Source organism: Ceratotherium simum, chromosome 12, assembly GCF_057802395.1.
Source record: "Ceratotherium simum simum isolate JZ-2026a chromosome 12, ASM5780239v1, whole genome shotgun sequence".
In the NCBI taxonomy this organism is placed as follows: domain Eukaryota; kingdom Metazoa; phylum Chordata; class Mammalia; order Perissodactyla; family Rhinocerotidae; genus Ceratotherium; species Ceratotherium simum.
In genome coordinates this window covers 54,248,098-54,320,186 of record NC_141911.1, presented here as the reverse complement: position 1 = coordinate 54,320,186, position 72,089 = coordinate 54,248,098, and the positions used below count along the sequence as shown (strand labels likewise).

General features: G+C 38.1%; 2 pseudogenes; both read left to right on the top strand.

Moving 5' to 3' along the window:
• Positions 1 to 37,711: 37,711 nt before the first annotated feature.
• LOC147915857 (transcription initiation factor TFIID subunit 10 pseudogene) lies at positions 37,712 to 42,017 on the top strand (annotated as a pseudogene).
• A 7,509-nt stretch (positions 42,018 to 49,526) lies between these two features.
• LOC147915856 (endogenous retrovirus group V member 1 Env polyprotein pseudogene) lies at positions 49,527 to 51,594 on the top strand (annotated as a pseudogene).
• Positions 51,595 to 72,089: the final 20,495 nt, after the last annotated feature.

Below are 72,089 nucleotides of genomic sequence, written 5' to 3'. Positions count from 1 at the left end.
TTCCCAACACCATTTGTTGAAGAGACTTTCTTTTCCCCATTGTATATTCTTGGCTCCTTTGTCAAAGATTAGCTGTCCATAGATGTGTGGGTTTATTTCTGGGCTTTCGATTCTATTCCATTGATCTGTGTGTCTGTTTTTGTGCCAGTACCATGCTGTTTTGGTTACTATATCTTTGTAGTATATTTTGAAATCAGGGAGTGTGATACCTCCAGCTTTGTTCTTTTTTCTCAGGATTCCTTTAGCTATTCGGGGTCTTTTGTTGTTCCATATAAATTTGAGGATTCTTTGTTCTATTTCTGTGAAAAGTGTTGTTGAACTTTGATATGGATTGCATTGAATCTATAGATGGCTTTAGGAAGTATGGACATCTTAACTATGTTAATTCTTCCAATCCAAGAGCATGGAATATCTTTCCATTTCTTTGTGTCTTCTTCAATTTCTTTCAGAAATGTTTTATAGTTTTCGGTGTACAGATCTTTCACCTCTTTGGTTAAGTTTATTCCTAGGTATTTTATTCTTTTTGTTGCAATTGTAAATGGGATGGTATTCTTAATTTCTCTTTCTGCTACTTCGTTGTTAGTGTACAGAAATGCAACTGATTTTTGTATGTTGATTTTGTATCCTGAAACTTTACCATATTCGTTTATTACTTCTAAAAGTTTTCTGGTGGATTCTTCAGGGTTTTCTATATATAAAATCATGTCACCTGCAAATAGTGACAGTTTCACTTCTTCCTTTCCAATTTGGATCCCTTTTATTTCTTTCTCTTGCCTGATTGCTCTGGCTAGGACTTCCAGTACTATGTTAAATAGGAGTGGTGAGAGTGGGCATCCTTGTCTGGTTCCTGTTCTTAGAGGGATGGCTTTCAGTTTTTCACCATTGAGGATGATATTAGCTGTGGGTTTCTCATATATGGTCTTTATTATGTTGAGATACTTTCCTTCTATCCCCATTTTATTCAGAGTTTTTATCATAAATGGATGCTGTATCTTGTCAAATGCTTTCCCTGCATCTACTGAGATGATCATGTGATTTTTATTCTTCATTTTATTAATGTGGTGTATCACGTTGATTGATTTGCGAATGTTAAACCATCCCTGCATACCTGGAATAAATCCCACTTGATCATGGTATATAATCTTTTTAACGTATTGTTGTATGCGATTTGCTAGTATTTTGTTGAGGATTTTTGCATCGATGTTCATCAGTGATATTGGCCTGTAATTTTCTTTTTTTGTGTTGTCCTTGTCTGGTTTTGGTGTCAGGGTAATGTCAGCTTCGTAGAATGAGTTAGGGAGCTTCCACCCTCCTCAATTTTTTGGAAGAGTTTGAGAAGGATAGGTATTAAGTCTTCTTTGAATGTTTGGTAGAATTCACCAGGGAAGCCGTCTAGTCCTGGACTTTTATTTTTGGGGAGGTTTGTGATTACTGTTTCGATCTCCTTACTTGTGATTGGTCTATTCAAATTCTCTACTTCTTGTTGATCCAGGTTTGGAAGGTTGTATGATTCTAAGAATTTATCCATTTCTTCCAGATTGTCCAACTGGTTGGCATATAGCTTTTCATAGTATTCTCTTATAATCTTTTGTATTTCTGAGGTGTCTGTTGTAACCTCTCCTCTTTCATTTCTGATTTTACTTATTTGTGCCTTCTCTCTTTTTTTCTTGGTGAGTCTAGCTAAAGGTTTGTCAATTTTGTTGATCTTTTCAAAGAACCAGCTCTTGGTTTTATTAATTTTTTCTATTGTTTTTTTGGTCTCTATTTCATTTATTTCTGCTCTGATTTTTATTATTTCCCTTCTTCTACTGATTTTGGGCTTTGTTTGTTCTTCTTTTTCCAGTTCCTTTAGGTGCATTGTTAGATTGTTTATTTGAGATTTTTCTTGTTTGTTGAGATAGGCCTGCATTGCTATAAACTTCCCTCTTAGAACCGCTTTTGCTGTATCCCATAAATTCTGGCATGTCGTATTTTCATTTTCATTTGTCTCCAGGTATTTTTTGATTTCTTCTTTGATTTCTTCATTGACCCAGTCATTGTTCAGTAGCATTTTGTTTAATCTCCACATATTTGTGGCTTTTCTGATTTTCTTCCTATAGTTGATTTCTAGTTTCATACCGTTGTGGTCAGAAAAGATGCTTGGTATTATTTCAATCTTCTTAAATTTGTGGAGACTTGTTTTGTGGCCTAATATGTGATCAATCCTGGAGAACGTTCCATGTGCATTTGAAAAGAACGTGTATTCTTCGGTTTTTGGATGGAATGCTCTGTATATATCTACTAGGTCCATCTGTTGTAGTGTGTCGTTTAAGGCCAATGTTTCCTTATTGATCTTCTGTTTGGATGATCTATCCGTTGGTGTAAGTGGAGTGTTAAAGTCCCCTACTATTATTGTGTTACTGTCTATTTCTGTTTTTATGTCTGTTAATAATTGCTTTATATATTTAGGTACACCTACATTGGGTGCGTAGATATTTACAAGTGTTATATTCTCTTCTGTTCCTTTTAGACTTCATCCCTTGGCCTCAGGAAAGGACCCAGAAAATAATGATTATTTTCCCATTGCATTTTTGTTCTTAAAGCCTTTGTTTTCTCACAACTGAAATGCACGGAATTGTACATTGCTTGTAGAGTATTCAATAAATCCCACTCAACATTTGGCATAGCTCACCCCAGCCTATCTTTCATAGGGCAGTAATCCCTTTCCTCAGAGGTGTTGCATCATTCTGACAATCATGGCACTGGTGTAATTTCCTTTGCCAACATGACAAAACAGGGAACATTCTGCACTGCCTCACGAGCACCAGTCCAACGAGACCATGAGTTGAGCTCTCTCGTGGCGGAATACCACTGTGAGAAAATTAAAAGTCCATGTAATAATTTTTAGGTTTTACAGATTCTCTATGAATTTTAATACTAAGAATCTCATTTAGAAGAAAATAAAAATTAATCCAAAGGAATAATCGGTTACCTTTTCCTATTAGGCTCTTCATTTCACAACAGGATACTCTAGAATGTCCTCTTGACTGATTCTCCAAATCAGGATAAAAGTAACATCCACTAACAGGTCCAAACAAAATTCTTATTTCCAAGAAGCCAGGTAAGAAAAATATATGACAGAATTCACTTTTTTGCTGGATGTAACTACAACAAGAAAGGCTGGTTAGAGCAACACTACACTTGGCTCAATCATGCAATGGTCTCAGCTTGGGATAGAATTGAATTTATAATGTACAAGAGAAGCAAAGTTGTAATGTAAAATTATATAATTTACTTGAACAGTTGCTTTCCATATGGGAAGTAACAGATTGCCCAGTTGCATTTTTGGCTTAGACTAAACCTACCATTATTCAGGGTAAAACAATTTTGTTGAAATCTGGAAATACTGCAGAAAGCATCTCTAAGTCTCTCTGATGACTTCTGACATTGTTTCTTTTTTTCCTAGGAATAGTATACAGCTGTATCCTCCTTTCTAAATGCTCCTGACCAGATTTAGCACACAGTATTTTCTGGGAAACATAACTATAACTATGCCCTACAGATTTTACAGATGAGATAACCATTCAGGCCATTCAGCCAGATTGCCATGATGAATTCAAAAAAATAAAATTCAGAGATGAAGAAAGGATGGAAAAAACAAACCTTTCTCTGCATATTCCTTTCTAAACATTTAATATTACAAGGAAAACATACTTTAAAGGAAATGGGTCTTCTTCTCTCTCATTTTATATCTCAGTTGAATACAAAAATAGAACTCCTACGTATTTAATAATATTCCCTCCTGGTTAAGTTATACTCCAGGAGAAGTACTTTATGGGCTGTGGAATATGCTTATTCACGACCTTAACATTTTAGGATAGGTTGATGGATAAGCAGTGCATTTTCTATATTGATACATAAATGATCTGGATCCCAGAATATATCTTGAAAGTTTGAAAACTTACACTGTCCAGTAAAAATCTGTCATTATCACTCTTTGAATTGCAACTATCTATGGCCAAATATCATTTTCTGAAATCTGTCCCCCTGTGCATGGATTTACGAGTCCCACGGTTGGACAAAGGGAAATTATCCAAGGCAAAGTTGTCCAAATAGGCAATTATCCAACAGACTGGAGCCAAGACAATCCTCTGGAGGTAATTGCACAGGTTGAACTGCAGCTGTGTGGGAAGTATGGACACCAATCAGCTGTCTGATGAGTTTGGGTGTCTCCAGGAAGAACAAACTGGAAAGATTGTTTTTGTGTCCTAGGCTATCGGTTTATACTTAAAAGAAAAGTGGGGTGGAGGCTTAAAATATTTGCATATCTGTAATATTTCTACCTCTAAATAATTATATTACACTGTAGTATTTCTACTTCTAAATAATTATATTACATTATATTATATAATGTTACAATTATGTTATCATATCATAAACTTTTTTCAGCTCTGGAGTATTCAAACAGGAAACCAAATAGTAGAAACACAAGACTGGAAAGACAACGCAACAATATCAGACATTTCCATGTAGTGCCTGCAAAGAATAACAATAGACTTTCAGGTGCAAACTAGCTGCACATATGCAATCTCATCTCATCCTCTGGATAACCCAAGGGGTACATAGCGAAGTTATTATGATACTTTTACAGATGAGGAAATTAAAGCTCAGAAAGGTTGGGATATATTCAAAGGCACCCAACTAGCAAGTGAGGAACAAGGATTCAAATCAGGTGTTCTTATTCGAGAACAAGCGCTCTCTCCAAACAGGCCTTTTAGGGCGAACTCTGTGTGTGCGAGTGGAAGGTAGTCACCGCCCATGCATAATTAAGGAAACAAAACAAGGTCTTCCTCCCCATCTCTCTCAAAATTCCTGCCATATACACTACCACCATTTCTACTCTCCTGATTAGTAAGCATTGTTCTCTACGAAGTCTTATTTTTTGATGAAAGCATTCCTGGGAGTTTTTAACATTTTAAGTTAATACTCTTTATTATGAATTACTTATTTTTATCAGATCTCTTTTTTATTCCTCAGAATAAGAAAGAGAATTGGCAATGTCTGTAAGATAAACAAAGCAAAGAGAATGGGTGGTGAAAAACATAGAAAAGTCAAAGATGCTGAAATTGAAAATATTTACTAGGGTTGGTCCATTTTAAAATTATACAATGAGAAGTAGCTAACCATATTTCACTTTCCAGATGACTTTGAAATCTAAGCATGATTTACAAGAAAGTTCTTGTAGAATGAAGAGAAATCAGGTATTTATGCCCATGTTGCCATACATTTTGAGTCCATCACTTAACCAGAGCAAATGTATTTATGTTCATCTAACACCTGTTTATTGAATTCCACTGTGCATCAGACACTGGGATAAATTCTGGAATTAAAAGTACAAAGAAGAAATTCAAGAAACTTATAGTGAAGCAAGGTAGACAGATAATATCTGACACTACATCCTTTGTAGAAACTCAATTTGTTAAAAGACAAAAAACTAATTAATCTGACACTGTCAATAATCCCTCCTTGAAACTCTCTCTTCCATTTGCTTAAATGACACCAAGGTGTGGTGCTTTCCCCTGTTACCTATCTGTCAGCTTTTCTTCAGATGCCTTCATGGGTTCCTTGTTGTTCTGCTCATCTCATAAATGCCAGTGTCCCTCAGTAATCTGTCTAGCTGCTCTCTTCTCCTCCCACAATACACTCTCTCCCTGGGCTCTCTCATATTCATAGGCTGACGACTCCCATTCAATGTTTCCAGCTCATTTCCCTCTCCTGAGATCAGTCCAGTATATTCAGCTGCTTACCAGATATCTCCACGTGGATGTTGTCAATATCTCATTCCCAAAATGGTTCCACCATCTGAATTCCCTCCCCCAGTGATTGGCAACATCAGCCAGTTTGGACTCAAGCCCATATATTAGCTTTTTTTTGGTCCAAAACTTTCATTCATTCTATGCTTTTAATCAATTAAAAGTCACTCCATTCATTCAGGCATGTGTTAAGTGTCTATTTAGTACCGTGTAGTGTGCCAGACACTAAAGTGCCATGCTGACCTAATCACCGCCCGTATGGTCTAATCCATGATAGAGACAAATAAACAGGTAAATACAATACACTGTTATATTGCCATGTTAAATGCCACGATGACATAGATACAGGGTGTCCTAGGACCTACCAGACTTGAGGTGGTAGTGGGAAACAAAAAGGTGGCTTCTTAAAGAAAGTGATATCCAAGATGAAATCTAGAAAATGGGTAAGAGTTAAACAAACAGGAGTGGGAAGAAAAGAGCATGTGCAAAATCATGAAAGCAAGAGAATATGACACTGAAAAATGAATGGAAAGAACTTTAGTATGTCTAGTGCTTGGAATAAAAAAGGTTAAGTGGTGAGTGTAAAGAAGTAGACAGAGCCTTATAAGCCATGAAAAGTTTAGGCTATAAGAGCAACTAGAAGTCACTGAGGGATTTTTAAACAGGTGAATAATATAATAACATGTGCATCTGAATAGACTGAAAGAGGGAAAAGATTAAGGCATGGAGGTGAAATAGAAGGCTCTTGCATTAATCAAGATGACAGCTAGATGTCAACTTGAACTAGGAAAACAGCAAGCAGGACAGAGAAAAGTTGGCAGATCAGAGAAATATTTAGAAGATGGAACAAATAGGATCCAGTTATCTTTAGATACGGAACAAAAGGGAGAAGGACAAGTCAAAGATGATTTTTAAGTTTCTCCTTTGAATAACTGGATGATGCCATTTAATGAGATTGGAAACAATGAGGATAAGCAAGCTTGCGGGAAGAGATGATAAGATGTGTTGTTTTGAAATACCTATAAGATAGCCAAGTGAAAACATCTAATAGGCAATTAGATATATTGGTTTGGAGTTCTGCTGATGTTTGAGAAGGAATCAACCACTTGGGAATCATCAGTTTCCCATGGCTGGTATTTTAAGTAATGGGAAGAGATGATCAAGCAAAATAACTATACAAGGAAAAGAGAAAAAGGCTGTAGGAGAGACTCCTCAAGGAAAGAATCCTGCAAAGATGAATAAGAAAGAACACTCAAGAAGGCAAAAGGAAATCTTTTACCTAGGATATCATGGAGGTCAAAAGAAGAATGTATGTCAAGATCAGATGTGTCAAACACTAGAAAGAGGTCAAATAACATAATAATTGAGGCATGTATCTTGGCTTTAGCAAGGTCACCAGTGACTTTGGAGAGAGGAGTTTCAGCTAAGCCAAGGAACTAGTGGAGTGGTGGAGGCAGACGCCAGATCTCAGTGAGTTAAGGAAGGAATAGGAGGTGAGAGTGGAGACAACAAGTGTAAGCAACTCTTTCAAGATGTTTGGGAGTGAAAAGAGATCAAGAGAATCCAGAAAGGGATTAGAGATCCACGTATGGTTTGTTCACAAAACGGGAGAAACTTACGCCATATTTAAATTCTAATAGAATACATCAGAAGGAGAAAGGGAATAATTCATTGAACAAGGTCCCTGAGAAGATGGTAGGGGATGAGATCTAGAGCTCAGGTAGAGAGACTATACTTAAACAAAAGAAAGGATACTTTCTGAATTATAACAGGAGGGAATGAATAAAAGATGGACATAGTGTAGATTTTCTTTGTGGTATAATACATGTTTATCTGTTAAGAGAGGAGTAGTTGGGGGAGAGCATAAGTGGCTGGAGTCCAAGGAGAATGGAAAGGTTTCTAAAGAACTTCTGAGTAGAACTAAAGAAATAACATAAAAAGATTGCCAAGCCATGTAAAAATGTAAGGAAGTTTAGGAAACTGCTTAAGAGTGGTTGAAATGATGAACCATAGAAATTAAACTGGATAAGATAGAAAGTAAAGACAGGAAGTGACCATTAGAGAGAATGCAGATGAGTCAAGGACTAGAGGTCCACATGAGGAAAAAAACATGAGTGAAATAGGACTAATGCAAGGATAGGAAGTAATGAAGGATAGGAAGTTGTAGGATGGTTTAAATTTTCATTTATGAGGAATAAGTTTTAGGTTATAACAAAGTTCAAGGTGTGACCATGGAAAAGATCAAAGAAGTAAAATGGAAGTGAAGTTGTCTAGAGCCAAGTATCTGAGAGGATGAGTGTTGAACTGTCTACGGACATGACCATTGCAGTCCCCTAAGATGATGTCACGACTGAAAGAAGCAAGGACCCAATGAGCCAGAAATGTGAATCTAAAGGGCCTCAAATGCCGCGCTCAAGCAAGAATTATATCCAATATTTTAATTTGTTTTAAACTAACACACACTGTATTAGATACCAAGCCTGACTGAGTTTGTAATTCAAAGTAAAACAATCCAATTCCTCTTCTCAAAGTCGATTTAAATCTCTTGAATTAAGTTTAAAAACATCTAGGTCCTGAAAAAAAAAAACAAACAAACAAAACCCAGACTATTATGGCTATTTCCCCAATGGACTTAGGTACTTGGGGTTTTTTTCCTGAATATATGTGAAAATATTATTTTAAGTTGTCCCTTTGTTAAATATCTCCAAATAGCATCCTCATTGTCACAGAAGAGTGCTATTTTTCACCAAGTACAATAAGGACCTTGCAAAAAGGAATTTGGCTGAAATTGTTTAAATAATTCTTGCCTCATATTGACATTGATCCAAGAATCCAGAGCTTTCATGTTCTTAGTTATGAGTGCATTTAGCTGCAAGTAATAGAGAACCTGACTAACAGTAGCTAGAAAAAAAGGGTTTATTTTTCTCACATAAAAAAGAGATAAAGAAGGTAGTGCTTGTGCCAACCTTCTAAGATCTAGGCTCCTTGTATGTTTCTACTCCATTATTCTTGGCATATTGCTTCGTTGTAAAATTGCTTCTACAGCTTTGCTCTAGTACCTCAATCAGGGCAGGAAGGAGAGGAGCATTAACAGCTACATCTGTCCTTTCAATTAAGAAAACAACAAGCTTTCCCTGAAGCCCCTGTAGCTGACTTCCCTTAGGTCTCAGTGCCCCTAAGGGGATCACCTGGCTACAATTAGCTATGTGGGAGTCTGGGAAGTAGGGAGCAGAAGTGCCATGATTAGCTTAGACCAGTGGTCCTTAGCTAGTGGTTCTCCTCCAACCCCTAGGGAACATTTTAATATATGTGAGGACACTTTGATCATTACAATAATGGGGAGGAGGCCAATGGCACAACTGGTATCTAGTGCCTAGAGGCCAGAGATGCTAAAAACACTGAAATGTGAGGAACAACCCCCTACAATGGAGATTTGCGCTGCCCAGAAAACCAAAATGCCTCCATTAAGAAACACTGGCTTAGACCAGTCATGACCAGTTACTGGAGTGGGCACATTACCACTGCAAACAAAATCTGTGTTCTGTTAGCAAAAAAAGTGAAGAGTGAGAGGTGGATACTGGGTAGAACTGACAGTGTCTGCAGTGCCTCACCTGAGCCTTCAGGTGTTTGCCATAATTTTTATTTTCATTTTTCATTATGCAAAATTTCAAACATACACAAAGTAAAAAGAACAGTGCAATGAATTCCCATGTACCTATCATCCAGCTTCAACAGTTATCAACATTCTGCCCTTCTTATTTCATCTTTCTCAGTTGTTTTTTATTTTAGTTTTTGACCTGGCAATGTTTCCTAGTAAATCAAAATACTATAAAAGAAAGCACGACTGGATAACTAGGAGAGATATTGTCACTATATTGTACATATCTAATTTAAATCTAATTGTTTTTACATGCTCTACTACTAGCAAAGCAAATTTAATTAAAGGAATCACTTCAGTTAGAGGCATATAAAATTTGAGCTAAAATATCTGGTTTATCCAACTGTATATGAAAGAAAAAAATGCCTTTATTATTCACAATGCCCCCGACTTCTAAGAAGAGGGGCGTCATAAAGAAGTTCCTTTGTCAGCTGATTAGGTTGTTGAGTGAGAAGATGAAAAACAAGAGAATCCAAGAAAGCTATAATTACAATCCTTTAAAAAAGGAAGGAAGTGAAGAGAAAAATCTAAGAGAGATTTTCTAAGAGAAAAAGCTAAGACTTAGTACAGCTGAGAGGCTGTTGGGAAGTTGGAAGGTAGAGAGGAAATGTGATATGGGTTACACCAGAAAAAGAATTTTGGAAAATTAACAAGGGAATTTTTATTAAGTTTTGCGTATGTTATGTAATGTAAATTGTTCTCTCCCCATGAAATCTTCAGAAAAATTTCTATTTCTCATTAATAGCATTGGGGAATTGGATAAATTTTTGGGAAGCCTTGCAGTGCTGAGTCCTGCTTTAAAATAGTCTTCCCAGAAGAACACTCATCACATGAAAATTATATTTTCATGTGTTAGAGGATCTTGTAAAGTGTATCTTATTTTTCTCCTTATTATTTATATCACACAAATAATACATACTAAAATACGTATATTTAACATATAGGAGAACAACATAAGGAAATAAAGTCTCCTGAAACACTATCTCCAGTAATGAACCATATAAGCATTTCATTGACTTTTTTCCTATGCAAATATATATTTTTTAAATGTTTACCAAAAATGGGAGCATGTTAATACATATAGTTTATAACCCATGAAAAGGCATATCTTATAGGACAGTAGTATTCCATTCATACAACAGGGGGGAATTGGTATCGATGTTTAAAAATTTTGGAATTTCTTCATGTTTGAAATTTCTCTACTGCAATGCAGAAAGGAGTGACTTTATATTATTATATAATAGCTCATTACAAAAATGTATTAATTTATAATGAATGTGCATTCCTAAAATAATATCAGGAGTAGAAACTGGCCCTTTAAATAACCATCATTAGAATTGATGGAATGTTCAGAGATATACCAAAACAAATCAAGCTCTACCTTTCGGTGTTTATGTTTTTGTTTTGCTTTGTTTTTTCAGTAGTTATCTGTTAGGTTGCTCCTAAAACAAAATAATTATATCCGTTTTTGCATTTTAAGACCCACGATGACATAGAATCCTGATACTTCTATCCACAGATTTGAACTATAAAAAGAAAAAAACATGAGAGGGAAAAGCATTCTTATTGGGAAATCATAAATTAAATAATATGTATGAATGGAAGTAAAGAAGAGGTGAGGTTAGAGTTAAGTAGGAACCAAGTATAAAAATGAAGCTTGTATTTTCTGAAATCTTTTTTAGGGGAGAGGGATTAACTACTCAAATACCATTACCTAGCCGGCCAAGATTAATTCTAGGCTAGTTATAAACTTCTTACATATCCTTACTCTTGAAATTATGAAGAATAAAGTAATCCATAGTTATAAAATAATTTGTGACTCTGAGCAACCTACAGCTAATTCTGCAGTTTATCTAGGCTATATATAAGTGGTCATTCAGCCATCATTCACAGTATGCCGTTTACTGTCCTAGACACAACAATTAAATGAAGATGGTTTCCTGCCTCAAGGAATTCAGACTCTAGAGAAGACCAACATGTAAACAATTAAGTGAATAAATTTTTATAGCTGAAGTAATAGAAGAAATAATATAGTTGAAATAATAATAGAACATAAAAAATCAAGTAAACCCAGAGACCAAGAAAGAGCTTCTTAAAGGAAATGAGTCTTAAATGAAGAATAAGGATTCAACAAGTGGGCCAGGGGAAAATGTCATTTCAAGCAGAGTAAAGAGACTAAATAAAAGCAAAGAATCATGATATCACATGATACTTTACAGGATTTGCATGTAATTCCATGTGACTAAAGCATAGAATATAAGGAAGATTACTGTAAGAGATGATACACTGAGAAGTCTGTACCATGTCATGTAGTTAGCGAAAAGCCATTGAAGGGTTTTTAATTGACAAGTAACATGATCAGATCTTAGATTTATCTGCTAGCAGTATTGATAATGAAATGGAGATATATGAACCAAGATAAGATAAATCAGTTAAAGTAGTCCAGGCCAAGTGATGATGGGCTGAACTACATTTGGAGCAATGAGAATGGAAAAGAGGGAGATTTATATTAGTAGTGTTAACAAAGGAGAATCAGTTGGTCTCTATTACTACGTGTGACCTTAGTTCAGACCTGGTTCTCCCACCTACTAATTGTGTGACCTTAAATAATTTACATAATTCTCAACTCAAATTGTCCTCAACTTTAAAATAATAACAGCTCCTAACTCAGAGAGTTATTGTGAAAATTCAGTGAGTTAATGACATATGTTAAATGCCTATCATAGTGTTAGACCAGTTATTTTTATCATCATCATCATCAAAGGAATGAGGGGAAAATTAGTCCCCAAAGAAAACAAAAAATTCTATGTTTAAATCTGAAGATGAATATTTACTTATGGAGAGAAAAAAGAAACAAGTTCTGGACACATTAAGTGTTTAGCACATAGTAGGCCCTCAAGAAAAATATATTGAGTGAACGAATAAATGAATGCTTGAAATGTCTATGGAACAAATGGAAGATTTCTGCCTACATGTATCAGAAATTTAGGAGGCAGCCCTAGATTATAAATATAGATCTGGGAGTTATTAGCATACAGGTATTCTTTGAAACCATGTATGATTGACTTCAATCAAGCAACACACGTACTATGAAGGATAGATGAGGAGCAAAAGCAGAATATGAAATAGCAACATTTTTAAGACCAGGCAGAAAAGTAGACAAAAAAGCATTCTGAGAAGACAGATTATTATTTCCCATTTACCATACTTACTGTTTGGCAAAGGAAACTTATTTGTAACTTATGATATCTATCTCAAATCACAAGACTTTTGTGAACATTTCCATGCCCTTCATATAATAGTAGGAATGGAATTTTGGAATTTTCATGAAAATATTTCTTAGTGAAGAAGCTCTGAGAGGATATATGTCAGATACTTAAATATAATTGACACATATGATAGGTGAAGGAGGAAGGAGCATAATATTTCTCCTGATTGAAAATTAGAGAGTGTGATCAAAAAAAAAAACAAACAAACATATATTTGGTCTTTGCCCACAGTTCCTGAAACAGAGTTCCTAAAATCTTTGTAATTTCCTTTTGTTCCACTATTTTTGTAGACTATTTGGTCTGTTTGCTTTGTTCTACTATTTTTGGGTTTTTTTTGTTGTTGTTGTTGTTGTTGTTCTACTATTTGGTCTTTATTCCTGGTTCCTGACATGTAGCTCCCATGCCCCTTGGAATTTCCTGGTAATAGGAGTATCTTTTCTTCTAATGAGGCCACTCTTGGTGGGCCCCTAGATAGCCTCAGGATAGGTGCTGGTTACCAGAAAGACAAAGGCATGATTAGAGCATTGTAATTTTCAGCCCCATCCCTTGACCTCAGGGGAAGGGAGAGGGACTGGAGATTGAGTTAATCACCAATGGTCATTAACTGAATTAATCAATGAAATCTCCATAAAAACTCCTAATGATGGGGTTCAGAGATCTCCTGGGTTGGTGAACATATCAAGGTGCTGGGAGAGTGATATGCCCACAGAGAGCATGGGAGCTCCGTGTGCCCCTCCCTCCCCCATATCTTGCCCAGTGCATCTCTTTCATTTGGCTGTTCCTGAATTGTATCCTTAAAAATAAACCAGTAATAGTAAATAAAGTGTTTCCTGAGTTCTATGAGCCATTCTAACAAATTATCTAATCTGAGGAAGGAGTCGTGGGAACCTCCCATATATAGCTTGTTGATCAGAAGTATAGGTAGAAACCTAGGACTTTCAATGGGCATCTGAAGTGGGGACAGTCTTATGAAACTGAGCCCTTAACCTGTGGGGTCTGTGCTAACTCTGGGTAGTTAGTGTCAGAAATGAATTGAACTGTAGGACACTCAGCTGGTGTCAGAGAATTGAAGAATTCATTGTTGGATGGAGGAAAAAGTTACTCAAAAGTGTTGTGAGTAAAAACAGTTTAGAAGAGAAATTGGCTAATGCAAATACTGAGTACCAAACAGAAGTTTCAAGAGCTTCAGGATATTTTCTATTTGCATGGCTAATCTGTTAATCTCTAATAGCTATATGCTCTTCCAATGCTATATTCCACAAATATGATTCCTTTCATTCAATTTTTTTTCAATCTTAACAGTATAAATAATAAAGAGAAAATGCTGTATATTGACTAGTCCTTGGTCTGTCAAACAGACTTTCAGTCTGCTAATGGGGTAAATGCCCTCCACAAAGTGAGAGAGAGTGAGCCTAAAAACTAATTAAATAATAATAAAAATTTGCATCATTTTTCCTCAGGCAAAACTTATACAAGACTGAATAAGTCTCATTATTATTTCCTTTTCTTCACAATTTGCATCAGACTCATGTTTAATGTAGGCTCTGCCTATCAGCAAGGTTAGTATGAAAAAACTGCACTAGCTGAAGCCTGGCTCCAAGCAGCAGAGTTTTTAAAAACAATTCTTTTTACTGAGGAGCTGACAGAAAATCTCTAAAGATGCCACACAATATTCTTCTGGAGCAAAGAACAATAGATTGTGTAACTCAGATCCAAACACCTCTCTTAAAATGTATGTACAGAAATCCAATGGTAAAGAAGAAAAGGGATTGTGTTGGCCTCAGAGTAAACGTGACTACTAACTTTAACTTCCTCTTCTCACATTATTATGATATAATTATTGTGGAGTTTTTGCTACATGTGGTACCTTATATTTACAATACAGTGCAGAATTTTTTCCCATTTAATCCTATGATCAATACTGTTTATAGACAGCCCCTTTTTTTCCAATTTCTTCTCATAACCCAGCTAGCATCATAAAGTGGAGGTCATATCTTTGTTTAGGAGAGCCCCAAGACTAAGAATACTTTTATCCCATGTTTGACAGATATGGCAATATATCAACTCTTTAAGCAATCATGTTTAGTACTGAATTCAGGTAAAATACATGTGCTTTTTCCCTAACATATAAAATTTAAGTTGGCATAGCCAGAGGCTGTTTATTCTAAGAGTCTTCTAAGCCTAAACTGAATTAATTCTCTTCCAGTTCTTTTTATCCAGTGCTCTCAGCCTGAGTACCATAATTCTAAATTCCTAATTGCTATAAAATAATCTTCCCTTGAGCTAAGCCTAAGCCTGGTAATATGGCTCTAACAGATGACCTCCAGAATGTAATTTGTAATACATAAGGCCCAGTCAGAGAATAATCTTACATATTTTAATTGAACCTAATAGAAATCACAACAGCATCTCCAGCTTTGCCAGGAAAGTGAAAAACAGGCAACAATAAGATGACTAAGCTTAAAAAAATTTCTAAAATAAACCTTTCCTTCTAGTTATGTTAAAGTTATCCTTCCATCTTCATATATCCCCAGCAAATAATCACTGTTCAAGAACTTGAACCCAAAATTATTTCCCTTTAATTTTAGAGAAATTAACAAATTTGGATTCTGCTAGGTTTGTTATGGAGAGGGTGTACTTTGAGATGGAGGAAGAGGACAGCTACGATTCCCTTTTCAGTGCCTGCTTCAGTTTTCAAAAAGGAGTTTCAAAATCTTCTTATAAACCCTTTAGTTATTTAAACAATCAAATCAAACCTAAAACCTGGTATATTTAAGTTTTAAAATATAAAAATAACTAACTGGAGCTCTTCTTAAATAATTACCACTAAAAATGGCTAATCATTCATTCATTCTAGACCCATTTTCTCATGTAGATTAAGGCCAAGGTAGAAAATAAAATTACCTTGGTAAAAATCACCCCACGATTAGAAAACACGAACTACAGATATATATGCTAGCCATCGCGAAAGAGAGTAAAATTGCAAGTGTCTTAAATTGAAGCGAGAAAATGAAAATAAACCTAAATTTTCCAAAAATATAGTAATAATAAACTTTTCACTGATAAAGGAAACTGCCTTCTGTATATAGGTAGGGAAAGAGCAATTCTCAGAGGAGCATGTTCCTACAGCTCTGGGCATTCTTCATAGTCAAGACGTTTTAATCCCAACTAAGCCACCCTCCCTCTCCTTTCTATCAAGAACATTTAAAATGACTTAGCTGGAAGATTGGAGAATACAGCTTGCGGTGGTTCTGGACATTTTTTCCGGTAAAAGTGCTCAGACTAGTTAGTTCTCAAAAATATTCTCAATATATGGAATTACAAGCCATTCTGCCCATTGTTTCCTAATTCCCTTTCAATTTATGGGTGAGGCACTGATTCATAAATGGAGCAGAAAATGTACAAGGCAACAGAGTTTCTCAGTACCTAGTGGTCGCTGCATTATTTAAAAACCTTCCCATAATACAGGCATGACTTAAAAAGAGGAAGCCCGATGCACCTAGGAGAGGTATAAAGGAGACAGCTGTGGCAGTAAAGCAGCCAGGAGAAACCTTTGAGAAAAGGGAAGAGAAAGACGAAGAGTGCAGTTGTTATAACCATTGAATATTTGAAGAATTGGGGAAAAGCTCAAAATAAAGCATAAAGTATAAAAATTGAGACAGGAAATTGTATATACAGCATGACTCCAATTTTGCGATGCAATTGTGTATTTTCCTTAAGAAAATATACCAAATATTGAGGGTTTTTTCACTAGATTAAGATTTTTTCACTTTTCCATATTTTTAACACAAATTGTGCCTTGTGAGACTGGAAAAGTACGCACCACACTCAGGCTTTTAGCGAAAATGTGGCTCCTTTCTTTTCCGTATAATTGGTATAACGTGGGGCTCAAGTTCCCACTCTCAATGGAGTCAGGAAGTAAAAATCTCTATTAAGGTTACTCCTTTTCTTCCGGTTCTAAGACACACAATCCCAGGGTAGAATGGGAACTTCCGGGAAACGGCGGCCTCTTCGGGGTAACGGCGGGTCATTGACTGCCTCTCCCCTCCCGCTCTCCAAGATGGCGCCTGCGCAGCTCAGTAGGCGGCGCTCGCCCTGTGCGGCCTCTCGGGCGGCGCCTGGCCTGCTGTCTCCAGGCCTTGGTCTCTGTCCTCGGGAAGCCACCCACGACGTGCTGGGCTCACCGGGCTTTGGGCCCCACCGGGGTCCCCCAGGTGCAATGGGCGACTTCCCAGGTGTCTTCTACCCAGTCAGGACTTGCTTGAGCCGACCCTGTGCTCCCAGGCTCCCCCGCGCGAAGCAGGCCGCGGCACCGCTGTCCTCTCGTGTCACCTCCTCACTCCCTCTCTTGAGGTGATGCACAGCACTGTCGTGGTGCCTGAGCCTGGGCACGCACAGCCTGCAAAGCGGTCATTCTCTTTGAGGCACAGCGAGGTGCTTCTTGCTTCCCTTCCCCACCATCAGGTTTCCTGGGAGCGAGGCCCAAGATTCCTCTGTTTTTTATCACCCGCTCCCACTGCGGAGTAAACCTCTACACTCACGTCTGACCAGTCGCTTCCTCAGCCCCTTCCTGCCGTTGTGTTTACCTGGCCTGACTTCAACTTAGACTTCCCTTGCATGTATCTTCCTCTTCCCAAGGCAGCAGTGCTCCCCTTTTCAGGAACCATAATGGTGCAATGGCTGCAGAGAAACATTAATTTCAGGGAGTTTGAAAAAAACAAGTTTAATATACACAAGATACTCCATCACATATTTTCTACTTCTATAATCCTTTCTGCAACATATTTTTCAAGTGAAATAAAAGGAGTCCTGGGGTCATTCTGCAAGTCACAAACAGCCAGGTAATTCTCAATGATTGTCTACAAGATAACCTTTCTGGAAATATGTTCCATCTTGAATGCCCAAAGAACAGGTGGCCAGTCCTGCTTAAGCCAAGAGAGTATGATGAGCCCGGGATGCACCCTGTAATATAGTATATGAAGTGCTTAGCTTGCCTTATATATTGGTACTCAATAATGTGAGCTATGATTACCATGCTGCAGAAAGGGGGCAGAAACAGCTTTGATCAGAGTGCCACAGTAAGAAAAGAACTGATGTTTAAAGTAAAGCAAGCCTGTATCCACATGGGCCCATAAAAAGCTAAACTGGCCACTAATTTCACCGCCAATTTCAAATGCTACCCTAGTCCAGCAAACAAAGAGCACACAACACACACTTTTGATCTCCCTGTCCATAAAGGAAACTATAACCGATACTGGGGGGAAAGACTTACCACCACTAATTTTTTTTTTTTTTTTTTTTTTTTTGGTGAGGGAGATCAGCCCTGAGCTAACATCCATGCTAATCCTCCTCTTTTTGCTGAGGAAGACCAGCCCTGAGCTAACATCTATTGCCAATCCTCCTCCTTTTTTTCTTTCCCAAAGCCCCAGTAGATAGTTGTGTGTCATAGCTGCACATCCTTCTAGTTGCTGCATGTGGGACTCAGCCTCAGCATGGCCGGAGAAGCGGTGTAACGGTGCGCGCCCGGATCCAAACCCGGGCTGCCAGTAGCGGAGCGTGGCACTTAACCACTAGCCACCACTATTTAAAATGTTCTGCCTTACGGTGAAAGGAATGAACCATATACAGAAACATGATTTGAACCTAAGGTATAGTTAAGATGCAATATTACAAGGTTTGGCTATTTTTAGAAAATGTCACTCTAGAAATGAAAAAATAAATATATACACAACTGGAGATACAGAATCCTGCAGCTTGTTAGACTGATTATTGAGAGAAGGAAAGAGAAAGGGAGGGAGGAAAGGAATCAAAGAATCTTGCCAACATAAGCTCTGAATTGAGGAGGTGAGAGGGATGTGAAGGGGATGGGGCTGGTGAATTGTTGTGAAGATGAGTTTGGTTAGAAAACATAAAGAAATCAATTTGGACAACTCATTTTTGATAGATTATCTTCCCGATAGGAGCAGTAATAGAAAGAGCCTTTCTTTTCATTTTATTTATTTATTTAGTTTGAAAAAGGAAAGAACACAGCATCTGATTATGTTAAAGAGTTTATAAGACTCTCATTTAAACCAAGTCTACTTAATAAGGCCAGAACAAACTCAAACTTAACAATTTGTGGATTTTTTTTTCTAAACAACCTACTCCAAGATGACACACATATAAAAGAAAAAATTTGGTAAATCATTTGCAAGTTTATCAAATTAAAACCAGTAACTACCATTTTGAATGTTGAGTTCTTATGTTGTGTTAAAGGAAATTATAGTTTAAATTGTTAACAAAGGTGCTACTTGATGCACTGTGTATGTAGTCCTTAGGAAGGTTATTTTGAGGGGTAAAGCAATGCTGCTAAATAATTGTGTTAACCTGATCCCGGGCTTGACAATTGAGTGGGAAACACCATCATGGGTGGAAGAAGAGCTTTCTCTTTAGCACAGTATTTAAAGAAGTAAAAATAAGGATGCTATTGAAGCTATTTCAGGTAAATTTAAGTTCCTACTAAAGACCCAGGTTACTTTTTGGAAAAAATTTTGCTATGTAATGACTAACAGTGCTTTAAAATCACGACAATGTATATGTATTGTCATAATATTGGTTTATGTCACGTGGTGACTCAAGTAACACTCACAGCTACAACTGTAACATAAAATATTCCAGAGGGGAAAACAATGAGAAGTCTCAAGACCAGAACACTGTCTTAAACTGAAAGGAAGGTAGATCAAAACATACTATTTTCATATTTTAAAAGCTCTTAAAACTTGGACCTTCCTATAGCCAAAAAAGGTAGCCTCTGATCAGTTCATATACAGTCTTATATCAATTTCTAGGCACCTCTCAAACTCTTCATATTTGATTACGCTTTTCTGGATGCCAGCAAAAATCTTCACTGAAGTCAAAAATACCCTTCAGAAAAGAACTTCTTTTCCAAACAATGTGGCTTGAAAGCTTGAAGAGTCACAGTGCCCTCTAGTGACCCAGTCATAAGACCCACATTTATTTCAATCTCAGAGAACAGAAAGTTTCAGTGTTAATACATTTTCAGAGTTTTTTCCATAAATATTTATAAATGCCAATTTCTATTTCTGAGGGGGAAAAATATAAGAATCAATTTGCCACATAGCACACTGGAGAATGACTTCTTTTTTCGGCCACTGCTCCCAAAGTTACATTGTATCTGGAGGGCAAAAAAGGCTTAACTCCAATCAATCCTGCAAAACAAGTTATATTAAAATGTACAGATGTAAAATTCTTAATATAGAACTGTGATAAGGACAAATTTGTGAAGTTGTAGATCCATATTCTACTCCCAAATCTGTCAATGACTGACAGTGAGACCTGTGCCAACAAACTTGATCTCGCTGCACCTCACTTTTCTTCATCTGTAAATGAAAAAAGGCTGGCGGTGTTGGTGAAGCTGCAGGGGAATGGATTCTAAACATTTCTGCTGGGAACATTGATGCTAGAGCCTTTCTGGAGGGAAAATTGGCAATAACTCTCAAACTAGCAAGAGTTTCCTAAGTACATTGGCAATAACTCTCAATAACTGGGAGTTTCCAAATATACATTGCCTTAGTGCCAGATAATGGCCAATATTTAACTCTTACTCTGTCCCATACACTGCTTTAAGTGCTTAAAGTATATTTGCTTATTTAAGCCTCACAAAAATTCTATGAGGTAGTACTATTAACCCCATTTTACATATCAGGAAACTGAGACACTAAAATTTGCCAAAGTTTACACAAACAATAATTGGTAAAACCTAGATACAAACCTGGGCTGTAAGGTTCAGAGTCCATGCTGCTAACCATTACACTATACTTCCAGAACTTCATCTTCTGAGAATTTATCCTAAGAAAATAATTAAGAATGTGCTCAAAGAATTTTCAATCAGGGTGTTAATCTCAGCATAATATATAATAGGGAACAAAAAAGGAAAATAATCTGAAAGACCAAAAATAGGGCATTCATTAAAATGATTACCTTAGAGCCAAACCATTGACTCTGTAAAGAACATCTAATGACATGGAAAATGTTCCCAAATATATGAAGTGAAAAATAGCAGGTTGGAAACATACATACATACATATGTGTACAGTGTGGTCTCATTTTTTAAAGAAATATATATTTAAAAGAAAGAAAGGAAAATTACCAAAGTATAAATAATAATTATGGCTAGGTGGTAAGGTAGGAGTAATGATTTCTATTTTCTTCTTTTTTATATCCATTTTCCAAATTTTCTATAATTAATTCTAAGAATTTTTTTTTTATAATTTTATTTATTTATTTTTCCCCCAAAGCCCCAGCAGATAGTTGTACGTCATAGCTGCACATCCCTCCAGCTGCTGTATGTGGGACGCAGCCTCAGCGTGGCCGGAGAAGTGGCGCGTCGGCGCGTGCCTGGGATCCGAACCCCGGGCCGCCAGCAGCGGAGTGCGTGCACTTAACCACTAAGCCACAGGGCCGGCCCAAGAATATTTTATTTTTAATGAGGAGTTCAGGCCAAATGTGCTCTACGATGCTTTCTAGCTCTAAGTTTATGTGATTTGGAACATAATAAATAGAGAATAGTCACGGTATTTTAGAACTAAGGGGGAAAAAAACTTACTGTCTTCTCCCGCAGTTCCCAAATCTGCTTGATCCTCAGAATCACCTTGGGTAATCAAAGTACAAACTCCCTGCCTCCCTCTTTTCCCCAATCCAAATCACCTGAGGATGAGGCCTAGGTGATCCTTCTGGTCTGACAGTGTGGAGAACTACTAATTTACTCCCATTGCATCATTTCAATCCTCTGAATAGCACATAAAATAGCACTCTTGTAAACCAAATGCAGACCAGGGCCATCATATACCATTGGCTGTTATAAGCAATCCAATTGATCTTGACAGATTGTAATTTCAAGTTCAATTTCTTAATTTTCTTGAGGAAAAATCTATCTTAAAATAAACAACAAATTTACTAATAAAAACTTTTTAGCCATAAAAATAATGAGTTAGACCCACCAACACAGAACAAAGAGAATATATTCTTACCTACCTTCATCGCAAATTGTTTGCCCACATTTCTCAACTACGTGGTTATTTAAAGGAACCAAGATTTGTCCCTAATGCTCACAGGACTCAAAATCAGACCCAAAAAGAAAGAACATATTTGATACTATGGTGAGTCAAGGGGGCGGTCGGTTAATGCAACAAGAAAGTTTTGTTTCAAGCAAAAGATTGTCCAAAGGTTCTCAATAGTCCTTGTTGCACAGAGTAAGGAAAAGCCATGCTGGACACAGTGAAAGCATTTATAAATAAAGAGTTAGAGAAGGAAAGACCCTTGCAAAGTCTTCCTTGAAGTTCCAGAATTTAAATATTTGTCCCCTTTTCTGAAGCCACTTGGCATATTCTTAGAGCAGCAATTTTTATTTCTGGTGTAGTAACATAAATGAGTCTCAAAGTGACCATACAGAAAGAGATGAAGTTACACTAACTCACAGGGCGTTGCACATCACCAGAGTCTATCTTATCCAAGCCAAGACCTAGTTGCATGGTACACCATGTCACTTTCTACATGAAGACATCTGCCAGAAGGTGTACCCCAGCAGAAAACAGGAGACTGACTACCAATCTAAAACACAATAAGTAAATAAAATGACAGGTAAGATGGTTCATCTCTCATTCCTACAATTCAAAAAGAAATGTCTCCTGATGCAACAGCCTTGATAGAAAACATACATACCTACACTCACAAAACATTTAAAAATAAAAACCAGGACCAAGGTTGAATTGAAACACTCCATGAAAATAGTTTGACAATAGTGGACATCAAGGCGACATGATTTGTGGGTAGCCTGTGCTGTTGGTTTGATTGCTTGGGTGACTCGTCAGGTAACACCTTCCCCAAGTTCTAACTGCAAACTCTGCTTCAATTCCCTTACCTGAGCTTTCACACAGTCCTGGAAAATGTTCTACTCAAGGCAGCAAGTACACACATAGCCCAGATGAACTATAATTAAGGTGGCAAGAAACCAAGGAAAAGAGCAGGCAGTATTAGTTCAATTGTTTCTTTTGCATGGGTAGCAGATGGAGTCCAAGGTCTAATAACCCTTTTGTACCTCAGCTAAGGCTGACAACACATCATTATACTCAGATGGGAGCAAGAAGAAGGTGCCTGGCAACTTGGACTCAGAATGCCTGGGCTTTTGTCAATTTACGTCATAATCGTAATATTAAACAGGCTTGCTCTCATTTGCCAGTCATCACCTCATTTTTAGTTTTTCAAACACAAGTTCCTGAAAGTACTTTAGACCCTTAGATATAGAACAGTAGTAGTATTTAAGAGTCTCCCCTTATAAATTTATACATAAAACCGCCATGAGTCTTGATGGAAATTATATTAGTAAGTTTGGGGACCTACCATGAGTAATATTTTCATTAGCCACAGTATGCACATAACCCAGGCTCTTTTTGGAATTCAGTGGGGTACCAAAGTCTATTCCTTGGACCCCATTAGTCTTGTGTTTGTGTGATTTATGGATACAAGAAGAAGTTAGAACTTCTATTTCTATTTAGTTCTATCTTTTCATCTTTAATCTCTATTTGTCCCTATTTTATAAAGCAAATAAAATGTGTGTGTGTTGGGTTGTGTGCTCAAACATTTTAGATGCCTAGATCATGGTATGTGCTCAATTAATAGTTAATGAAGTTAATTACTAGTCAATTAATAGTTGATGAAGGAAGGCAAGCAGGAAAGAATGAAGAAAGGAAGGAGACTTGAGAATTAATCAGAATCACTGGACCATCAGTGGACCACATGTCCTTCTCACAACTTAGCACAGGGAGAGAATTCTATTAGTAACATGATCAGGAGGATAGAAACCACCACTTCTCCCCAATATCCTACTGTGACGTCGAATTATGTCAATCTAGGAGGAAGATAGAGCTTGTTAATCTTTCATTTTACTCTACAGTGAAGAAAAGAAATTAATTTCTATCAGGAAACCCAGAAATATTGGTTGGGGATGTAAATAACACACCCAGTCCTCAGCTCCCAGGTAAATAGCTTAACGTATAGCTCATACTCTCCTGGCTTTCTCATTGCAGTGAAAAAGAAGGTCATTATATGGGCAGTGAGTCTGACTCATCACTGAACTCTTGCAAATCTTTTTGACAACAAAAAAAAATGGAATGAAAAAATGTTGCCAGCAGAATTATCACTAATTATGATGAAAAATATATAACCATGTATATTATTCCTAACAGGACCCATCCTCCCCAGCAGCCATGGATATTTGGAGTCTGAAGTACTTCAAGGAGGAGAGAATCAGGAGATTTTATGGACCATGTAATTCTCAGCAACTCAGAGGAGAGAGGAAGTGTCCCAGTTCAAACCTGACTTGGAAGAGAAAACTTTTCCCAGCATTATATTGATGAATGTTGATCTAATGTAATATCTTCTCCATTCTTCTCCCAATGCTATACTCTCCTGCCATATGACAACCTCCAGTAAGAAAAGTTGTGTCTATCTCATCCTTCTCTTCTCCCTATCATCCTATAGTATATAACCATATACTTGGAAGATCTTAAGTTAAGTAAATGTTACAAAGGGCCATAAAATACTGTGGAGAAGAAAAATGTGAGAAAATCAGCTGTATGGTAAAACAATTAGTGGAGGCAAAGAAAATCATTGTAACCAGGCCATTCAAGGCTTCTCTCTTGAGTGGATAATGTCATATTCCTTGTCAAACACAAAGAAGTGTTGGAATGTTTTCTTCTTTATCTTTCACAGCCATTCCAAACCTGTAGATATATCATTAGATCTTTTCAAGATTGGTGTGAAACTTCTGCAAGATCTAATATTTTAGAATTCCTTATGTAAAGGAATAGAAGTAGTCAAAGATCCTTCTCCCAGATCCGAATTTCAGCTGGACAACTGATTTCCTGTGGACCCTTGAAAATGTGTTTTAACCTTTCCAGGTCAACGCCATGGCTTTCTCATTGGTAAAATGGAGCTAAATTATCTTCCTGTACTTTCCTCATAAATCGTCTTGAAATCCAAAAACCACTGGGAGGTTTTGAAACATTTTGTTGCTTTTTTTCTTCCAAAGATAAAAAGGGACCATCCCTCCAATGAGGGAAAAACATGAAATCTACAGGATTAAGTCATCTCAGATGCTTAAATGTACAGCATTCTTAAAAAGAAACCTCAAACCTTCAGCAGTGGATAAGCTCTCACAATTGAGCCACTGTTTTAATACATTCTTATAATGCCAAGGTTTTAGAAAAGAGGGCAAAAATACCTTCTTTGGGCAATTTGTGTGCAAATGGAACAGTTTATTAAAGATTCTCTCAATGAGAACGTGTAAACACTGGTCTTGGCCACAAAGAAACAATTTCCTGGGGCAAACTTCACGGTCTGATTTCCCAGAAATACCCTGGAAACTGAACAGAAGGAAAGCCTTATACTGCTTTGTCTGTAGCCACAAAATATACGTACGGGGTCCCCCCCAGCCTGAATTTAACCCTATGCCCCCAAGAAGAACAGCAATAATAACAAAAGTTCCATAATGAGGCCATTATACATGTAAAAATAGTATCTGCGCTACCTTCACATGAAGGCCAATATAATTACGGTCCAAGAAACTGAGTTCCTTCAGAGTGGAAATGTGAACAGGTGCCCTGTGATAATATTTTATAGGCATGAAACCATTCAAGGTTTTCCCCTCTCCCCTCAGCTCTACTTTAGTTTAAATCCATGCTAGGGAGGAGTAATAGGATAGTACTTGCTAATTTACTCAATTTACTAAGTGAATATTTACAAAAATACATGTAACTACCAAATGTTAATTTTTTAGAAAACTGTCATTATTGTAATTATCGATCTAACATAAGAAGTTTTAGAACAAATCACTCAGACAGGGAGGAGTCTATTTTTGTATGGTTAACTATATCTCTACTACCATCTTATGTCCAAAATCAGGTTTATCAATGTCTTTCTATCCTACTCCCATCCCATCAAACCAGCTTACTGCCAAGACTAGCCACTTCTTCTAGAAGGCTGGAAACCATAGAGTCAACACTGACTCCTCCCTCTCCTTCTCTCATTGTACTCAATTGATCAACATTCCTTTCAAATATTTCTTAGAAATGCCTCTCCATTTTCTCCACCACTACCATGATCCAGGTCTTTGGCATCCTGCTACGATTGCTTCCAACCTTGCCTTTCCACTACTAGTTCTCAACACTGGTTGCACTCTAGAATTACCTCAAGAAATTTGAAAAAAAGCCCAAACCTTTTACACAAAATTCCCTAGAGGGTAAGTTCTTGTTGCTTGCCTGATTCACTCAAAATAATAATAACTTTTAGTGTAGAAGCAAATGGAAATTACTTTTATAAATAGGAATATTTTGTAGTAATATTTGTATTCATATTATCAAAGAACACACAAGTATTTCTGGCCCCTGAGTGTAAAATGCCTGTGCTATTTATGTCGTAGGAGAAATTTTTCTTCGCCCAAAATTACCCACAGGTTACAAATTGCTATAACTGAGTTAGGAATAGTTATTACTATTATATGATATCATTGAAAGAGCACAAAACTAGGGAATTTGACTTTTAGTTCTGATTCCTGGTTATTTATTCTGCTGAGCTTCAATTTTCTTTAAAAAAAAAAATGGGAATAATAATATTTCGCTACATACCTCAGAGAATTATTGTCAGGATTAAATAGATAATAAAAATGAAAAAGTATAAACAACTACAAATCTCAAATGGCCTCCTCTTCAGTATATTCATTTTATTTCTAAATAGACTATAAATCCTTGGATTAACTCTAGTTTGTTATAAGTAAATACTTCAAGTTAAGCAATATTCTACAAAGAAGAAAAAGCATTTTTCAACAGTTATTGTCTCTGTAATCACTTATGCTTACTGTATACCAGAAGCAGTCTTCTCTTTTTTTTTTTTTTTTTTTTTGCTGAGGAAGATTCACCCTGAGCTAACATCTACACACAATCTTCCTCTTTTCACTTGAGGGAGATTTGCCCTGAGCTAACATCTGTGGCCAGTCTTTCCCTATTGTGTATGTGGGTCGCCACCACAGCATGGCTGATGAGTGGTGTAGGTTGGCTCCCTGGATCTGAACCCACAAACCGGGTGGCTGAAGTGGAGCACATTGAACTTAACCACTATGCCACTGGGCCAGCCCCAGCCTTTTCTTTTTAAAGAAAATATAAGTCAGAGTGTGTGGAACCCCTCCCAGGCTGCCAGTATTTTCTCCCTCATTGGTAATTACTCCCCACTGTCCTTGGCAAACCCTTCCTAAATCTGCAAATAATTCCCACACCCTAATTTCAAAGACAAGAAAAAGCAGATCAACCAACAGGTAAACTGCCTGTCTTGTCTTGTATCCACATTGGTTCATCAGGCCTGGTTCTCCTCTAAACGCCCCTGCAAAGTGGGCTGGGGGAAAAACACAGGAGAAGCTGATGCTGAGGGTGAGGGTGCTCACATCTGGTGAGGGTGCCTCCTCATGTGTTTGTCTGTGAGAAACAAGAGTGTGTCTAAATGTAAATTAACAGGATGGGATTGAATGAGTGAAAGGGGAAGGTCGAGGGCCAAAGCCACACCACAGATACTCAGACAGATTAAATCTGCCTTGGATCTTAGGTCCCCGCTTGAAGATTAATATAGACTATCTCTTAATTCAGGGGCCATAAGAATAATTCAATAGACCTGAAAGGATTTCTAATCGTAACCCAATATACCAAATAAATCCTAGTCAAGTTCATATCCCATGGGATCTTAGCCAAAAAAACCCTTCTCATAAAATAAGATCTACCTATATCAAACCTCTTCATCTTAGATATTTAGAAACACAAGCAAGTTTTAACAACAACCCAATACATGATTCTGAATATGAACTTAGAGGATTCTTCAAACTATACTTAAATGTAATATTCATTTATTTTCTTATACAGTTGATTGTTTATTGAAAAATTATTTATTGACTGAAGGTATTGTACTAAATTTTCTATTGGCAAAATATATTTTTTTCTATTTTGCCAATATAGTAGTGTGTTTATCAACCATTTGGAGTTAGTGAGTCTTCTGAAAATCTGTTGAAAGATATGGCTTCTTTTACCATAAATACACAAATACATGTAAAATTTGCATCACTTTTAATGGTTGAAGACTACCTGGTGCTTGTTAAGAACACTTAATGTTAAAGGACAAATAGAAATTAAGATAATATAAAGTAGCATAATATTACAGCAATAAGATCTGTTATACAAGCTTAGACCAAGGAGCATTTATTTGGGTATAAAATGCTCAGGTAAGGATTCATGACGGAGGACTCTTTGAGGATTGACCTTGAAGGATGAGTAGGACTTTGCCAGACAGAGGTGGAGATGTGAAGACAACATTCAAGCCTACGGTAATGGCATAAGCAAAAGTAGAGGATCACATAAATGTACGAATATTAGGCATGTCCCAACAAGAAAAAATTTAAAGTCCCCCTACAAAGTTTGGATTTCATCCTACAAATAATATCAAGTCATTAATGTTTTTTAAACAAGGAAGGGAGGTAATCAGAATAGTGCATTAGAAAGATTACCCTAGTGACAGTAAAGGATGAATCAGTGTAGATAAAGATTGAAGATACAGAGAAGGTTATTGCAATGGCATAAGCAAGAAGTAATGATTCAGTGGCAGTAAGGCTCATGCAATGACACTTCAGAGGTAGAACCAAGTAAAACTGGCCATTGATTAAAATGTGGAGGGTGCAGGAGAAGGAGAGATTAGAGGTGATTACACAGATATCTCTTTTAAAATGTTAGGAAACACAGGAAATGAATCACATTTTGAGTAGAAGATTGGTCTATCTAGGGCAGATTGAGTTTGAGCTATTAGTTATTCCTGAAAATAAAAGATTTTACTTATGAATCTATCCATGAGAATACTAACAGCATTAATAACTTTGATATTAAAAGAAATAGATTACAACAAATCTTGAGACTCTATCAGGAAATTGTTCAATCCTCCAAGAGAATTTTCAACCTTAATTTAAGGTAGCAATTCAATGACTAGTTTGCAACTCATATCACATTTCCAAGTCCCAGCCTCTTTAAATTTAGACTTTGCAACATAAAGAAACTGATCTACAAAGTGTAAAAACAGAAGGTGTGCTAGCACTCAGCAATATGCAGAAATAAACAATGTTGCCAACCTCATCAAAAACATTGATTTCTCCCAAAGAGAAAGAATCTCATCAAAAGTTTTCACAACAGTTACTTGACAACAGCAGGCAGTAGAACTTTTATCAGAAACCCACTTCTTGCCTCAGACTCAGCCTTCTCAGAATAATAGATTGAGAGCTAAATGGACCCAAGAGATTATCTAATGCAATCGTTCTTGCTTGAGTAAACAAAAAAACTAATGTCCAGGGATATTAAAGAAGTCACTTTGCTGATAAACAACAGAACTGGAACCAGAACTTTTGTCTCCTGACTCTCATTTCAAGTGTGCTTTCCTCAGCCCTACATTTGCAAATGTTTTTTGAGTAATGAATTAACCCAGTGGACTTGGAATTAACCTACACCCCACAGAGCAGGCCTCCAGAGAATACTGAGCTGCCATACTGATGGATTATTGGGGTTGCTTCCAGCTGTTTGGGCAGAATCTCTCACAGCTGGCTGAGGTGAGGGATGAGTGACTACACGTGGGAGTGCTTAGTGAGGAAAAGTTTAGAAAGGGGAAATAGGTGCTCTCCACCCTCCCTTCCTGCAATTCTTTCCCAATTCTTTTAGCTGCCCAGGGGCTGCTAAGAGATCTGATATCAGAGGATTCTATGTCTTCTGCCCCCCAGCCTGCCCTTCTCTCTCACTGAGCCTCATTCCCCCAATTTATCTATCCCTGTTCCTTCCTTGAGAGAATGCTAGTGCTTAAAAATAACTATTCTATGGAATAGAGAAGCAATGTAATGAAAATTGTGTTTGAACTTCAGAGTTTCGGAAGCTATAGTGAAAGGGCCTCTTCACTACACTGTTACAGGAGCAGAAACCAAATGCTCCATCAAAAATGGCTGCAAAACCAGACTCTGGGAGTAGGACCCAGGAATCTGTTCAACAAACTCTGCAGGGGATTCTAATGTTCAGCAAGGTTAGGAAATCTCCAACATAATGTATGTGCAAATTGTTTTCCCTGAAATTACATTTTGACTGTTCCATTTTAATAGCTAATCTAAGACTCTTAAGTAGGAAAAAGGCACCACAAAACTGCTGGAGATTGAATGTGACAAAGCAAATAGTGGAACTAGAAGGTTCTGGAGATTTCTTCCAGTATCCTGTTTCTTATGCAAAAGAATGCCTCGTGTATTGCAGAAATTTCCCAATGTTGTACATTCATGGAAAGGAAGAGTGAGTGTACTTGTTTATTTTTCCCGTCTTTTTCTTTAGATTATAAGTAGAGAGTAAAATTCCAAAAAATTTATCAATTTCAACTTAATTTCTGAAGGAGAAAAAAGAAACTAAATGTAGACAAAATTTGATAACCAATTTACCTCAATATGCTAAACCATTAACTCATTCTCTGCCAAGAGAACGAGTTTGGCTCTTAGGAGCCAAACAAAGATTTATGTGCCCCAAAATATTCAACTCACTTGACACATTACATAAGAAAAAACAGCAGGCCTCTCACTTAGTGACACTTTGCTTCATGGCTATTTATAAATGGAGTAGAATAACAAATCATTAGGACAAGTTTGAGAGGGGGAAAAGGCATGAATAACTACAGTTATTATATTTCATGTGTCAGTCTACTATCTCAGCATTTATAGAGCCCAGAGGAGGAATTTTTTGATATTTCTCTTTAGTTAAAACCAGCTGTTAAAATTTATAGTTTTTCTGGTTCACAGAAAACTATGGCCTTTGTACAGGAGCGGTGTTGGGCTTCGTAAGTAAAGAATAAATGATATTACCAAGAAATATTACTTTTCAACTTATTTTATACTGGCTCTATATCACAGTCTAACTTCAGTGTTTCTCAAGGACCTTCTAAAATCACAAAAAAAGAAATCATATTGGAAAATTAAATTAGTCTTGCAGAATGAATATCTCAAAGGAGGAACAGTTTTCTATGTTAAATGCAGTTTCTTTTAGATAAAGTCAGGTTGTACCTGCACACAAACGCTCCTTGAGAAAACATTATACTTATTAGCTAAGGTAATGCTTACTCAGCAAGATCTGTTATATCTTTCTCTACATCAATATGGTCTTTTACATGGAATATTTTTTTCCATACAGTAGACTGCAGGAAAATATAGAGAAAATGAGGCTAGTTTGGGTTAGTTATCAAGTGACACACTCAGGAGACCACAGAATAAGTTTCAGGATATTTGGGGTGTATTGGAATTATGCTGATTGTGATGGGATAAACATTCGTGTGAGTGTTTCAAGCATGAAAGAGAATTCTGGTGGACTGGCAATGTTCTGTTTCTTAACCTGACTGGTTACTTCGAAAATCGGTGAACTATAATTTCTGTATACTTTTCTACACATTTGTTACATTTCGCAGTAAAAAAAATTTTAACAAAAGAGAACATATTTCAACCACTCATTAATCTCTGTAACCTCGTGAGAACATATTAAAATAATGTTAAAAAGATATTTTTTATTGTGGTAACATTGGTTTATAACATTACACAAATTTAGGGTGTACATCCTTATATTTCAATTTCTGTGTAGATTAAATCATGTTCACCACCCAAAGACTAATTACAATCCATCACCATACACATGTGCCTAACCATCCCTTTCACCCTCCTCCCTCCCCAATTCCCCTCTGGTAACCACCAATCCAATCTCTGTCTCTGTGTGTTTGTTTGTTCTTCTTTTTATCTTCTATTTATGAGTGAGATCATACGATATTTGACTTTCTCCCTCTTACTTATTTTGCTTAGCATAATACCCTCCAAGTCCATCCATGTTGTCACAAATGGCCAGATTTCATCATTTTTAAAGCTGAGTAGTATTCCATTGTGTATATATACCACATCTCCTTTATCCATTCATCCCTTGATGGACACCTAGGTTGCTTCCAAGTCTTGGCTATTGTGAATAATGCTGCAGTGAACAAGGGGTGCATGCATCTTCACGCATTCGTGTTTTCATATTCTTTGGATAAATACCCAGCAGTGGAATAGCTGGATCATATGGTAGTTTTATTCTTAATTTTTTGAGGAATCTCCATACTGTTTTCCACAGCGACTGCACCAGTTTGCTCTCCCACCCACAGTGTATGAGAGTTCCCTTTTTTCCACATGCTTTCCAACACTTATTATTTCCTGTCTTATTAATTATAGCCATTCTGATGGGCATGAGGTGATATCTCATTATAGTTTTGATTTGCATTTCCCTGATAATTAGTGATGTTGAACATCTTTTCATGTGTCTGTTGGCCATCTGTATGTCTTCTTTGGAGAAATGTCTGCTCAGATCTTTTGCCCATTTTTTAATTGGGTTGCTGGTTTTTTTGTTGTTGAGATGTATGAATTCTTCATATATTTCAGACACTAACCCCTTATCAGCTATATGGTTTGCAAATATCTTCTCCCAGTTGTTAGGTTGTCTTTCCATTTTGTTGATGGTTTCCTTTGTTGTGCAGAAGCTTTTTAGTTTGATGTAGTCCCATTTGCTTATTTTTTCTATTGTTTCCTGTGCCTAGTCAGACACGGTACTTGAAAATATGCTGCTAAGACTGATGTCAAAGAGAGTAGTGCCTATGTTTTCTTCTAGAAGTTTCATGTCTTACATTCAAGTCTTTAATCCATTTTGAGTTAATTTTTGTGTATGATGTATGATAATGGTCTACGTTCATTCTTTTGTATGTGGCCATCCAGTTTTCCCAACACCATTTATTGAAGAGACTTTCCTTTCTCCATTGTATGTTCTTGGCACCCTTGTCAAAAATTAGCTGTCTATAGATGTGTGGGCTTATTTCGGGGCTCTGCATTCTGTTCCATTGATCTGCGTGTCTTTTTTTCTGCCAGTACCATGCTGTTTTGGTTACTATAGCTTTGTAGTATATTTTGAAGTCAGGGAGTGTGATGCCTCCAGCTTTGTTCTTTTTTCTCAGGATTCCTTTGGCTATTCAGGGTCTTTTGTTGTTCCATTCAAATTTTAGGATTCTTTGTTCTAGTTCTGTGAAAAATGTTGTTTGAATTTCAATAGGGATTGCATTGAAACTATAGATTGCTTTAGGAAGTGTAGATATTTTAACTATGTTAATTCTTTCAATCCAAGAGCATGGGATATCTTTCCATTTCTTTGTGTCTTCTTCTATTTCTTTCAGCAATGTTTTATACTTTTCAGTGTACAGGTTTTTCATCTCTTTGGTTAAAATGTATTCCTAGGTATTTTATGCTTTTTGTTGGAATCATAAATAGGATTGTATTCTTAATTTCTCTTTCTGCTACTTTGTTGTTAGTGTTTAGAAATGCAACTGATTTTTGTATGTTGATTTTGTGTCCTGCAACTTTCCCATATTCATTTACTACTTCCAAAAGTTTTTTGGTGGATTCTTTAGGGTTTTCTATATATAAAATCATGTCATCTGTGAATAGTGACAGTTTCACTTCTTTTCCAATTTGGATCCTTTTTGTTTCTTTTTCTTGCCTGATTGCTCTGGCTAGGACTTCCAATACTATGTAAGATAAGAGTGGTGAAAGTAGGCATCCTTATCTGGTTCCTGTTCTTAGAGAGATAGCTTTCAATTTTTCTCCATTGAGAATGATATTAGCTGTGGATTTGTCATATATGGCCTTTATTATTTTGAGGTACTTTCATTCTATACCCATTTTATTCAGGGTTTTTATCATAAATGGATGCTGTATCTTGTCAAATGCTTTCTTTGCATCTATTGAGATGATCATGTGATTTTTATTCTTCATTTTGTTAATGTGGTGCATCACATTGATTGACTTGCAGATGTTGAACCATCCTTGCATACCTGGAATAAATCCCACTTGATCATGGTGTATGATCTTTTTAATGTATTTTTTTATCTGATTTGCTAGTATTTTGTTGAGGATTTTTGCATCAATGTTCATCAGTGATATTGCCTGTAATTTTCTTTTATTGTGTTGTCCTTCTCTGGTTTTGGTATCAGGGTAATGTTGGCTTTGTAGAATGAGTTAGGAAGCTTCCCCTCCTCTTCAATTTTTTGGAAGAATTTGAGAAAGATAGGTATTAAATCTTCTTTGAATGTTTGGTAGAATTCACGAGGGAAGCCGTCTGGTCCTGGACTTTTATATTTTGTGAGGTTTTTGATTAGTGTTTTGATCTCCTTACTGGCAATTGGTCTATTCAAATTCTCTATATCTTATTGATTCAGTTATGGAAAGTTGTATAACTCTAAGAATTTATCCATTTATTCTAGATTATCCAATTTGTTGATGTAGAGCTTTTCTAGTATTCTCTTATAATCTTTTGTATTTCTGAGGTGTCTATTGTAATTTCTCTTCTTTTATTTCTGATTTTTTTTTTTGAGCCTTCTCTCTTTTTTTCTTGGTGAGTCTAGCTAAAGGCTTGTCAATTTTGTTTATCTTTTCAAAAAACCAGCTTTTAGGTTCATTGATTTTTTTCTATTTTTTTTAGTCTATTTCATTTATTTCTGCTCTGATTTTTATTATTTCCTTCTTTCTACTGCTTTTGACCTTTGTTTGTTCTTCTTTTTCCACTGCCGTTAGGTGCACTGCTCAATTGTTTATTTGAGATTTTTCTTGTTTGTTGAGATAGGCCTGTATTGCTATAAAATTTCCTCTTACAACCACTTTTGCTGTATCCTATAAATTTTGGCATGTTGTATTTTCATTTTCATTTGACTCCAGGTATTTTTTTTATTTCTCCTTTGATTTCTTCATTGACCCAATCATTGTTCAGTAGCATTTTGTTTAATCTCCAAATATTGGTGGCTTTTCTGATTTTCTTCCTGTAGTTGATTTCTAGTTTCATACCGTTGTGGTCAGAAAAGATGCTTGGTATTATTTCAATCTTCTTAAATTTATTAAAACTTGTTTTGTGGCTTAATATGTTATCAATCATGGATAATGTTCCATGTGCATTTGGAAAGAATGTGTATTCTGCAGTTTGGGGATGGAATGTTCTGTATATATCTGCTAAGTCAAACTGATCTAATGTGTCATTTAAGGTCAATGTTTCCTTACTGATCTTCTGTTTGGATGATTTGTCCATTGGTGTAAGTAGAGTGTTAAAGGTTCCTACTATTGTTGCGTTGCTGTCTACTTCTCCTTTTATGTCTGCTAATAATTGCTTTATATATTTAGGTGCGCCTATGTTGGGTGCATAGATATTTACAAGTGTTATATGGTCTTCTTGGATTGTTCTCTTGATCATTACCTAGTGTTCTTCTTTGTCTTTTGTTACAGGTTTTGTTTTAAAGTCTATTTTCTCTGAGATAAGTATTGCTACCCCAGTTTTATTTTCATTGTTATTTGCTTGAAGTATCTTTTTCCATCCCTTCACTTTCAGTTTATGAGTGTCTTTAGGTCTGAAGTGTATCTCTTGTATGCAGCATATATATGGGTCTTATTTTTTTATCCAATCAGCCACCCTATGCCTTTTGATTGGAGCATTTAGTCCATTGACATTTAAAGTAGCTATTGATAAAAATATACTTATTGCCACTTTGTTACATTTTCCTGGGTGTTTTAGTAGTTCTTCTCTGTTCCTTGCTTCTTCTCTTGCTCTCTTCCCTTGTGGTTTAATGGCTTTCATTAGTATTATGTTTGGGTTCATTTTTCCTAATTTTTTGTGTATTTATTATAGGTTTCTCGTTTATGATTACCATGAGGTTCATATTTAGTAACCTATGTATATAGCAATCTATATTAAGTTAATGCTTTCTTTAGTTTGACCTCTTGCTAAAAGCTCTACTCTTTTACTCCTCTCCTCCCACATTTTATGTTTTTGATATTATATCTAACCTCTTTTTGTATGCATGTATATCCATTACCCTCTTGTCATGGAAATAGATGATTGTAGTACTTTTGTCATTTGATCTTCATATTAGCTTCATAGGTGGTTGATCTGCTATCTTTATTGTATGTTTGCCTTTATCAATGATTTTATTGTATTTTTTTTGATAATTTTCTTATTCCTATTTGTGAGCTTCTCTTTTCCTCTTAAATAAGTCCCTTTAGCATTTCTTGTAAAGCTGGTTTCTTGGTGCTAAACTCCTTTAGTTTTGCTTGTCTGGGAAACTCTTTATCTCTCCTTTCTTTTTGAATATAACCTTGCCAGGTAGAGTATTCTTGGCTATAGATTTTTTCCTTTCAGCACTTTAAATATATCATGCCACTCCCTTCTAGCCTGTAAGGTTTCTGCTGAGAAGTCAGCTGATAGCCTAATGGGGTTTCCTTTGTACATAACTTGTTGCCTTTCTCTTGTGGTTTTAGGATTCTCTCCTTATCTTTAATTCTGGACATTTTAATTATGATGTATCTGGTGTGGGCTTCTTTGGGTTTATCTTGTTTGGTGCTTTCTGTGCTTCCTGTACCTGGATGTCTGTTTCCTTCCTTGGGTTAGGAAAGTCTTCAGCTATTATTTCTTCAAATAGATTCTCTGCCCCTTTGTCTGTCTCTTCTCCTTCTGGGACATCTGTGACACAGAGATTAGTACACTTGATGTTGTCCCAGATGTCCCTAAGACTGTCCTCATTCTTTTTAATTCTTTTCTCTTTTATCTGTTCAGCTTGGATGATTTCCTCTAGTCTTTCACCCAGCTCACTGATCCGTCCTTCTGTATCATCTTCTGCTTTTAAGTCCCTCTAGTGAATTTTTCATTTCCAGTATTGTATTCTTCATTTCTGTTTGGTTCTTTTTTATATTTTCCAATTCTTTCTTGATGTTCTCACTGAGTTCACCCATTCTTCTCCCAAGATGTGTGAGCACCCTTATGACTTTTTGTTTGAACTCTTTGTCAGGTAGATTATGTATTTCTGTTTCATTTAGTTCTTTTTTGGGGGTTTTGTCTTGTTTCCTTGCTTAGGATGTATTCCTTTGCCTTCTCCTTTTGCCTCTTTCTCTATGCTTACATCTATGTATTAGGTGTGTCAGCTATGTCTCCAGACCTTGGAGAGGTGGCCTTATGTAAGAGATGCCTTCTGAGGCCCAGCAGTGCGCTTCTCTCTCATCACTAGTTCCAAATGTTCCGGGAGTGACCCCTGTGTGGGCTACGTGTGCCCTTCTGTTGTGGCAGAGTTGTTCTTGCTGCAGGTTCCCGGAGAGGCTAGGCTGACCCCTGGCCAGCTGGTTGTAATGCTCAGCTCACGTGGCTGCTATGGACACTTCAGTCACTTTATCTGGCATGGGGAGCCCCAGCACAGTTGACTGTAAGATCTCAGAGCACATTCCTGTTGCAGTTTTTCTGTTGAGTAGGCCCCCAGCATGGATGGTTGCTAGGCTCAGGGGCTTACAATTGTTGTAGGCCTCTGGCCCGCAAGGCTGTTGTCAGCTCTCTCAGCATTGCAGCTGAGTGGGTCTGGCCCCAGGTACGAGAGCACCCAGTTGTTTCAAGCTTTGGAAGGTGGGGCCGATCCTCTATGTGGCTGTTTGAGAAACACAAGTCTTCTACAACTGACAAGCCCTACTGCATACAGGGCCACACACCCCGTCAACATAGTCCTGCCCCATGGACTTGCCCCAACCCCCTGAAGTGGACCCAGTTGCCTCACTGAGAGAATCCACACACCACCAACACCCCACACATTCCACCTGCTCCTTGCACATGCCCTATCCCACAGAGGCTGACCCACTGGCCTGGCTGCAGAGGATCCAGGCACCCAGCCTATGCAGGGCCACAAGTTGACCAAGGGCTTTCTGTTGTGCAGGGCCAGTCCCTAGGGCAGGCTGCCTGCCCTGGCTGAGCTGGATTAAATCAGTGCTCTAGCAGGTGGGGCAGACCCTACACTAACAGGCCAGGGGAAGAACTCCAATGGCCTCTGCCAACGTTTATGTCAGCATGCCTGTACTAGGTCACAATAATGGCTGCCACCAACGTATCAGTCCTTGGAGAGGTGTCACCTCTCACAAGCTGCACCCAGATGCTATCAGGTGAGTCTGTTTTCACCAAAGGACTGTGCACTTTTCTTTCTGGTGATTTTAGGTTGCTTTCTGAAATGGGTGAATTTGTGTGTGGGCCCTTTAAGAGCAGGCTTTTTTTTCCTTTATGTCCAATAGCTTTTCTGGGGGTATTCCACGTTGTAGTTAATAGACAGCAAAGCAAGGTATTATGACACTTGACTAGGTTGTGCTGAGTCCAAAAGCTTCTTATTGTGGTAACACTCTCCCACTCCTCCAGGGAAGGCTTCGTACCTTAAGGTTGCTCCCAGCTGACTGTGAAGCATCACAGCTAGATGCTGGCTTTTTTCTCTCCAGAAAGGAATTTCTTCCTCTTCTACCTCAGTCAGGACTGTCTCTTGTTGTTGGTGTTCTTTTTATCCAGTTTTCAGTTCTCTCTTAGGGGTAATTGTTCCAAGAGTAGTTGTAAATTCATTGTGTCCATGGGAGGAGGTGAGTTCAGAGTCTGCCTATGCTGCCATCTTGACACCGTCTCCCTAAAAGGATTTTTTTTAAATTCCAAACCCACAGAGCAAAAGGAATAGAAGAGGATAAAATTGAAAAGAGAGATGCTAACTAAACTTTGTTAGTTGGAGAGTACATGGACTCATAAAAACTGACCTAAAAGACAAAGAAAACCAAATGCTTGCAGAGAAACAAGATGCAAACCTTGAAGAACCATGAAAAGGCTCAAGAATTGGGTCTCCCAGCTACCCCTGAAATTCGGGTAGTGGTGGGATTGAAAATAGAAGGATTGGTTATTAGTCTGTATAAGAAGCAGTTAAACCCCTAGAAGCCCTCCATCACCCCAGCAAAAGACTAAAGAGGTTGAGCCTTAGCAACTTTGGACTAGGAGTCATTGGGCACAGCTGATGGCGGTGATGCCATACTGAGTGAAATTCCAGATACTAAATAGTGAGACCCTTTAGCGCCCCCACAACTTGACACTTGGCATGCTGGCAGTGAGCCTTATAATCCCTAGGCAAGAAGGTAAAGGATTCCTACTTGGGAAAACTGACCATGTGTAAAGATCCACATACTCATAGTTGAGTATGAACAATGAAGCAATGTGCTCTCCACTGAAATAGTCTACAGAGAAGCTCATCCATCAACACATCAACCAGGCACATGCATACACACACACACACACACACACACACACACAGCTTTCAAGCAACTCTTCAATCCTTCATTCATAACTACGAACAGGAAAAACTTACTAGATATCTGAAGAAAAATCTTTGACATGAATGATAGTGACAAAAATAAATAAAAAGAAAAATGAAGTTAAGAAGAAATAGTCAATATAAAAAACAAAATAAAGCTTTTAAACACTGAGATTACTAGCCTCAAAGAGATAAGGGAAGATATTAAATTCATGAAACAAAAATAGAATGTAATAAAAAAGAAATGTTGAAAGAGAAAATAGCTCCTAAAAATTTCAGCTGATTGCAGAAATTAAATATGAATTTCTAGATTTAAAAAGTGCTAAATAATGGAGATCAATGAAAAAGTTTATGACAAAAGAAGATTATCAAAAGATCCTATAAGCCTCCAAAGAGAAAAACAGATTGCAGACATAAAAAATGGGAATTAGAATGTTGTCAGACTTCTCAATAGCAATACTGGACTCTGGAGACAATGGCACAATATCTTAAAATTCTGAGGGAAATTCATTTCCAACCTAGAATTCTATAGCCATCCAAATTTGAAATCACATGGGAGCATAGAACAAAGATATTTTCAGTCCTACAATTTCTCAAGAAAATTTCTCTCTCATGTATCTACTCAGGAAGCTACAGAAAGATGTGTTCCATCAAAACTAGGGAGTAAATTTTTAAAAAAAGGAAGATAAGAGGCCCACAAGACACAGCAGAGTAAAGAAGCAAATTTACAGAATATTAGTCAACAGAAATCCCAGGTCAATAACCACTTAGAAAACAAAGACAACCAATCTACATTGAAACAAGAAGAAGGAAGACTTCAGAAAGGATGTCCCTAAGAAAAATATTAAACTAATAGACTACCTGATGTGTCTGAACATACGGAGAGGAAATTCAAATTTCTGACATGAAGTTTAAGGATAATTAGTGACAGATACAAAGAAAACTAAGGAAACCAAAAAGGAGGAGGAGAAAATGTCCAAGGAAAGGAAAAAATTACACAAGAGAACTTGGGCTCCAACCAAGATGAATTAACAGGGGCTAGGCTTAAACTCTACCACCTGAACCAAAAAAAAACAGGCAATATATATGAAACAATGGTTTTCAAGACACTGGACGGTAGGCAACAAAAGACAGTGATCTCTGGGAAAATGCTCCATCCGATAGCATATTACATATTCAAGTACACACAAAACACACCATACTATGGGCCATGAAAAAAGGCTCAACAAAAAAAGACAAATACTGTGTGATATCACTTATATGTGGAATCTGAAAAAGCCAAACTTACAGAAACAGAGAGTGAAATAGTGGTTACCATGGGCTGGGCAGTTGGGGAAAGGGGAAGACGTTAGTCAAAGAGCACAAACTCCAGTTATAAATTGAATAAATTCTGGAGATCTAATGTACAACATGGTGATTATAGTTAACAATATTGTATTATATACTTGAAAGTCGCTGAGAGAGTAGATCTTAAATGTTCTCACCACAAAAAAAGAAATGGTAATTATGTGACATAGTGCAAGTGGTAGCTAACGCTATGGTGGTAATCAGTTTGCAACATATAAGTCTATCAAATTAACACATTGTACACCTTAAACTCACACCATGTTGTATGTCAGTTATATCTCAATAAAGCTATTAAAAAAGTCTCAATGGCAAATAAGCATTGCCAACTTCATACTTTATTTGTTTAGGGAATTGCAAATTAAAACAACAATGAGATACCACTACACACCTGTTAGAATGGCCAAAATCCAAAACACTGACAACACTAAATGCTGACAAGGATGTAAAGCAACAGGAGTGCTTATTCATTGCTGATGAGAATACAAAATGGTACAGCCACTTTGGAAGACAGTGTGGCAGTTTCTTACTAAATTAAACATACTCTTACTATATGATCCAGCAATCATGCTCTTTGTTATCTACTCAAATGAGTTGAAAACATATGTCCACACGAAAATCTGCACACAGATGTCTATAGCAGCTTTATTCACAATTGCCAAAACTTGGAAGCAACCAAGATGTCCTTTAATAGGTGAATATATAAATAAACATGGTACATGGAATATTATTCAGCACTAAAAAGAAATGAGCTATCAAGCCACAAAAAGAAATGGAGAAAATTTAACTACATATTACCAAGTGAAAGAAGCCAAATGCAATGAGATAAGAATAAATCTGATCAAAGGTGTGAAAGACCTTTACACTAAAAACTACAAAACATTGTTCAGAAAAACTAAAAACTTACATAAATGGAAAAACATACCTTGTTAATGGGTCACAACACTCGATATTGTTAAGATGTCAATTCTCCCCAAATTGATGTATAGATTAAAGAAATCCAATGAAAAATCCCAGTAGAGCTTTTGTAGAAATTGACAAGCTGACTCCAAAATTCACTGTAAATGTGGACAGCCACGACAATTTTGAAAAAGAACAAAGTTGAAGGATTAACACTTCCTGATTTCAAGACTCATCATACAACTACAGGAAAAGGCTCCGGGGAGGCCGTGCAGCCCCGCAGAACCCTCAGCAGAATAAGACCAGACCCTCAGGGGCAGCAGGGGGGCCTGGGGCTGGAGCATCAGCGGGGTTCCAGCAACCACAGTGCCCCCACAGGGCCATTCTAATCGGGTTTACATAGTGCCAAGCACAGGCAACAAAGATATGAAGCTGGAGGTGTTCAGCAGGCCTCTAGTGGACTCCCTCGTGCAGCTGGAGGATTACACACCTACGATCCCAGATAGGGTGACTGGCTACTCCCTGAACCGTACTGGCTTTGGGGCCTCAGATCCAGGCATAGCTCAGTTCGTCTCCCTAGCTGCCCAAAAATTCATCTCAGATACTGCCAATGATGTTGATGTCCTGTGGTGCTGCAAAAGGAAGGGCACAGCCTCTGGCAGCTCCTGAAGCAAGAGAAATGACCACAAGTACACTCTAAGCATGGAGGACTTGACTTCTGCCCTCAGCAAATATGACATCAATGTAAAGAAGCCACAATACTTCACCTGAGCCACCCAATCTAAATGTATTTGTCTGTCCCCAAGTCCCCATACAAGCTTGTTTTCATAAGAAATCTCATTGTGATAAGTGAAAAAAAAGAAGAGAAACTACAGTAAAGACAATGTGATATTGGAGTCAAGATACATAAATAGACGAATGGAACAGAATGGAGAGCAAAAATAGACCCACATATATATGGAAGCTGATTTTCCACAAAAATGCGAAGAAAAATTCAGTGGAGAAAAAAATCTTTTCAACAAACAGTGCTGGAACAATTGTGTATCCATATGCAAAAAAAAAAAAAAAAAGAATTTTGATTTATAATTCACACCGTATCCAGAAATTAATCCAAAATGGATCATAAGCCTAAATGTAAAACCTAAAATTGTAAAACTTCTAGAAGAAAACTTAGGAGAAAATCTTTTTTACCTTGAGTTAGACAAAGATTTCTTAGATACAACACCATAAGCATGATCTATAAAGAAAAAAAATTAATCAAATAGACTTCACCAAAATTTTAAACTTTTGCTTTTTGAAAGCTTTTCAAATGTTAAGAAAATGAAGATGAGCCACATACTATGAGAAAATATTTGTAAATCACGGATCTGATAAATGGCTTGTATCAGAATATATAAAGAAGAACTCAAAACTCAACAATATGGAAATTTTAAAAACTCAATTTTAGAAATGAGCAAAGGATTTGAACATACACTTCACTAAAGAAAATATGCAGATGGCAAGTAAGAACATGAAGAGACGCTTGATATCATTAGTTATTGGGGCAACACGAATTAAAACCACAATGAGATACAGCTACACATCTATGAGAATGGCTAAAATTAAAAAGACAGAAGACTGACAATATCAAGTGTTGGAGACGATGTGGAAGAATTGCAACTCTTATACACTGCTGATATGAATGTAAAATTATACAACCACTCTGGAGAACAGTTTGGCAGTTTCTTAAAAAGTTAAACATCAGCCTACCATATGATACAACCATCCCACCCCTAGGTACTTAACCAAGAGAAATGAAAACATATGTATATGTCCCTACAAAGATTTGTACATGAATGTATATAATATTTTTATTTGTAATAGCCAAAAACTGGAAACGACCCAAACGTCCATCAACAGATGAATAGATAAGCAAATGGTAGTACATCCATACAATGGAATACAATTCAGCAATAAAAATAAACTATTGTGATTTGAAACAACATGAACGAATCTCAAAATAATGAGATTATGAGCAGTGAAAGAAGCCAGACAAAAAAGACTAATAGTCTATGATTTGATTATGTAAAATTCTTGAAAATGCAAGCTAATCTATACGACAAAAAGCCTATCAGTGGTTGCCTATCAGGTGATGGGCAGTAAGGAGAGATTACAAAGGGACACAAGGAAACTGCTGAGGGTGATGGGTATATTCATTATCCTGATTATGGTGATGGTTTCATGGGTGTAAACACATGTCAAATCTTATCAAATTTTCCACTTTAAATGTGTACCATTGTGTTGTGTATTATACCTCAGTAAAGCTGTTTTTAAAAACTATGTCAAATAAAATGTAATCATAGATATGAATAATATTTACATAATCGTAATAATGTAAACCTGAGTAGTAATTTAACCAAATTGTGACATACTTTTTTGAGAGGCTGGAGGCTGGGTTATTTAATTTGCATTTTTCTGATTTCTGGTAGGGTTTTGCATCTCTTTACATACTCATTGGTCATTTGAGATTTTTCCTGCTGTGAATTGCTTATTCATTCACTTTGCCCATTTTGACTGGTTTTCTTGTGTTATCCTTGCTGATTTGCAGGAGTTCCTTATATATGCTAGATATTAATTTCTTTTTGTTTATACATGCTGCAAATGTCCTCTCTTTGTGCTTTTTAGTTAACTTTGTCTAACTCTATCCCCTTCTTTGTAGGCCACCCAACTTTGCCCATCCAAAACACTGAGCAGGTCACAACTCCAACTGACTTTACGTGTCAGCTTTTTCAAACTTATCACTCACTGCTATCCTGGAATTTAATCTTCTGAATAAACTACAAAATATCCTGAAGGGCCATATGATTCTATAAAACAGAGGATTCATCAATGAGTTTGCCCGGAGAGTAAGTTTGCTCCAGTCAGAAAAATCTATACATAACTTTAGAAAATACGGGGCTATGGTGATAATGTGTTTTGTTAAACTTAGTCTGCTGCCCCAAACTTCCCCACTTGCACTTATTTGTTTAAGAGGCAGTAAAGTAAGTGGTAAACCTTTCAAATAATGGACATGATTTCGAATCCCAGAGCCTCCATTTTCCATGTACAATGGAGTTGGTAATATCTTTATCACAGGACTGTTTTGAGGATGAACTATGATAGTGTTTGTAAGTGCTTAATTCGCACAGTACCTGGACCATAGTTAGCACCAGTAAATGGTAGCCATGATTATTACCTAGACTGCCCTTCCCCAGCCCATGCTACCTTTCAACTGGCAAAAAACCCTTCTATTTATCTTTTAAAACTATGTTCAAAAGACACCTCTTCCATAAAATCATCCCCAAATCTGTGCAAGCAGACTCCAGCACACCACTGCCGAAATCCCACTTTCACCCCCAAAATATTAATCACTCTCTAGTCTGTGATCTCAAGCACATTATTCGTATGACTTAAATGTATCTGAGAATACTGTGATAAGCTCAATACGTGCCTATTTCCCGCAATAAAATGTGAGAAGTCAGGAATAATTACCTAGGTCATCCATTTTTAACAGAATGTAAGGTTTTCTTCTTAAACATAGCTAGCAACTAGGCTAAACACGTTGTATAGATACAAATGATAAAGAGATCAGTCAAAGAAAAGAGAAACAATATTTTGCCCTATCATAAAGAAAACTATCTTTTAAAACCACGGGAGGAGGAAGGAAAAGAAAGAGGAGGAGGAGGAAAGGAAAAGGAAGAGGAGGAGAGGGAAGAGGACAAGGAGAGCGGAGAAAAAAAAATGGTGAAGAAGAAGCCTATAGAAGATCTGGCATATAACCCTGTCCTACAATATTACCCCTTTGCAAAGCAGTTCAACTATACACACCAAATGAATTTCATCAGTAGAGTTTATTTAAATTGCTATGTTTAAATCAAACTGTATCTATCATTGATTCAAGGCAAAGTGTCAGTCACCTTTCATTTTTCATTTTATGTAAAAGAAAGTTATAGTTGGTTTTCTCAACAAGTCACTGTAAAAGCTCACATGGTGAGAAACTTTACTTATATATGGAAACTTTCACTTCTGGGTGAAAATTAAGTGCTTAATTACAATGATCTTTTATGGGCCCCCTGTCTGTAACACTCATCTTTATGAAAAGGGGTGTCATATATTGCAACACCCATAGTTTTGAAAACCAAATTCCCCAGTATAAAAATATTTCCACTCTCTTTTAATGATTTAATAAAGAAAGGAACATATGTATGATTCAAAATTTAAATAAAATATGGTTTAATCTTTAAGTAGGAGGTTTTTATTTCTGTTTTAATTTTTTACTTCTGAAATAAAATAAGATGTTACATTTATTTAATAGTCACATATCTCAATAGTGTTTAACCCACTACCACTTACCTGCTGGTAAAATCATTTTTAAAATTAAAAATGAATACTTATGACTTTAGATGTTATTCTTGTCTTTTGAATATATTCTACTTACCTATTTCTACCAAAAAATCACTCCAAATTGGAGCGGCTTAAAACAACAATCACTGTATTATTTCCCAAGGTTTCTATGGGCCAAGGATTTAGGGAAGGCTCATCTGGGTGGTTCTGGCCCAGCGACTCTCATGTATTACATGTGTTATATGATGTCTTGGAACTTTGTGAGGTCTTACCGAGAATATTCTAGCCCTATCTATCCCTTAGATCTTTGTCCTAAAGCCCTTTTTAAATTTGAGAACAATTTGCTATCTGAAAAGACTGCTCTGAATCCTTTGCATTTTCTATGAATTCCATTCAAAGCTAAATAATTTGTTCTTTAGTTCATCACTCTCGTCTTTCATTTTATTATGGGCAGCAAGAAGAAGCCAGATCATTGAGTTCATTAGGCACACAGTCTATGTTCCACATTCACACAGGCAAGAATTTTGCTAAACTTCCTGCCACTGCATAATGAAGGTTCCCTTTTCTCCAACTTCCAACTATGTTTTCCTCACTCTGCTTTAAGGCCTCACAGACAGCCTTCTTGAGACCTTCTAGGCTTCTGCTAACACTCTCCTTGACTTCCTTCCAGCTTTCACTAACATCCTCCCTAGGTGCTTCAGGATTTCACTAACAGTCTCTTCCTGAACGATTCTGTCCACATTAGGTTTTTGTCATGTCAGCACTCCATTTCTGCAACAAATTCTGCTCCAATTATCTATTGCTACATGATAAATCACCGCAAAATGGAGTTGCTTAAAACAACAGCAATCATTTTATTATTTTTCCTGATTTCTTTAGGTGAGGAATTCAGAAAGGGCTCAGCTAATGGTTCTGGCTCAGTCACTCATTTGTAATCATAACAGTAGCTGGACCGGAACAATGAGGAGCTGGAGCTGTAGATTCAATGTTTCTTTATGTGCTTTCTCCATGTGGGCTAATTTGGGCTTCCTCACAGCACAGCAGTATCAGGGGAGTTGGTCAACTTACACGATCTGACTTCCTCCAGAGCAATCATTGCTAGAGAACCAAATAGAAGCTTATCATCTGTTCTTACCTACTGTCCTATGTCATGCAAATTCACCTCAACTGTGTTCTGTTTGTGAAGAAATTACAATCCCACCCAAATTCAAGGCCAGGGAGTGAATTAGACTCCCTCTCTTTACGGGTGAGTGGCAAGGTTCTAAACACGCACGCGGCACGGGAATTATTTTGCAACCATTTTTCAAAAATAAAATCTGATGCATAATAATACTTTTAGATTTTGTTCCATATGGTTTCTTTCTCTAGCTATTTTTAAGCAAGAAGTAAGACAAACCATCAGCCACTGGAACAGGTTCCCAGGGGGGTTGGAACAAAGGGCTGCCATTTAACACTAGGTAACTGTGATTTTGTCTTTTTTTCCCCATGACTTCAAAATTGTGGATCCATAATCCTGATTGCTATGTGAAATTAGGTTTTCAGTGTATATTTTAAAAGGAATCCATGCTTCTTTTTTCTTAAAAATGTCTACTTATAAATACAATTGTTTTGTTATTTTTCTTCAGTGAAATACTAGAATGTGTTACTATTGTGCACCTAATTCCTCTACAATGAGTGGTATAAAATATCAAACATTTATTTCTTTACTCCTTCATACATAGCAACTTATATAAAGCTTTCTTTTAAATAACTTTATCAGTACGGCAGATAAAAGTAATAGTCGGGCAGCCCGGTGGCACAGTGGTTAAGTGCTCACATTCCGCTTTGACAGCCCCGGGTTCACAGGTTCGGATCCTGGGCGCGCACCCACGCACCGCTTGTCAAGCCATGCCATGGCGGCATCCCATATAAAGTAGAGGAAGATGGGCACGGATGTTAGCCCAGGGCCAATCTTCCTCAGCAAAAAGAGGAGGATTGGCATCAGATGTTAGCTCAGGGCTGGTCTTCCTCACCAAAAAAAAAAAAGCAATAGTCATATCTGGTTGGTGGGGTTAAAAGACATTTTTATTTTTTTATAAACATTTTTTACATCGACCAAATCTTCTACTGAAAATTATTATTTTTATTATTGGAAAGGAATCAATACTCTTTTCAATTTAATTTTATTCCCTTGCGTGGTATGTTGACGTGCTGGAAACTTAAGAAAGATTATGTTTTCAGTAATTCCAACACCTCCAAATGTCAGTGTGTCATTGCCATAAACACATAATTAGGAGAAAGACAAATGCATGAAAAAAAATTTAATAAGTAGTTTAATACATCTAATGCCATATATACACATGTATATAACTCACTCCTGCTTTACAGAGGTATTAATAAAATGATATTGTATCCCCTAGAAAGAGGGACCCATCCATCATACTGAGATACGCAGGAAGCTAGATATGATCTGGGAGCAAGGTCACTCCACCAGGCGCAGGATCCTAATTGCCGGGCAGCGGCTCTTCGGACATGCAGCACTTCCCCGACCCTGACCCAGGGTAACCCCAAGCCTCATTATACCCTCCTTTGCATTGAGGTTTGGCCCCGTCCCCGCCCCGCGGGAGATCACCGCCATGACAGTTCTGGAGATGCCTATGTAAGGAAAAGAATCTCCCCCGCCCGACCTGAGGGTGGAGACAATGCCCGGATTAGCACACGTTCCAAGACCCTCACCCACCGCCGGACCAACTTTCCAAAATCACTTACCACCACAGCTTTGGTGCAGTAGCTCCCCTAGAGCATGCCCGCCCCTCCCCTTGGGGGTGTACTTTCACTTTGTTAATAAATCCTCCTCTGTTAAAACTTCTGCTGTGTGTCCACTCTCAAATTCTTTTGTGTCTGTGGACCAAGAACCTGGGACCCCGCGGCACCGAGCTGATCAGTGCCGGTAACATACTTTCTTGGTGAGCCAGCAAGGAGGCTTGCAGAAGACAGAGGACTTGACAAACACGAGGAGGCCAAGGACATCGACAGGTGACCTTTTCTACAATCCGTCAAGTAAGTGTCTTCCCTCGGCCCTCTCGGCCTTGAGGGAAATTATACCTCATCAACAGTCTGATGTCCTTTGTCTGAACCTAATGTCCTGTCCGTCCACGTACTTGTATTGTCTTTCTCTGTTGGTCTTCTTATACCTGAGGCAAGGGCAGTGCATCACAGATCACCTGGCCTCAGGCCTCTTTCTGCTTCTGTCTGCTAGAAACCATGTCTCATCACCAGCCACCTGATCCCATGTTTTACATCTGGAATCATACTTTCTTTGGTGTCTATTTCTGGGGTCTCTTGGGCCCTAATCTACTCCTTGCCCTGTGTCGCAGAGCCTGTTTGTCTGACAGGGACAAGGGTTGCATTGTGTGTCAAGGGTATCTGATGAGGCCCAGGGGATGCCCCTGGCTCTGGCAGGTCAAAGACCCCACAGTTGGGGAATTCACCCTCTTGACGATTCTAGTCAGACATCTTTCCCAGTGTTATGTTGTGTACATCACCAGTGGCCAGTCGTTTGTAACCCCCCCGAGTTGTCTGTCTACCAAAACTCTTCTTGTCAAATGATATTTATGGACACGTAGGTCTGTCCTGAAGGAGAAGGACCAAGGACCACCAAGTCTAGCCACGCTTTGTGTCCACCAGATCCTCACAAGGGCAACAGAGGAGACCGACTGGCACATGAGCCGGGCCTTAAACCACGAGGAAATGAGGTCCCAGGGGACCCACCGGGGACGGGGGCACCCATCAGGGGCCACAAGCTCTGGACTGCTGGACAGCGCTCCGCACCCTCCCAGGGCCCAACGGAGGGTCGGATGAAGGGGACTCCGAGACGTCAGGCACCCCGGGGAGGCTATTCTTAATGGGCACGCACCCCCACACCTTGGTCGGACCAAGATGCCCTGGGCTCAAGTCCCAGGGTTACTGCGCAGGCACCGGGGGACGCTCCGGGCGCCTGGCAGAGCAGTAGCCTTGGGCGAGGAGACTAGGACGCTAGACTCTGGCAGCCCGGAAAACTCACACGCCCCAGTCCAGAAAGGTTCAAGCAGATTACTCCCCTCCTTCTCCCACAGGTAAAGGACTCATGACCAGCTGGGGAACCAACCCTCTATCCCGGCCGGGTCACCCCTGGGTCATCTCCTGGCAAAATGAAAGTCTCTCCCCACCGACAGACTTAAGAAAAAAAGAGTGCATTTTTTTCTGTAACAGGGTTTGGCCGCAGTACTCACTGGGAGATGGGGAATTCTGGCCCCTCAATGGCAGCCTAAACTACAACACCCTCCTCCCAGCTAGACTTGTTCTGTAGACACGACGGTAACTGATGGACTCAAACAGCTCTTCACCAAGAAACCACCTACCAGATGAGTATTCAGCGGGAGACCTACTAATTGGGGGCCTCTTCCTCTTCAGTATTCTTCTCATGCTTTCAGTAGGACTGTTCCTACATTTCTACTGCCAGTAACCCGGGACCAAACCTCCCTAGCGAGGTCCCTCCCGGGGTCTGCACCTGGGCCACTCTAAACGGCACCTCTTCCTGTGCTCTCCCTGGCACCTCTGTAACTGAAAGCTTTAGTCCAGCTAATTAGACATACCATAGACAGGATGAAGCAGCTAATAATTCTACTGGTTCTGGCTCCCGTTGTTTGGGGTTTATGGGAAGAAAACTCCCTTGTAAACGTCTCCAGGATCATTGCCTCAGGGGATGGCCTTTCCCACTGCTGTCACCCACATCCACAGGTTGGGGGACCAGGACCCCTATTCACTCCCTTTGGGTCTAATCTAACACTTAACCTAACCTCTGTCCTTGACAATCCACCCCCACTAGCAGTACAGTTGAAGGAAACATCCCAAAACTTCCCATGTACTGACTTTACCCCCCAATACAATTACTCATCCAAAAGCGCAGCCCTTCAGCTCGACTGCCGAAACACTTCGTCTCCTTGTTGTACCTGCCAGGAGTCAAGCCGTTGCTACAATCTCACTTTCCATCTCTATGGCTTCCGAGCCCCGCCCACTATCTTTCCGCTAACCTTCCACACCTCTAAGCCCTGCCTACCGAATACCACCCATTTGTGTCCTGCCTCCCATCTATATAACAATGGAAACCAACATATGCTGCCCCAGGACAGATGTACCATCTGGCAGGAAAGCTTCCCAGATGGGTGGTGAGTCTACTATGTGACGGAAAAGACCTTGCAGGTGGCTTCACATTCACAGCCCCTAAACTCAGGTTACATAGGAGGACTTCTCTCCCCTCAATGTTAGGGCACCCCTCCTTGGGCGTCCTCCATGAGTACCTGGTTTGATTCCTCAACCCCGCGCCAGGCCTGTGCTCCTGCCAGATACCTGTTCTTCTGTGGCCCCCGTCAAAACATGTTGCCCCACGCCAACAGCCCCAGCCCTACTTTCCAGCTCCCAGGACCAAGCACTGGCATACCCTTGCATAGATAATGCCCAATTCAGGCAACAGTGCACCTTGGGCCAGCTAAGTCCTCGAGGACTAGGTATAACTATCCACAATACTAAACCCAGACCCGGACGAGCAATTGGACTACCTCTGGCAGGAGTTGGAGCTGCCTTGGGTTTGGCAGCTCCATGGGGCGGATTTATGTACCATGAGTCAACTATAAAAAACCTCACACGGGCCTTTGAAAACCTGGTTATAAAGACAGGACAAACCCTGCAAAACATCGAGACTTCCCTAGACTCCTTAGCAAATGTTGTCATGGATAATAGACGGGCATTAGATTACCTCCTCGCTGAACAGGGAGGCATCTACGCAGTGATTAACAAAACCTGCTGCACTTATGTCAATAACTCAGTACAGGTTGAAATCAACATCCGAGCAATCTATGAAGAGGCAGCCTGGCTCCATCGCTATAATCAGGGACCAGACCCCAATCAGATATGGTTAGCGATCAGAGGTGCCCTACCATCACTCTCCTGGTTTCTCCCTCTCATATGACCATTACTTTGCATTCTACTCCTGCTTATTTTTGGACCTGGTCTTTTAAACGTCTTAACTAAGTTTACTTCTTCCCTCATAGAGGCCATAAAGTTCCAAATGTTCGTTCAGCCAGCTACTTTCCCCACAATAAAATACACCTCTCTCCCACAACATGCCTTTCCAGGAGACCTCTATTCGCCCCTGGATGCAGCTGCTCAAAGATTTCACCAAGATACCCAGGACAGAGCCCCATCTACAGTGGAGACCCAATTCTAGGTCCACCCTGCTCCCAGACAGAGAACAAGAGGATACTTGAGACCCTGGCACATCGCCCCCTTTCAGCAGGAAGTGGCTAAAGAAGAGGCTCCATGTCCCATTCTCCTGAAGGATTTCAGGGTCTCGAGACCTCTTGAGGGGGAAATGAGATAGGCAGGAAGCTAGATATGAGCTGGGAGCAAGGTCACTCCACCAGGTGCAGCATCCTAATTGCCAGGCAGCAGCTCTTCGGACATGCAGCAGTCCCCCCGACCCTGACCAAGAGTAGCCCCAAGCCTTATTATACCCTCATTTGCATTGCAGTTTTGACCGCCCCCCTGCGGGGGGGTCACTGCTGTGACAGATCCGGAGATGCCTACGTAAGGAAAAAATCTCCCCCTCCCGATGTGAGGGTGGAGACAATGCCCTGATTGGCCCACCTTCCAAGACCCTCACCCGCTCCCCCAGACCCGACATTCCAAAATCACCATCCACCACAACTTTGGTGCAGTTGCTCCCCCTCGAGCCTGCCTGCCCCTCCCCTTGAGGTGTACTTTTGCTTTGCTAATAAGTCCTCCTCTGTTAAAACTTCTGCTGTGTGTCCACTCTCAAATTCCTTTGTGTCTGTGGACCAAGAACCTGGGACCCCACCGCACCGAGCTGACCGGTACCAGTAACAATACAAAGTGCGATTTGTGTTTCTGTGGCAGTTTGAGGAAGCAGGCCTTCTTAACCCACTTCTACCATCTACGCAACACCCCATTTGCCTTTACAACTGGGGAACAGACACAATCAGTGTAAATATCTCTTGTCTCTGTCTCTGAGTAAAGTGACCTTTTCTGGAATTGAACATACTCTGGATTTTTTGGATACTCCATTTCCAATTGTCATGTCTCATAAGTATGTTTATATGTCTTAATTTTTGGTGGAGAAAATAGGTCCCATACCTACAGGTCTTCCGTGCTAACATCTCTAGCAAGTCCTATGCCAACACACAAACATCAGTCCAGGTGAAAATATAACTTGGCTGACTTGAACTGGAAAGAGTATGGATTTTGGAGTCAGAAAGACCGGTGTTCAAATCCCTACCGGCTCACACATTATCTCTGAGATCTTTAGCAAATTCCTTCTCTCTGAGCCTTTGTTACCTTGATTGTAGTGATGGTTTCACAGGTGTTCGGGTGTGTTCAAACCCATCAAATTGTATGAATTAAATATGTGCAGTTCTTTGTATAACAATTACAACTTAATAAAGCTGTTTAAAAAGTAGTGTATGGTATAATATACCTACCTCAGAAAGTGGATTTGGGGAACCTGTGCAAGAATATAAGTGCATGATACATGAGTGGTCTGGAAGCTATTTTTTGGTAGTAAAGGTTTAGCTTTATTTACTTGGGTTATTGCAGAGTTCCAAGAAATACCAAGAGAAAAGAGGAAGAAGTGGAAGTATAACTGGACTAGAGAGAGGGTCTTTTCTTAAAATAACTTTGCTTTTCTTCAAATGCAATAGAATTTATTTCCCTGAGAAACAGAGACTGCTAAGTGAGGCTACTAAGGGGGCATTTTAGCTTCAGCTCTGTGAGAACAAGGCCTTGATTCCAACTCCAACCTTTGTACAGCTGACTGGTTAGGGTTCATACCCATTCTAATGCAAACACATGAAAACAATTAAACAGCTAAATTCCAGCCTGGCTTCTCAATACTATGGCTTATTTAGCTCTTAGCAGGGGATACTGCTGTGGCCAAAAAACCTAGTTTACCACAGAGTGATTTCTGCAGAGAATGTATCATATCAGCAGGTTTGTTATAAATCACATCTTGGCAATAGAATAAAGCTTGAATATTCAGCTGGCTGTGTGTATCTGTACCGCCTATATGACCATGTCTACCCTAGAAGATTCAAGTGGAAAATTAAAAATAGCCTAGATAATTTGGGCAAGAGAAACAATAATAAAACATGCTGTTTATTCATGGAGAAAAAATAGTGATGGTTCCGGTATCTGAATTATATGAACTCAAATAGTTTGAGCACCCAGTTCTCATTTATATTTACAGATAATTTTATCATTGTAGCTACAGGAAATTGTCTTTCCACTTTGTTTTATCTGTTTTGACAATATTATAGAATTGGCAGAATCAAGATCTTCCAAAGACATTGTCCGCCAGTCTCAAACCTTCACATTTAAATCCAGCTAAAAATACCAGTAGAATTATTTCAATTTCTATAAACCAAGATAGAATTGTTTTTATAAGACTCAATAGTTGGAGGATCTCTAAATAATCAAAATGTCTGTTTTTAATCATATCAAAATTATGCATTTCACATCCAGCTATCAAGGAGCAATTGAGACATTACTTCGAGGTAAAGTTTAAGTCTGCAGACATAATATGATAATATGTCCTAAAGCTCTGTCATATGTGTGATTTTTCATTCATTATAAAAATACCTGTGTGATGTAAGTAAAGGCAGTTTGTCTCCAGGTTATAAAAATAATTGCTTAATAAAAATAGAAAAGGAAGGAGCCAGCCCTGGTGGCCTGGTGGTTAAAGTTTGGTGCACTCCACTTCGGCAGCCCAGGTTCAGCTCCCAGGCACAGAACCACACTACTTGTCTGTCAGTAGCCATGCTGTGGCGGTGGCTCACATAGAAGATCCAGAAGAACTTATAACTATACACAACTATGTACTGGGGCTTTGGGGAGAGAAAGAAGAAAAAAGGAGGAAGATTGGCAACAGATGTTAGCTTAGGGCAAATCTTCCTCTACAAAAAAGAAAATAGAAGTGGAAGGAATCAAATACTGTGAATGTCTAGAAAAATCAGTAGGAACATATCCCAAAACTTCCATACTAAAAAAGAGAGAGAAAGAATCTTCCCTTTGTAAATCTCAAATTATGACAGTTCAGCATATTCAAAACCGTAAAGACAAATGTATTGTTGATTTTATATTTTTCATGTTATAATCTTTTTAGGTAAGTTACTTTTTAAATGATTATATCCTTTCCAAAAATAAAATAAATAATTTCCTATATTCTTAGAGATAGCACTTGCTAAGGAGAAAAGAATGAATAAATAAGGGAATAAATTCTATAAACATCAGGGTCTTGAAAATGGAAATGAAGAAAAGAAATTCAGTCTGTCTCTCCAAGTTAGTAACCTAAAAATCAGTCTCATAAAAAAGTAACGCAGAATCCTTTTCCAGAAACTTCATATAAGTCATATTTTTTCTTGCTTCTTTCTTCTGTAGATAAATCACCAATCTATTGACCTTCTTAAGCTTATCCCAGACTTGTAAGAGGGGATGAGCCCTCTTTTTCATAGAAATTTTTTGGTGGTAAAATACATATAACATAAAATTTGCCATTTTAACCATTATTAAGTATACAATTCAGTAGCATTACTTACATATACAATGTTGTACAACTATCACCACTATCTGTTTGATGGGCCCTCTTTGCACAGAGGAATACAAGAGCCAAGATTTTTCTTAGAAAACAGTTCTGCAGAAATCAAGACTGAATGTTAATGTTTTTTCTTCATTTCCCAAGGCTCTCAAAGCTCTGCTCTCTGGTTAATGACTGACCTAACTACATGTTCGTGGAGAGCGGGACATCGTGCTTTCCAAGCACACCCAATGTTACTCCCAGTTTCAATTAAAAAGTGGTTTCAAGAGTCTGAGATATTGAGAGATTTAAAGCCTGTATGAGTCGGAGGTCAGAACAGTCATCTGCAGCAATCTTTCTTTCTCTATAGAAAGAAAATGATGAAAGATACAGAAAGTAGAATATTCCTTTTTCTCAAAAAAATGCCTTTTTTCTTAGAAGACAAAGATTATGGTGATCATCTATTCAGGCAAGAAACCTGGTTAGATTTTCTCATTTTTGCAAGAGAATTTCAAACCTACCTCTGTTCTTTTTTTTTTTTTAAGTTGATTTCTAAGTACATAGATCTGCTCTTCATCAAAAACGCAGAATACAGGAACTTCAGTTCCTTGCCAGAAAATGCCACCTCAAATTGGCTACTGACCAATTTTTATCAAAAGCCTAGTTGCAAAAAACAGCATTACTGAAAGGATATACAATCCATTCATTCCATGTGAAGTTTTGAATTTTATTCCTACGTATCAAGATAACATTTGGAGATATTAAACCAAGGTTTCCAACCTTAAACCAAGGTCCTATAACCAGTTTTCCAGCACTCTGCCTTCAACATTGAGGCAGCAGCAATAGCTTTCTATATGAACTGCCCTTGGGCTAGAGCAGATACAGAATGAAAACAGAGTCAAATTCTTGGTTTTTGAGGTCATAAGTGGATTTTTGTAAATCTATGGCATAGTCCTGGCTCTCAGTTGCGCTAGTAAGGTGCACAAAAGTGAAAGGGTATTTTGAATTAAAAAAAAAATTAGCTTCCCTTAAAATATCAAAATCTAGAACCTAGTATATATTCCATGAATGTAGAGTAAGGAAGCATGTTAGATAACATAAAATCAGATTTTTGGCCCTAAAAGTGATAAGAATTCAGCGAGAGTGAAGCAGAAAAAGATCAGAAAGTGTTAGATGCTGGTGGGTACATGAAAAAGGACTCCAGAACTCTGCTTTCCAATCATAGTTGAATCTAGAAGATAGGGATGTCCAAGTGCTGGAGTAGTACTGTAAAGGGGCTGCTGTAGAACTCAATGGAAGACGGTTGACTCTTTGGGGCTACTGCTTCTAGGAGCTTACAGCAAAGCATCTGGTGGTGGGCCTGGGGCTGCTATTAGTCAGTAGGGCAGGCAGTTAAGAAGGAGAGCTGAAAGTGGAGTGAGGAAGCATGAAGGTAAACTGGAACCTGCTGGTATCTCGGCATCTGTCTTCACTGCCTCTAACCAAAGACAACTTTCCAAGTTGTCTCGGAATGGCTGCTGGTTTTACTTCTGCCTGCCAAATCTCCTGCAGCTTCACTTATGGTCAACTCTAACCTGGAACCTTACAATGAAACATAGTTCACAGCATAAGCAAGTTCACAATAGAAGGATCTAGTAGAAGGGGTTAGACTACTGAAGGACAAAGTGACAGTTAGAGGATGGGTTAAGCAAGGATATATATAAAGGGGGAAAGAAGGCATTCCAGAAGAAGCAACAGAATGACCAAAGGCACAAAAGTGGAATTAACATGGTGTGGATAGGAGCCCAGAACGTGAAGGAGAGCAGGAGGACACAAGGTTGCTAGGTTAGTTAGGGAAACCATATGATGAAAAGCTCAAATGCCAGTTAAAGTTTACAAACAGAGTAAGTTCTTGAGGAAATTACTAACATGTTAGAAGTTAGGGGAATATTAGCATAAGTTTAGCATACATGATGATTTGGAGTGGAAAGAGGCTCAAAGAGGTCACTTGAATGATTGCTGCTTATGAGATCCTGCAAACATGGACAAGGGTAGTGGCAATGTAAGCAGAAAGAAAAATTCTAAGAGACGTAGTAATTGACAAATCAACAGAACTTAATGCCAAACCAAAAGGCAGAGCCTTCAGGAGATGAAACATTGGACAACAGGTTAATAAAAACAATGCTTTCAATGATTTATTCAACTATAAAAATGATTTGGAACCATGACACCTGAGTTAAGATTTATGTATTAGAGCTCTTCACCACCAACTCCACTAAAATATATAAAGCAACTGAGATAAAGCAGCTTTCCAAGGTGTCTAGACGGGTCCATTGTTCAGGATGATGTTTGTTATATTCAACAATATCTACCCTAGTTTAGCCTCCCATGGACCATTTCATTTACTGGTGTGGAAATAAATGAAGATCACCCAAATGAGAACAAACAGAGGCTATTTATTCAGAGTTTGCTATATCAAGGGAGTTAGTCATCATCTCTTGTGTCTGGCAAAGACTCAAAGGCAAGCAGAGGAATGGGAAGGCTTTATTGTGAATAAAAAAAGGAAAGGCTTCAGATATGCTCTGAGCATTGTTGGCATAAGGAAACCAGAATTGAGCTACCTAGAAGCAGAGCTTATGAGGTGATCAGTTTGGAGAGCATATTTGGCTTTCTCTGATTGGTCCTGATTTGAAAGACATGGCAAAAACAGTCAAGTTGACGGTCATTGACCACACCCTGACCATTCTGGGCCAGTTGCCGCAGAGGTTGTGGTTTGGTTTCCTGGGCTTCTGGGTCAGAGGTCTATTGTCATATGTGGTCTGGTCATTGTCTATTTGCAGATTTAGTTCTCTCACTGGGAAGATTTGGATGATAGTATAGTGCTTTTCATTAATTTAGTACCTGCACAAATTGACATGGGTTTTACTGCCCAAACTATAAAATTGTGTTTAAGTACATGAAAAACACCGAGTTACCATGGAAGTCTTCCAAGAGGAAGAAAAAAAGTAGTTGTCAACCTGGTAGAGGAGTGTATTTCTCACTATATCCATAATAATGGAATAATCTTCCTAATTCAACTTTCATCATGTCATAACTCACTTCAAAAGTCTATTATGGCTTCCTGTTGTCAACCTCCTTTGCATAATATCAAATTCCACCATCCATTCATTTCTCAAACAGTTATTGAGTGCCTACAATATGTTAGGCATTGTGTTGAATATTGGGGACATAGTCTCTGCCTGAAAAAAAAGTCAACAATTAATATGTATTGTTATAAATACCAGTACAGGATATTGCGAGAACAGAGGAGGAACATTAAAAGCAGATAGGACACCTCCCAATCCTCTACTCAGTAGCAGAAAGCAACCCAAGCAAACGCTCTCCCAGTCCTCCACACAGCAGCAGGAGACTGCTGGAGTCTTCTGACCCTTCACCCATCCTGCAGGTCCAGCATCCCCCATTCACCACCTAGTGACACTGGGAGGCCCAAGGAATCACTTTCTGCCCCCAGAAGTGCCAACAGCAAGGACCAAGTGGGAGCCCAAACAGAGCAGGAAGAACAAAGCAGACCAGAATAGCATTGAAAGGGCTCTGAAAACTAAATTGTCATTGGAACTACATTCTTCAAAAAGGGGCCAGAACCTCAGCACTAAACCTAAACAGGAAGACTGCCTGCTAAAAGAGAAGATTTAAATAGAATCAAGAGTCTCCTAAAATAGTATCCAAAGTGTCCAGGATACAATCAAAAACCACTCATCATTGCAAAAAAAAATGAGAAATCACAACTTGGATAAGAAAAGTAACCAACTGATACCAAAATGAGATGCATCAGAAGTTGGAATTATCTGAGAAGGATTTGAAAGCAGCCATCGTAAAAAATACTTCAATAAGCAATTATAAAATCTCTCAAAACAAATTAAAAATATAAAATCTCAGCAGATAGAATTTATTAAAAAAAAAAAAAAGAACCAAATGGAAATTCTAGAGCTGAAAGCACATTAACAAAAAAAAAAGACCTTACTGGATGGGCTCAGTAGTAGATTGGAGATGACAGAGAGTAAAATCAGTGAACTTGAGGACAGATCAATAGAATTTACTCAATCTGAACAATGGAAAAAAATAGACCAAACTGTGGGTCTGAAAAAAGTATTCAAAGAAAAAAGTGGCTGAAAACTTCCCAAATTTGGCAAAAAAGACATAAATATACAGATTCAAGAAGCTGAGGAAACTCCAAATAGTATAAGCTCTAGGAAACCCATGCCAAGATACATCATAATTAAACTTCTGAAAACTAAAGGCAAAGGGAAAAACTCTTAAAAGTAACAAGAGAGAAATGACACATTACCGCATGCCTATGGGTGAACACCAATTCTAATAACAGCAGATTTCTCATCTGAAACCATGGAGGCCAGAAGGAAGAGGCACAACATTTTTCAAGTGCTGAAATAAAAAAACTGTTGACCACAAATTCTGTATCTGGGAAACCATCCTTCAGGAATGAAGAGGAAGTAAAGACATTCTCAGAAGAAAGAAAACTGAGAGAATTTGTTACTAGTAGACCTACCCTTAAAGAATGGCTTAAAAGGCTCTCCAAACATAGGATACGATAACAGAAGAAGGTTTGGAACTTCAGAAAGAAAAGAATAGCAGAATGGCTAAAAATATGGGTAAGTAAAATAGACTATTCTTCTCTTCGAGAATTTCTTAAACCATATTTGATGGTTAAAGCAAAAGCTATGACACCATCTGATGGCGTGTTCAATATGTAGAGAGGAAATACTTAAGACAATTGTATTTCAAAAGTGGGGAAGGTAAAGAGACCCAAATGGAAATAAGGTTTCAGTATTTCAGTTGAAGTGGTAACACGGTGACACTAGTAGGCTGTGGTTAGCTAAGTATGTATATTGTAATACTTAGAGTAACCACTAAGAAAACTATACAAAGTAAAATACTCAAAAGTGCATTTAATAAATTAAAAATGGATTTCTAAAAAATGTTCAAGTAACCCACAAGAAGGTATACTAGTCAGGCCCTAGCCAATGTGACTGACCATAAAAACATGAGCAAGCTAGTCAAGATGAACCCAGCTTGGTCCAGTCAACCTGTAGTCTTGTGAGAAATAATAAACAAATGCTGGGTATTTTTTTTTAAGACTATATTTTTTTAGAGCAGTTTTAGATTTACAACAAAATTGAGAGGAAGGTATAGAGATTTCCCATATCCCCCTGCCCCTACACATGCATAGCCTCCCCCATTATCAACATCACTCTCCAAAACAGAACATTTGTTACCAAGAATGACTCTACATTGACACGTTATGTATAATCATTCAAAGTCCATACTTTACCTTAGGGTTCACTTTGTTGTTGCACATTCTATAGGTTTGGAAAAATGTATATGGACATATATCCATCATTATAATATCATACAAAGTATTTTCACTGCCCTAAAAATTCTCTGTGCTCTGCCTAGTCATCACACACACACACAAACACACAAACACACAGCCCTGGCAGCAACTGATCTTTTTATTGTCTCTCTAGTTTTGCCTTTTCCAGAATGTCATATAGTTGGAATCATATGGTATGAAGCCTTTTCAGATTGGCTTCCTTCACTTAGTAATATGCATTTAAGGTTCCTTCATGTCTTTTCATGGCTTGAAAGCTCATTTCTTTTTATCACTGTGTAATATTCCACAGTCTGGATGTACCATTATGAAGCTGATTTATCCATTTACCTACTGAAGGACATCTTGATTGCCTCCAAGGTTTGGCAATTATGAATAAAACTACTATAAACATCCTTGTGCAGGTTTTTGTGTAGACATAGTTTTCAACAACTTTGGGTAAATACCAAGGCGAATGATTGTTGGACCATATGAGAAGAGTATGTTTAGTTTTTTAAGAAGCTGCCTAACTGTCTTCCAAAGCAGCTGTACCATTTTTTCATTCCCACCAGCAATGGGTGGGAGTTCCTATAGCTCTACATCCTTGCCAACATTTGGTATTGCCTGTGTTCTGGATTTTAGCCATTCTAATAGATGTGTAGTGGTATCTCATTGTTTTAATTTGCATTTCCCCGATGACATATAACGTGGAGCATGTTTTCATATGCTTAGTTGCTATCTGAATATCTTCTTTGGTGAGGGGTCTCTTCAGATCTTTGGCCCATTTTGTAATTGGATTGTTTTCTTATTGTTGAGCTGTAAGAGTTCTTTATATGTTTTGGATAGCAGTCCCTTATCAAATGTGTCTTTTGCAAATATTTTCTCTCAGTGTGTCGCTTGTCTTCTAATTCTCTTGATACTGTCTTTTGCAGAGCAGAAGTTTTTAATTTTAATGAAGTCCAGCTTACCAATTTTTTCTTTCATAGACTGTGTCTTTGGTGTTGCATAACAAACACTGTTGTAAGCCACTGTTTTTTGAGTGGTTTGTTATGCAGAGTAGTTAACTGGTACTCACCTCAGAAGCCATGACTAAAAAGTTGAATTCTGGGCTGGCCCTGTGGCCTAGTGGTTAAGTTCAGCACACTCCACTTCGGTGGCCTGGGTTGGGTTCCTGGGCATGGACCTACACCACTCATTGGTAACCATACTGTGGCGGTGACCCACACACAACATAGAGGAAGACTGGCACAGATGTTAGCTCAGGAAACAGCAAAAAAAAAAAGATAAATAATAATAAAAACATTGAATTCTTCAACTTCATCACTGTGAAAAATATGCTTCTCCTTTCTTATTTTCCATTTTGTTTATCTAGTTACCTAAGCCTGAAACCTAGGAGTCATCTTAGAGTCCTCCCATTCTTTCATTTACTTTATTCTATAAGCAAAAGAGAGCTTCTGAAAGATTTTAAGCAGGGAGGAAACATAATCAGATTTGTAATTTGGAAAGATCTATACCATCAGTTCTTAAAGAAACCCTGGGGTCCCCAAGATCACTTTAGAAGGTTTGCAAGGTCAAAACTATTTTCATAACAATACTGTTCACTCTCATTTTCTTGTGAGCGTATAACGGAGGCTTACAGAGACTACATGACATGTGATATTGCAACAGACTGAATGTAGAAATATATATGTGAATCCATCTGTCATCTACTAAACCAAACATTACAGAGATTTGCAAAAAAATAAAAACAATGCCATACTATGCAACAAATTTTATTTTATTTTGTAAAATATATTTTTTATAAAAACATGTTATTCATGTTAACATGTAATGAGATTACTTTCTATCATTAAGTTTTTAATTTAATTTTTAAATTTCTCCGTGTTAATTTCTAATATGGTAAATATTTCTATTACTCACATAAACAAAAGCTTTTTGGGGTCCTCAATAATTTTTGAGAGTGTAAAGGAGTCTTGAGACAAAATGTTTGAAAACCAGTTATCTAGACCACAGGTAATATGGTAGATATTTTCAAAAAATACCAGATTATAGGCAAGAAAATAAATAATAGGCGAGTTGTATATTTTCAAAGTGAAAGATGTACCAACATAAACAATAGCAATGTAGGTGGGCAGGAAGAAATAGATAAAAAAGATGTTAAGGAGATAGAATCAATAGGCCATAAGGACTAAAAGTAGTTATAGGGGATGTAGGAATGGGAAGACTCTAGGATGACTCTTGGGTTTCTAGCTTAGGAAACCACCCACTTAAAAACTACAACTTATCCTTAAAGGCCAAGGTCTTCTCCTCTGTGAGGCCTTTAGTGACCTACCCAAGCTTGTTGTCACCCACAACCTAAAATCTAACTCCATTCTTATACCTGCCCCACTGATCACAATCATTTGTCTCATATGCCTGGAGCTGAGTTTTCTGAAGTTGGAGACAATACCTTATCCATTTATGTCCTCAGTGCCTCCACAATGCCTGCCATATATAATAGGTACTCAACAGATGTGAGATGAATGTATAATAGGAACAAAAATTAGTGATTTCTGCTCACTAAAAAGGAGTCTGCCAGCTTCCCTGCCACTTTGACCCATTAAGATGAGTTCAGTTTTGCCAGAAATTCTCAGCTTTTGAGAAAGAGAGGGACAAATTGGAAAGACAAAAAGAGAAGAGGAGATGAAGAAAAAGTAAGAGACATAGAGGCAGGTTTGGGAGAGAATATTGGGGGCAGCTTTGTGGGAGATCAAAATTGGCTACCCCAACATATATCTCTTTACCTTGATTATTTTCTCTGACAGACATTTGACCTCCCCCAAAACTGCCTAAAGAATTTAACATAGAAGATCTGTTCCAGGAAGGAGTTACTATCATATGATGGCTGTAATATAATGTAAAATAGATGTTACAATAGGAAAGGCACCAACAAGCCCATCTTATCAAAAATTCTGTCTCTCTCTGGCTACATTCTCCAGGTGGCACTGCAAAGAGTTACCAGACATTTACGTTTATAAGGGAAATCTCCATTTGTAAAGGTATCTCCCTCTCTGCGGGCAAGGGGGGATGGCATCTCTAGAAACTTATCAGTGTAGAGGATAAGGCCTTAAATCTCCATACTCTTGATTACTGTGATTTCTGTCTCCCTCCCCACCCCAAACATCCTCCTTTGTCTTTAGCTGAAGATGGTATTTAAGATGAGAATCTCTGCCATTGTGTTGAGAAAACTCAGTTTCCCTGGTTTCTCCCATGTATACATGTTATTAAACTCGGTATTATTTTCTTCTGCTAACCTGTCTTTTAATTATTTGGCCAGCCATAAGAACCTTAAGGGAAAGGGCGGAGGGGGATTCTCCCTCTTCCTGGACAGCTTAAATAGAGGCACCAGAAGTATGGAGGGACATGAGAGAACAAGGAAGAAAAAGAAAGATAACTTCTAGAAGTGTTACTAAGGGTTACAAATTTGTCATTCATTTAATATTCTTAAGGAGACCCAAATAAATGTGGGAATTACTTTTTAATTACTTTTGGTTGCTAGACTGTTTCTTTAAATAGATACTGTGCCAAGACTGGGCCATATGGGGCCTAGGAATTTACTTGAATTATAAATGAAGCATGCATGCATGAATCAAGTTAATATGAGGTGTTTTCCACTGAAAGACTTTATGTTTCACAGTATTTTGTGTGCAGTTTTGTTAAGCATGTACAGGGGCTTTGGTTTCAGCCTAAATTGTTGCCTCTGCTGGGATTGAGACATGTCTGGGCATGTCTGACGCGGGAGTGGCGGCCCACAGGTGTCTATACAAATTGATCCTCCTGTGAGAGCAGAGTAGCTGCAGGGAGCAGGGTTTTTCAAGGCACACTTTGGGAGACTCATGAGATTTGAAGGGAACAACATGGTGGCTGTCCTGCTCAGGACTCAGACTCGTGTTTGAGCCCTAAGGAAAGAAGAGTGCTACAGGCAAAAACAAGAAAAACAGTTTTCCTAAAGAAACTTAGGAGACAGTCTAAGCTCCTCTTTGTGTGCCCGGCTGACAAAATGTATTCTGTGTGGAACACAGCTTGATTCTGAGCCAGCATAGATTGCAGGACATGCGACTCTACTTGGTCCCTCAAGTCTGCAGCTTTGGGAGCTCCAAGAGTGCAATGAGAGCAGGCAGCAACCACTCTCAGGTATTTTCTCAGATGGGGGACATCATTGAGCAGAAGGGCTATTTATGAGCGCATAGGAGATACCCCCTAAGGATACCCTAAAAATATACTTGGCAGAGAGCTTCCAGGAGGCTAAGGCTCTCGCAAGTCAGTATGATTTGAGTTGTTAGAGTTAATGTGACCCCATTTGTGCCCACTGGTTTCTAACACAAATGATGACACAAGCCTAGCACCATGCTCTGTTGAACCATGTTAAAGAATGACTACTGGGGCCGGCCCCGTGGCCCAGTGGTTAAGTGTGCGTCCTCCACTACTGGCCCTGGAGTTCAGATCCCAGGCGCGCACTGACCCACCACTTGTCAGGCCATGCTGAGGCAGCATCCCACATACAGCAACTAGAAGGATGTGCAACTATGACATACAACTATCTACTGGCGCTTTGGGGAGAAAAAGGGAAAAAGAAGGAGGATTGGCATGGATGTTAGCTCAGGGCTGATCTTCCTCACAAAAAAAAAAAAAAAGAATGAATACTTATTGCATTGATGAGTGGATCTCTTATTTTGTTTAGTGAATAAATCCTACCTCATTTCAGAAAGGATTTGAAGCAGGTGGCTAGTTTATTTAACAATGAGTTGCAACCTGAAGCTATTCAGATGAAAGAAATAATTTGTTTTAAATCTAAGAAACGTCATGATCAAAAGCCTATTTTTTGGCTGAGGAAGAATTGCCATGAGCTTACATCCACTGCCCATCTTCCTGGGTTTTTTTGTATGTGAGCTGCTGCCACAGCACAGCCACTGACAGAGGGGTGGTATATGTCCATGCCCAGGAACTGAACCCGGGCCACCAAAGCCGAGTGCACTGAACTTAACCACTAGATCACCGGGGCTGGCCCAAAAGCCTATTTTTTTTTAAGCATTTACTCACAGATGGTGCTGCACTAAGGCTCTTCACCAAGAAGCTTCACAAACATGACCCATGTTCTTTGGAATTCTGCATTCTGATGTGGGTTGAGAACTCATTTCAGGAATGGAATGATGAGATTAGAATTTTCTATTTATAAACAATGAGAAAAAGAAAAAATTAGCAGTCTGGGGCAGAAGCAGGTATGCCCTACCATCAAAGGGACCTTGTAGAAAGGTTTTTTTCCTCTTTATGTCATCTATTACCACCATTTTGCATCTTCAGAGCATATGCACCCAAAAGGCTCACAAATCTCTTCTCGAAAGATGTTATAGAGGACAAGTGTTATTTTGTTTTGTTGATAGTGAATCTGTGCTAATCCTTCAAAGAATAGATAATTCCACAGATGCCTTTGGTTTTCATTGATAACTGAGTGAGAATCTTCCAGAGATAAGATGACCTGCAAAGAGCTATATTACAATCTTTAAATAAAGAACAGGAAATGGATCAAAATCAGCCTTCAAGAGTCTAAAAATATGAAATATCATGGCTCCTTTTTTGTTTTTCCTTCTCCACAAGCAGTTTTTAACTTTCTCCCAAGAAACAATTTTTCATTTCCAGGAACCCCAACATAAAACAAGGAAAATCTAAAAAGCTATTGGTTTCATTTTTTCTTTAGAATGCCTGTAAACCCTTATAAAAGATTTATCTTGACTCCAATGCCAATAAAGGGAATCAAAATTTGATCTGCTTCTGGTAGTAAGTTAAATAAAGATTTTTAGACACCCATCAAATCTCATACTACTTCACAGATGTTGCAATGAAAAAGTCAAAACTTGTTACAATTTCCAATTAGTAAACTGCTCCTTTTCCTTACTGGGCTTGCAGCTAAACACAGGTACCATGATAAATGTGGAGATACAGAGATTTAGGCCATAGTCAGACATTACACAGGTGTCCTTCATAAACATCAGAGAGAAAATCGACTACTCCTTGGAGATTGGAGTTTTCAGGGCTAAAGCTCAAGACACATTCATCACAGAAGCCGGCAGGATGCCATTGCCCCAAAGCAGAGCCAAGCCAAGCGTGCTTAGTTCCATTAAGATCTTGCAGCACATCTAGTAATCAGGGGCCCTAAAATGGAAACTGAAGCATTAGTGTAGAAAAGTCATCATGGGAAGTAAAATCAGAGACATTCGATTTCAACTTGTGGAAGCTTATGGCAGAATTGCAGTCATTTTCTCTGGACTTTCTACAGCAAAAGGAAATCAAATTATTCCAGGAGGAAAATATGCTGTGGTTTTCTTTTCTGAGGAAAACACAATTTGCTCTCTCCTATTATGTTTGACTGAGGTCAGAATTGACATTGTTGCCAGTGTGTCTGCTATTAGAAGTCTTGAATAAGCCTTTAAATAATGGCAAGTTAAAATACTGAGCAGACACAGAAAACCCCAAAGGTTTTCTTTTTGAAGCTAATGTGAATCATTCATTTACTTCAGTAGCTTGAGACACTTATGTATAAACACACTTAGAAGAATTAGCGATCCGATACATAACATGAGTCATTTAAAACCTCATCATCTTTCATTAGAAAGTGCAGTCTTTAACCTGGCTCAGTCTGAGCAAATGTTTCATGATTTAAACGTTCATTCTATATTTTAATGCTAAGTCTACAAATTAGCTTTATTCTAAATGTTACTTGACCTAGATTTTTAGGTTCCTCTAAAGCATTTAGGAATTTCTCATTAAAAACATTTATTAAGAAAAGCCAACAGAATTCAGGAAGTTTGTGCTAACCAAAGCATAAAATTCTTACAGAATTCTAGGACAGTGATTCGTGGCAATTTAGGTTATAGAGCTATAACAAAGACATCCAAAACACAGTGATTCAAACAAGATAGAATTTTATTTTTCTTCCATGAAACAATTCAGAGATAGATGGCTAGTCCACAAAACCATTCAGGATCCACATTTCTTGTATCTTTTTACTCTGCATCTCCTGAAGTGTTGTTCTTGCCATATGGTCAAAATTGAGTCACCAGCAATTAAGTGTTCCAGCCAGCAAGAAGACGAAAAGGCAGAAAGCAGAGGGCAAGCAACTTCCTTTTAAAGAAGTAACACGGAAGTTGTCCACACCACTTTTGTTCACATTCTACTGGCAAAAACAAAGCCACAGCTGTTTAGAAAAGAGCTGGAAAACATAATCTTTAGCTGGAAAGCTATATGCCTAGCTGAAGTTCAGAGGTTCTCTTACTAAAAGGAAAAAGAAAATGGATACTGGAGACCATTACAGTCTCTGCCACAGACCATGTACCCTGAAGTGTATTAAGGAAACACTAGTTCCATGAGATGTCAACAGGTTTACCAAAAAACAAGTTCTCTATAGCTGGACTTATCACAACCTTTAATACTCTAATGTTTAAACTCTATGAGGGAGGAATAGCTTTGCTACATTTCCTAAATTTATTTGACCATGGAACCCATTTTTCAAAAGTCAACTCTTAGAGCTAATGCTTTGTGGAACACATTTCGGGAACCACAACTCTAGAATGCTACTTAAATTCATTAACTCTGCTTAGGTACCAAAATTTACTCAAGTTAAAAATGAAAACATTGCCATATTCACATGCTATACTCTTTGAAATGTCTGAATATACCTAAAGACCATATATTTGAATTCTTACAGTGAACTCATTAAGATTAGCTTGTGAAACCATCTTGCTTTTTCCTTACAAAGAAGGGAGAAAGTATTTCTTTATGCAAGACAAAATAAATGTATATGATAGGCATCCTACATAATGGAGTGTCCAAAGTGTTAATGGTCTAGCCCAGGCTAAATCAGTAAGTCTATAAGACCAACTTCATAGGACCCCAAGTCAAACAGTTTAACAAATGGAATATCAGTTAAACATTGTTTATGGTGCCAGATCAATGTCCTTTAACACACAAAGCTGCAGGGCAGGGTCCAGCTAACTGGAGTCCTGTGTCACCTGTTTACACATTGCTGGGGTACAGGATGAGGCAGTGGAGGCTAAAGAGCATTATCTTTGCTATGCAGGCCAAGAAAACACTCTGAGACTAGTTCACATTCAGATTATCAGAAGAGTCATCACTGGTGCTTACTTTTCTTATCTTTAAGGATGGCCAAGATTCTAGGACACTCTAAGACATGGTACAAGGAATTATTACCTAATTTTGCCATCTGGGGAGTGGACTTTTACATCATCTGTTGGGTTCACGTTGCCTATATCAGTGGGTGGTTCCCTTAGGCTGAAAGGGTACTGCTAAAATGGTGGTGAAAGGGACTTTGTCACCCACCAGTCCTGGGTTCAAATCCTGGCTTCAATACTTCCCATCTATGTGACTTCAAACAAGCTAACATGAGCCTCAATTTCCTTGTCTATAATATAAAGACTATAATATCTATCTCATAAAGTTTTTGTAAGAATAAAATGAGAAGTAGTATATAAAGTGTCTAGCACAGTGGCTGCCACATAATAGAGGTCCTAAAACTGTTGTTTTCTTCCATTTTTACCACTCTTCTCCAGCATAGTGATTAAGATCATGGGTGATGGAGACGTACATACCTAAGTTTCAGTCCTTGCTGTGCCTCTTAGTAGCTACGTGACCTTGAACCAGTTATCAAATCCCTCTAAGTCTCTGTTTCCTCATCCATAAACTGAATATTAATAGTGCTTACCTTATGGGGTTTTTAAGAATGAAATGTAGTATTAAGAAATTAGTTTAAAAGTATTTCTTTGGAAAAATGGTTAAGAGTGTGCCTGTGGATCCATTTTCACATTTAGGTTTAGGTACGGATACATGGTCTGGTTTTTTTTCTGTTATAGTAACTCCTTGCTCTAGAAAATGTTTAAATAGAGTGTAAGCTAAGAATTTATATGGGCAGTTTTTGAATGTTAGCTGGCCCATCCTAAAAAATGTTTTTTAGAAAGTTAGTTTGAGTTTATTGGTGTTACAATAGCAGAATCGTTTGCAACACTGATTAGAATTTATTGTTTTACACATAAAAAAAAGAAAGAAATTAGTTCAGTGGCTGGCATACATAGTATATCATCAAACCTAAGACTTCATCAATTTTAAGATGCATCCTCATTTTAGAGATATTTAAATATGGGAGAAAACTATGTGCATCTTAGAACTGATAAAACATGTTAGTAAGCACTTAATAAATATTAGTTGTTGTTATCACATATAACATTATTAAGGAGATCTGTATGGAGACCTGAGGATAGAGCTTACAGAGATTGGAAAGATGAACAACTGTAGTCCTAGAAAGCTAAATGAAATCAAGTGAGTTAACATTACGGCCACAATATAGTGTGATTAATGTAATAATAGAGGTATATCCATGGTGTGGCGATACTAGAGGAGAAGCTGTGGTAAATTCTGTCCTAGGAGGATGGGGCAGGGATTGGGGGAGGGGAAGATGGAAAAGAAAAGCTTGACAAAGCATTGATTCATATGTAAGATTTTAAAGAATGAACAAAGTGTTTAACAGCTAGGAAAGGACATCCCAGACAGAGGAAAAAGCAACTGAAAAATCACCAGTGTTGGGGGAACAGCTCAGCATTGCTGGAATGTAAATTGCTTTCATCTTGGATGAGAGAGTTCACAGGAATCCACATGGCCAGCAAAGATAAGCCCTCTTCATTCCCTGAAGGGATGGCTTCTAAGTAAAGGAATTTAAATCCATTCAGAGAAGAAACATAAAATAAATGGACCTAATCGCCTAACCCTATAGGATAATACAAAAAAGATGAGTGAAATCTCTAGGGCAAAAAGAAAATAAACTTGGAGAACCTATTTCCTAAAGAAAAGTATGTACTAATCAAAGAACAAAAGATGACAAATTTGAGGATCTGTCATGTTTCCAAGAGACTAGTCCCAAACAAATCCATAGCAAATAGATCATTCTTTTAAAAAACAAAAACAAAAACAGTTATTTAAGCACATTTTATTTCCATTCTAAATTTTAAAATTTACTCTACTATTAGTACAATGATCTCATCTTTTTGATCTTAAAGAGGATTGAGTTTTATTCCAGTTCTTGTGCTAATATCAATTTCTAAATAACAACAATTGGATTTTGTACATATTCTAAGGTATTACACCTTTTACAAATGTATAGATGATATACTCTGACTACCAAATTATTTGGAATCAGTATATAGTCAATCTTTGATCCAAAAATTTCCATCTGAAAGGTCAAGATAAGAAGAACATATTATTTTTACATCAAGGAAACAAATAATCCTCATTCGCTATTTAATGTATAGGATATGGAACCAAACTCCTAGAGTTTCTGCTGCACTGTTGAAATATTACACCTTCAGTCTTTCATATATACCCGTTTCTGACCACTTTGCGTATCTATAATGAAAATTCTGAAGGACTAAGCAGAAGATAGAGATTTCTAATCTTATGCATATTGACAAATGCTTTTAGCTTTTGAGTATCCTGTTTGGCACTGTAAAGGGCAATACTGAGATGCCCACTAATAAAGGGCATACTGAGATTCCCCCTGAGATATTACCAAGGGCCACATCTAGGTACCTAAACAACGTGTGCTACAACGTAGCAGGGCTCCAGTAATGAGCACAGCAGACACAAAACCCTGCTGTCAGGAACATATGTGGTCTAAGCCAAACAATAAAAACTAAGAGCAACAAACCATGAGAATAAACTCCACATTAGAGGGTTTATTCTCTACCTACAGGTAGGTCCTTCCTGTGGAGACAGCATTTGAGAGGCTACCAATGGAGTCCCCTGAGCCCAAGATACTGACACCAACAGTGTTACACAACCCGTGTCAGGGTTTGGATCTACCAATCTATTCCTCATCCTCTCTCCCCAACCTTGAAAATAAATACCCAAAAGGACTAACCCTATTTTAAACTGCTCTGACTATCAAAATCTTAGCTGGAATTATTTGACCAGTCACTGTGAAAAACAGCGGGACTCAGGAGGATCAGAAAGGAAGAAGAGGATCTGCATAATGAGGAGCATCTTTGTCCAGGGCCCTCTGATGCTCACATGCTTCCACTCCAGACTTCTTTTGCTGGTATCATGACTTGTTTGAAGGTTTTCTCAAAATAGTCTTTCCCCATTTAAAAAGTAACATCTCCCCCTTGGTCCCCTAATCCCCAATCACCGGTTGAGGTTTTTCTGCTTTAGTTCTATTTCTTTTTCTTCTCCGAAAGAATTTCTCAAATTCCCCACACCCTCCTCTGTCATGTTTAGGTTCCTCAGCAATCGGTTGGGGGCAACATTTAATGATTTACAGCTTTGCAGCTTTCTTTGCAGACTATTTTAAGATAGAGAGGCAGATTTTCACGTCACAGAACTGAGCTGTTGCAGAAATAGAACAAGGAAAAGAATTTAACACCTTTCATTACACCCTCACAGCTTTGGCTCCCTACGTGTGGGGCGGGCGGTC